Source organism: Triticum urartu, chromosome 4A, assembly GCF_056163025.1.
Source record: "Triticum urartu cultivar PI428250 chromosome 4A, HENAU_Tu73, whole genome shotgun sequence".
Taxonomy (NCBI): Eukaryota; Viridiplantae; Streptophyta; class Magnoliopsida; order Poales; family Poaceae; genus Triticum; species Triticum urartu.
In genome coordinates, this window is record NC_141876.1 from 168,918,520 (window position 1) to 168,990,608 (window position 72,089).

A 72,089-nucleotide genomic window follows, 5' to 3' on the forward strand; every position below is an offset into this window, starting at 1 on the left:
TACCGATGGAGCCCACCTTCTCTACTTTCAAATAGTTGAACTGGGAGTACGCGAGGAGCCCACCTTCTCTCCTCTTGAGTAGTTGAATTGGGAGTACGCGAGGAGCCCACCTTCTCTCCTCTTGAGTAGTTGAATTGGGAGTACGGAGGAGCCCACCTTCCCGGGCGCACAAGACCGAGCAGTTGGCACTCATGGGGAAGCGGTACTTGGCTCGGAGCTCCTAGACCCTGTCCCGGGCGCACAAGGCCGAGACGATGCTCTGGGCATCATCGAGTCTCAAGCCGGTGGCTACAACGTTGGCGCCATTGAGGGGTTCGACGGTGTTAGAGATGCGTTGGTCCGAGTCACTGGAGGTTGAGGTGGAATCCATGGCACGTGAGTCAGCCGTCGATGTGACCGGTGTGCTGTTTGTCCACTGTCTCGCTCCTGCGGTGTTGCGGCGGAGAGATGAATGGCCCTACGTGTACAAGTGCACACTCTCAGGTTGGCTTCTCTTCTCTGGGGAGTTCAAAGAGGCTTCCAAACCCTATTTCATGGACAAAGGACATGTGTTGTTCGCTTAGGCCCTGGGCAAGCGAAGGCACATCAAAAGGAAAGCGGGCAAAAAACCAAAGGTAAAATAGTGAATTATTACACAACACGATGGTACTTTTGGATGGTAATACGCTAGTTTGTTATGATGTAGTACTGATACACTGATTCATGCGACTACTAGTGCTAGACGGATCATTGTACTATTGTGCAACTTCCCCTAGCTTCACATTGCAAGCCAATGGTTCTTGTGCCTGGGATACCCACATAACACAGGTTGTTATTTTTGCTTCCCGCCATTCACCACCTGACTGGAGTTTTGCAACATGCAAATTGCATGTACATCTGTTAGGTCTGCAGCATGCTAATTGTCTGAGCTTGAATACCACAAATATGAAGTTTTGACTTTTCTATTCTAATGGTACGTGTGAAACTAGAAATTGTTTCAAAACCTACCTAAAAGTTTCTTGCTTTGACACGTAGTCTTACTAGATGGTGGGGACTTCAAAGAGGCTTCCCAACCCTAGGCTCGGAGCTCCTAGACCCTGTCCTGGGCGCACAAAGTTCAATCCTGGTACCGTGATGGAGTTCTCGAAAGATGAAAACCTGAAAGGAACCGATCATCTGAGGAATGAAGTGCTTCTGGAAGAAGAGGATAAGGGTGATATGGTTTTGGGGAGCGCTCAAAGCAGGCCGGGTCGATACTGTAAAGTAGTCTGGGTCGACTCACTGTACCAAATCGTGTACAAATTTGATCACAAATTTCTACTGAAAAAATAGAAGGAATGTTTGTTATATTCAAACTTGTTTTTATCAATTATTATATCTGTAATTGCTGATGTCTGCAGTCAGTGCATGCACACGTGTCATCGTGATTATCTTTTCAGTGAAGGCCAAAAATGAAGCGCCACCCGCTGGGCGTGAACTAGCTGCGACACGAGGCCAAAGTGGCCGAGTACCTCGCAGAAGAAGTAGTACAATTCGACTCACTGTACCAAATTCCATACAAATTCGGTCACAAATTTGTAGCTGAAACAAATCCACACCTTACAGCACGAGCCAACGACAGCCATGCATCACATGTGTCTGCGTTCCCAATCATGATGACCCGTTAAAATGATTAATTAGTTGATCAAGTATTACTGGCCAAAAATATTTGTCTACAAATGCTTAACCAATTATGTCGAAAGAAGTCTTGTGACTGCCCATGCTTCATTGAAATTACTGATTGTCACTAAAATTACTGATCAGTTAATTATTTGTTAAAATTAGCGGCTTATTCTGCGTTCTATTTGTTTCAACTACAAATCTCTCCTCATTGAAGTGGTCCTAAAACTTCATCATGGTATCAGTAATGAACAACCCACTTGCCAAATCAACATAGCATTCCTCCACACTTTGGTCGACAAGGCAGTCCGAAAACGACACCTTTGTTGGTCCTGCTAGAAGGCCAACTATCTTTCATATCAAAGGTTTTATGCTCAGAGTGACCGGTCCAATGGTAAGTGTCCCCTGTTTGCAGTCCACCTTGCTGAGAAACTAGGTAACCAAGAGACGTGGCAACCAAACACGGGGGAGTTCCAAGAGGCTTCCAAACCTCATTTCATGGACAAAGGACATGTGTTGTTCGCTTAGGCCCTGGGCAAGCGAATGCACAACAAAAGGAATGCACCTGAAGCCATGTTCAAGCTGAAAGTCACAGAAAGAAGGCTTCTTATATCAATGTTATCAACAAGGTGCAATGAGCATCGCAGAATATTTCTTATGTTCTGTGATAAATGTACCTTTGGTTTCTCTGCTGGGGCTGGATGGAGAACAACCTCCTTGATAGCCCCGGACGTCTCAGGCCTACTCATGATTTCCACTATACGTCGTCGTCTTGGGATTATTTTTCTGGAAGGAGACGACACATTTAAGATCACACAAGAAAAATGAGAAATGAGATATGATAATAATATGGCACATTAGTGTTTCTAATGTTCATCGTGCTCCGCCATGGTATAGGAGAAATGCATGCTTTTATAGAAAGCGGAGTTATTCTCTTGTATACATAGGAATTTAGTGATAAAATTCATTAAAGCCCACATACTACATAGGTAGTTTGACATTTTTACAGAATGGCGGCGGGGGGGGGGGGGGGGGGCATAAGGCCACTGATGGAACATAGTAGAAAAATTACGGAAGTCAGCCATTCCTATGTTCCAGCAAATTTATAGAAGAACATATCAACATGAAAGTTTTGGTGATGATGCACCGCATCTTGCAGCTTGTACATGCTAAAGAGCGCAACATGCTATACGAGTTGAGAAGAACATGCGTAATGGTTGTTCTCCATGTTTGGCTTAATGTACAAACAAGTTACTGCTTCTCTCATGAGTACCAAAACTCTCGAGAGATTGATTGAATATTGTTATCCACCGGCGCAGTCAAAACGATCCAAAAATTGCATAATCTTTTCCGACCAAGACAAGTTCTGTCGGTTGCATATTTGAGTGGTGGTGCGTAAATGCCCTCCTACCAACGCAAACTCTGTGTTGATTGAAATTTTCTGGAGCTTCTAGTGAAGGCACTCATATAAGTCTTAGGAACCTTCTCCCTCCGTCCCATAATGTAAGACGTTTTTTGACACTACACCAGTGTCAAAAAAGTCATATATTATGGGACGAAGGGAGTAATTAGGAACAACAAGTTTTAGAAAATCAATTTTCCGGCACCGGGTCAATAACATGGGGAAGACGAACATCACGCGCGACTCGAACAATGTTGAACATTGTTATTCTACACGGAACATCGTTATTACCCCAACAAGGAAACAATGTTTCACGGAGCGTACTAAGAACCCTAGGATTGCTCCCTCTCACTTGCCCTTGCCAAACCTCAGATCCGGGAAGTATTTCTGAGTGTTCTTCAGAGTTGTTCCAAACTTCCAATCAAATGATATAAACACTCACTCTCGTCCTTGTGACCGGAGCAAACCGTGATTTGAGGGTAGCACGCGCCACAAAACATTGTTAGTACACGCTGCGGAACATTATTTCCTTCACGGGGTCCATAACAATGTTCTGACGAACAACATTGTTACTCGACCCGCGACAGAACAACCGATTTCTACCCCCTGGTCTCCCAAACTAATACACATGTTGACGTTCGGTAGGCTCGCACGTTGCTGTCAAACAAGTGGTGAAACCTGAGACTACCCACAATAGGAGTAACATAGGTAGTAACATCACACATATCTAGATAAAATAGGTGATGTGGCAAGCAATAAATGAAGAAAGAGAGTAAAGTAGTAACATAGCTAGTTACTAGTAGTATGAGTAACATCACACATATCAAGGCAAGATGTGGCTATAGCTTAATAAACGAAGTGTTGCATGTTACCACACATACGTTACTCCCCACTATAGAGGTAGTAACATAGACTAGTAACATGTTTATGTTACTACTCTATGTTATTACTCTCTATGTTACTACTCTATGTTACTACCCATTGTGGCTAGTCTGCGATCAAAAACTTCCCTGGAAATAGGGGCTTGGGTATGTTGTAAATGTTGCACCTTTCATCCCTTCCATCTGACGGTTATGTCCCGATTTGCGTATCCTCATGAGCTGCAATGTCTAGGAGTTGATCAAGTACGAGCATGCTGATTTATTCTTAATGTGTTGATGTATAAAATGTGATGATCAGATGCGACTGTCATGTGGTTGCACTGAATCTATGCTTGTTTCGATACCCTTTTGGGATGTGATGAAACTAGTGGTCTTATTCACCATCAACACTTGATGCTCTTTCTTGATTTCTACCTCTGCGGTTTTAAGCATTGGAAGAGCTCAGGGATTTTTTTCTCCATGCCTTACATATTATAATTCATCACCAAGCCCTTGTAGCTTGGTGGCAGTGATTGGAGAACTCTATCAATTGCTACCTCACCCAGAAGATTAACTCCCAACTGATTCAAGCGGTTGTAGTGCCCAGATATTTTGACTACGTGCTCACTAACGGAGCTATTTGTCCTCCATCTTGTAGCCAAAGAACCTGTCGGAGGTGTCATACCTCTCGACCCGGGCATGAGCTTGAAATAATAATTTCAACTCATCGAACGTTTCATATGCTCTGTGGTGCTCAAAACGTCTTTGGAGCCCCGGTTCTAAGATGTAAAGCATGGCGCACTGAACTATCATGTAGTCACCATTCCGGGTCTGCCACACGTTCATAGCGTCTAGATTTGCGAGAGTGGGTGGCACACCTAGAGGTGCTCTGAGGACATAAGCCTTCTATGTAGCAGCAAGGATAATCCTCAAATTACAGACCCAGTCTGCATATTTGCTTCCATCATCTTTCAACTTTTCTTTTACTAGGAACACATTAAAATTTAGGGGAGATACAGTGCGAGCCAATTATCTACAACATAATTTTGCAAATATATTAAGACTATGTTCATGATAATTGGTTCAATTAATCATATTACTAGCGAACTCTCACTTAAATCAACATCCCTTAAGTTGTCCAAGTGTTACATGATCCAAATCAACCAACCCATGTCGGATCATCACGTGAGATGGGGTGGTCGTCAATCGTGAACATCTCCATGTTGATCATATCTACTATATGGCTCATGTTAGACTTTTCGGTCCTCCGTGTTCCTAGGCCATGTGTGTACATGCTAGGCTCGTCAAGTTTAACTCAAGTATTCTGCATGTGTAAAACTGGCTTACACCCGTTGTGTGCGAACGTAGAGTCTATCACACCCGATCATCACGAGGTGCTTCAAAACGAAGAACTTCCGCAACAGTGCATAATTAGGGAGAACAATTTTATCTTGAAATCACTGAAGGGAACATCCGATAATGTTACCGTCGTCCTAAGCAAAATAAGATGCATAAAAAGATAAACATCACATGCAATCAATATATGTGACATGATATGGCCATTATCATCTCGTGGTTTTGATCTTCATCTCCAAAGCATCGACATGATCTCCATTTTCACAGGCATGACACCATGATCTCCATCATCATGTCATCACGTGGTTGTCTCGCCAACTATTGCTTCTACATTTGTTGCTAACACATACCGATAAAGTAAAGCAATTACATGGCATAATTAGTTGACACGCATGTCATAAAATAAATTAAAGACAACTGCATGGCTCCTGTCGGTTGCCTTATTCATCGACATGCAAGTCATGAACCTACTACAAAACATGATCATCTCATACATCAACATATATCACATCGTTTTGGCCCTACCATATCACAACATGCCCTGCAGAAACAAGTTAGACGTCCTTTACTTTGTTGTTGCAAATTTTGCGTGGCTGCTATGGGCAACTAGCAAGAACCGTTGTTAACTATGCAAAGCCACAACCGTGATAATAAAGTTGCATTTTAACCTTCTACAAGGACCGCCTTGTAAAATCATATTCAACTAAAGTAGGAGTGACAAACACCAACCAGCCACCTTATGCAATACAAGTTGCATGTTAGTCAGTGGAACCGGTCTCATGTGCTAGGACATATAAGGTTGGCACGAGCCGCTTCATCCCACAATACCGCCAAATTCAGATAAGACAATGGAGGTAAGCAATCTGGACATCAACGCCCATAACTTTTGTGTTCTACTTGTGCATATACATCTACGCATAGACCTAACTCTAATACAACTAATGGGGAACGAAGCATGAAAATAAAAAATTCCTACGAACATCCAAGATCTAATCTAGGAGATGCATAGCAATGAGAGAGGAGTGTGTCTACATACTCTTGTAGACCGAAAGTGGAAGCGTATATAACGCGGATGATGTAGTTGTACTCTTCGTTAACCGATCATGATCCAATCCGATATAGCGCCGAATGGACGACACCTCCGCATTTGCGCATACGTGTGGTTCGGTGACATCTCCTCCTTCTAGATCCAACAAGATAGAGAGGAGAAGTAGATGGGATCTCAACCAGCACGACGGCGTGGTGGAAATGGTGGTTGTGTAGTGCCGACAGGGCTTCACCAAACGCTGTCGGAACTAATCCGAGGAGAAAATGGAGTTATGGGAGAGGTAGGGCTGCCGTCAGGGCGTGGGAATTGGAGTGTTCAGCCCCTCCCTCTCCCCCACTATATATAGGAGGCACGGGGGAGGGCTGGGGCGCAACCCTAGCCCCTCCTCCGAGGGGGCGAGGGCCTAGGGAGGTTTCCTACCTCCCCAAGGCACCTAGGGGGTGCCTTCCCCCGTAGGACTCTTCCCTATCTCCATGTTCTAGGCGCATGGGCCTCTTGGGACTGGTGCCCCTGTCCCATGTAGGCTAGGGTGCCCCCTACAGCCCATGTGGGAGATACGTCTCCAACGTATCTACAAGTTTTGATTGTTCCATGCTATTATATTATCAATCTTGGATATCATCTATTATATCAGTAAAATCAGATGATTTATCTGAATATAAAACAATAAAATCACACTAAAAATTCGGCCCCTCCTGCCCTCTTAGCCATGACGGGTGGATCTGATCTGACCTCTTCGTTAAGGTGGTGTATACCTTTGGTTTTTTCACCCTTTGACTGATCCATTTTGAACTTTTTCAAAACTTTATCAAGGTATGTGCTTTACGTTGATCCGTAACATGGTTCTCCAGAAATTGTATATAATTTCTGATCAGGATTGACACAACACCATGGAGAAGATCTTAGGTCCTTTGTCCATGAAATATGGTTTGGAAGCCTCTTGGAACTCCCCCGTGTTTGGTTGCCACATCACCCTTCATTCATCCGATGAAATTGCTCATAAATGCCAAGTTTGTTTCCATACATCAATTTAACTGAAGATTCAAATGGAAAAATGACAGTATAAGAAAGGACCATCTTGTCATGGGGGGGCAAATGATAAAACATGGACTGCAACTTAACCATCTTGTCATGGTGGGTGACGTGGCGACCAAACACGAGGGAGTTCCAAAAGGCTTCCAAACCATATTTCATGGACAAAGGACCTAAGATCTTCTCCATGGCATTTTGTCGATCCTGATCAGAAATTATATACAATTTCTGGAGAGCCATGTTATGGATCAACGTAAAGCACATACCTTGATAAAGTTTTGAAAAAGTTCAAAATGGATCAGTCAAAGGGCGAAAAGCAAAGGTATACACCACCTTAACGAAGAGGTCAGATCAGATCCACCCATCGTGGCGGAGAGGGCAGGAGAGGCCGAATTTTAAGTCTGGTTTTATTGTTTTATATTCAGACAAATCATTCTGATTTTGTTGTTTTATATTTTTGATATATGTGTACCTTGGCTCGTTTAGTCCATCCTCCGCCTCGGTGTGATTTTAAATATATTTAAAAAATAAAGCATGCTATGTCGACACTTCTCACTTCATCGCTTTTTCTATGAGGTGCTCGGGCACTTTGGCCTAGAATTTTATGAGACCATGTTCAACAACACAGGTGATACGACGGAGACGTATCAACATCCCCAAACTTAATTCCTACTTGTCCTCGAGTGGGTAAATGCTAAAAAGAAAATATTTTTTGATGTGGAATGCTACCTAACATAATCTTCATCATATAATCTAATCATGGCATGAATATTAAAATATGGGTGATTCAAAGCAATAGTCTATAATTTGATATAAAGACATCAATACTTAGGCATAACAACAAAAAATCATGCCTTTCAGAATAAAAATGCTAAAGAACGCTATCCCTACAAAATTATATAGTCTTCATATGCTCCATCTTCTTAACACAAAGTATTTTTCATGTACAACCCCGATGACAAGCCGAGAAATGGGTTCATACTTTTTTACATGCTTCAGCCTTTTCAATCCCCACGCAATATATGAGCGTACTCCATGGACATGGCACTATCGGTGGAATAGAATGTAGTGGTAGAGATTAATAAGGAGAAGTCAAAAAGGAAGTCTGACATCGACATGCTAATCAACGGGCTATGGACATACCCATCAATTAATGTCAATGCAAGGAGTATGGATTGCCATGCAACAGGTGCACTAAGAGCTATAAGTGTATGAAAGCTCAACATGAAAACTAAGCGGGTGTGCATCCAACTTGCTTGCTTGCCATGTTGCACAAACTCTTCACTATATATTTGTACAAACAATATTTGTATGCACGCTACAACTTTTCCAAACCACTAATGTTTGTGTGCAATTTTTTCACCATGTCGCACATTAACTAATTTTACCTAATTATACATGCGCGCCACCTCCCGCCGTGGCTTCCTCCTCTCCCACCATGCCCGCCAGCCCCCCTCCCCCTCCTCGATAGCTTCGGCAAGCTCACCAACGGCGGCTGGTTCGTAGACATCGTCCCATTCGACGACCGTGCACGGGTCGCCGCCGACCGGTTCCAGTCCGTGGCGCGACTAGAGGGTTCGTTCATCCGTAATCACTGCTTGGAAATTGAGGCCTCCTACGACGGCCTCCTCCTCTATCACCCCACTCCGAGTCGTTCAACCGCTGCATCTGCAACCTGGCAGTACGCTCCCCTCCACCAGCTCATGGGGGGATTCGTTCCTCTTGGGATGTACCCTCACCCCCCTACTAGCGAGTACCGCCTGTTGCTGTTCCGACGATGGCCTAAAGATTGCGCCTACAAGATGTAGCAAATTTGCTCCTCCTTGTCGGCATCAGTGTTCTTGTGTAGTTTCATATCACACAGTTTGAAAGTTCTACTGGTGGTGGTAAAATTAAGCCCACTGGGTGGACCATGATTGTGCGGGCGGAAGAAGCGGTCCATGGTGTTTGTGGGGTCATTGTGTCTCCATCTCGAAGCTGAAGGAAGCTACCGATTTCAAAGATGGGTGGCTTCCTTCATGGAAGCATGAAGGACTAAACGAGATTTACCGACCAAGGTACACATATATCAAGAAAACCTTGTGGAACTCTAGCTCCCCAAGTGCCATCATGGTCATTTGTAGGCTCGATGTTGTCTATGATGTGCTTGCATTGACAAGAGTGTCTTCTGACACCATGCGCACCGGTGTCGGTGGAGTATCGATTTCAGTCCCTATCCTCGACGTTTCCTCCTGCCTCCACTACGGACCAAATAATCAACTAATCAGTAATTTCAGTGAAGAATGGGCAGTCACAGGACTTCAGTTTCATAAAAGAACAACAAGAGAGGAAGCACGAGGTCAAAACCTTCAGAACAGAGCCTTTCCCAATGGTTAGGTCACTTCAAGCAGACTATCATACTTTTAAGGAGATTGAGGCTTTTTTAGATCAACGGTTATTTTCGGGTTTTCCGCTTTTGAGAATTCCATCATGGTATTAGAATTGAACGACCTGCTCGACCTATAATCATTATGGAACTCCATCACGGTATCAGTAATGAATGATCCACTTGGCTGATCAACATATTATGTCGAAAGAAGTCTTGTGACTGTCATGTTTTTACTGAAATTACCGATTGTCACTGAAATTACTGATCAGTTGACCTCGGACTCATAAATTTCACTATGGGGTCCCAAACGATGAGCGTCATTGGTGGATAGGTCATTTCGCCAAGAAGAACGCGACCTTGACGGCAGTTTCATGGACAAAGGACCCATGTTAGGATGACAAAAATAACACCTTTTTCGGTCAAGCTCAAAGACTAATTATATTTCATATCAAATGTTTTATGCTTAGAGTGACAGATCCAATGGTAAACGTCCTCTCCTTTTATCATCCTAGGAAATCCAGCGGATGATTTTCTTATTGCATTTTATCATATATATATACACACACACATACCAAAAAACAGGAAATGTTAACAAAATAATCAACTGATCAGTAATTTCAGTTAAGAATAGGCAATCACAAAATTTCAGTATCATAAAAGAACAACAAGGGAGGAAGCACGACGCTAAAACCTTCGGAACAGAGTCTTTCGCCAATGGTTAGGTCACTTCAAGCATACTATCATATTTTTGAGAATATTGAGACTTTTTCAGATCAGTAATAAACGATCCACTTGGCTGATCATCATATTATGTCGAAAGAAGTCTTGTGACTGTCATCTTTCATTGAAATTACCGATTGTCACTGAAATTACTGATAATTGACCTGGGACTCATAGATTTCACTATGGGGTCCCAAACGATGAGCGTCATTGGTGGATAGGCCATTTCGCCAAGAAGAACGCGACCATGACAACAGTTGCATGCACAAAGGACATGTGTTGTTTGCTTAGGACCTGGGCTGGGCAATCGAATGTATAGACAAATCAACTGATTTTACTGAAATAATAGATGATGAACATGGTCTCATAAAATCCAGGCCAAAGTGCCCGAGTATCTCACAGAAAAAGCGGTGCAGTGAGAAGTGTCGACATAGAATGCTTTATTTTTTAAATATATTTAAAATCACACCAAGGCGGAGTATGCACTAAATGAGTTAAGGTAGACATATATCAAGGGGCAGTTCCATGGGCTTCCAAACCCTATTTCATGGACAAAAGACGTGTGTTGTCCGCTTAGGCTGAAATATAATTAGTCTTCGAGCAGGACCGCACAAAGTGTCCCCTTGTGGGCTGATCTGTAAGAAATATTGTTACGTTGACCCGCAATTGTTTGCTTAGGCCCTGGGCCGGGCAATCGAATGCACATCAAAAGGAAAGTGGGCGAAAAACCGGAGGTATACACCACCTTAACGAAGAGGTCAGGAAACAAATCCTAACTACGGTGCTTGCAGTTCACCTTGCTCAGCAACTTGGTAACCAAGACCATGTTCATCATTTATTATTTCAGTAAAATCAGCTGATTTGTGTGAATATAAAACAATAAAAGAAAGGCGGGCGAAAAACAAGAGGTGAAGAAATAGTAGCGAGATTGGCCTTTTATATTTGATGGCAGTGTGGAAAGCCGAGCACGGCGAAGGCGGGGGGTGCTATGTAGATGTAGACATCAGAGTCAAGATGAAGAGTAGAGCACGGCTTGCTCCACTTATGAAAAGGAGATCGAAATCCCGGCTTGCTGTGGTCACCCGTCGTCGGCAAAGACACACACGCCCGTGCAAGGGCCTAAGCGAACAACACAGGTCCTTTGTCCATTAAATAGGGGTTTTGGAAGCCTCTTGGAACTCCCCGTGTTTTGTTACCACATCTCTTGGTACCCAGTTGCTGAGAAAGGCGGATTGCAACTTAACGATTTTGTCATGGTGAGTGACGTGACAACCAAACACGGGGGAGTTACAAGAGGCTTCCAGACCATATTTCATGGACAAAAGACTTGTGTTGTTAGCTTAGGCCCTGGGAAGCGAATGCACAGCAAAAGGAAGGCGGGGAAAAACCAAAGGTATACATCACCTTAATAAAGAGGTCAGATCAGATCCACCCGTTGTGGCAGAGAGGGCTGGAGGGGCTTGAATTTTTAGTATGATTTTTTTGTTTTATATTCAGACAAATCAGCTGATTTTACTGATATAATAGATGATGAACATGGTCTTGGTTACCCAGTTTGCTATGCATTCGCTTGCACAGGGTCTAAGCGAACAACACATGTCCTTTGTCCACGAAATATGTATCAAGAAAATCTACGTGCGTATTGTATGATGTGTTGTTTACCTGCTTATGTTGCTAGGAAAGTTTGGTGGAGCACCTGATGAATTTGTCTAGTCATGTGACTGAAGCAATGGAAGCGAGGTTGGTCTTTTATATTTGATGTCAGTGTGGAAAGCCGAGCACGACGAAGGCAGGGGCGCTATGTAGATGTATACACCAGAGTCAAGATGAAGAGCAGAGCACGGCTTGCTCCACTTATGAAAAGCAGATCGAAAGCCTGGCTTGCTGTGCATGGGCGTGTGTGTCCTTGCCGATGACGGGTGACCACAGCAAGCCAGGCTTTCAATCTCCTTTTCATATGTGGAGCAAGCCGTGCTTTGGTCTTCATCTTAACTCCGTTGTATACAGCTACATAGCGCCCTCGGCCTTCGTCGTGCTCGGCTTTCCACACTGCCATCAAATATAAATGGCCATATTTTAATATTCATGCTTTGAATCACCCATATTTTAATATTCATGCCATGATTAGATTATATGATCTAGATTATGTTAGGTGGCATTCCACATCAAAACATATTTTATTTTTATCATTTACCCACTCGAGGACAAGTAGGAATTAAGCTTGGGAATGTTGATACGTCTCCGTCGTATCTATATTTTTTGATTATTTCATGTCAATATTCTACAACTTTCACATACTTTTGGCAACATTTTATATTATTTTTGGGACTAAAATATTGATCTAGTGCCTAGTGAGAGTTCATGTTTGTTGCATGTTTTTTGTTTTGCAAAATATCCATATCAAACAAAGTCCAACGCGATAAAAATTTACGGAGATTTATTTTGGAATATATGTGATTTTTTAGGAAAAAGAATCAACGCGAGATGATGCCCAAGGGATCACAAGCCCAGAGGGTGGGACCACCTACCCTGGACATTCCTGCAGGCTATGGCTCCTCTGTAAGGCGGTTGGTGCCATTCTTTCGTTGCAAAAAAGATAATATCTGGGAGAAAATCCCTTCAAAATTTTAGTCCAATCAGAGTTACGGATCGCCAGGAAGTTAAGAAACGGTGAAGAGCCAGAAAATAGGAATGCGAAACAGATGAGAACACACACACACACAGAGAGAGAGAGAGAGGGAGAGAGAGAAGAGATGGAGAGGGGGCGAGAGAGAGGGAGAGGGAGAGAGAGAAGAGATGGAGAGAGGAGAGAGAGAGATCCAATCCTGGAGGGGCTCCTGCTCTCCGGGAGCCATGGAGACCAAGGAGCAGAGGGGAAACCCTCCTACCATCTAGGGGAGGCCAAGGAAGAAGAACAAGGAGGGGGCTCCCTCCCCCTCTCTCCCGGTGGCCAAAGTGCCTGAGCACCTCAAAGAAAAAGTGGTGCATTGAGAAGTTTCGACATAACATGCTTTATTTTTTAAATATATTTAAAATCACACCGAGGAGGAGGATGGAATTAACGAGCCAGGGTAGACATATATGAAGAATATAAAACAATAAAATCAGACTGATTTGTCTGAATATAAAACAATAAAACAGACTAAAAATTCGGCCCCTCCCGCCCTCTCCGCCACGACGGGTGGATCCGATCTGTCCTCTTCGTTGAGGTGGTGTATACCTATGGTTTCTCGCACTCCTTTATTTTGCTGTTTTATATTCAAACAAATCAGCTGATTTTACTGAAATAATAGATGATGAACATGGTCTTGGTTATCCAGTTGCTGAGCAAGGTGAACTGCAAGCACGGTAGTTAGGATTTGTTTCTTGAACTCTTCGTTAAGGTGGTGTATACCTCTGGTTTCGCCCGCTTTCTTTTGCTGTGCATTCGATTGCCCAGCCCAGGGCCTAAGTAAACAATTGCGGGTCAACGTAACAATGTTCTCACAGATCACCCCACAAGTGGACACCTTGCTTAGTCCTGCTCGGAGACTAATTATATTTCATATCAACGCCCACCAGCCCACCCTCCCCCTCCATGATAACTAGCTAATGTACACACGTTGCACCACTTTTTCTGTGAGGTGCACCAGGCACGTTGGCCTGGAATTTTATGAGACCATGTTCATCATCTATTATTTCAGTAAAATCAGCTGATTTGTCTATGCATTCGATGGCCCAGCCCAGGGCCTAAGCAAAAAACACAGGTCCATTGTCCATAAAACTACCGTCATGGCCACGTTCTCCTTGGCGAAATGGCCTATCCACGAATGACGCTCATCGTTTGGTACCCCATAGTGAAATCTATGAATCCAGGTCAACTGATCAGTAATTTCGACAATCGGTAATTTCAGTGAAAGATGGCAGTCATAAGACTTCTTTCGACATAATATGTGGATCAGCCAAGTGGATCATTCATTAGTGATACCGTGATGGAGTTCCAGAATTATTATGGGACAAGCAGACTAATACCGTGATGGAATTCTCAAAAGCGGAAAAACCCGAGAGTAACCGCTCATGTGAAGAAGCATCATAATATAAGATAATAAAATTAGACTGAAAATGCGGCCCCTCCTGCCCTCTCCGCCACGACAAATGGATCTGATCAGACCTCTTCGTTAAGATGTGATGCAAGCAAATCATAGACAACGGTGAATCAGTTGATTATTGAAGCTAGTTATATGATATTAGATTTGTCAACGGTGGAGGCAGGAGGGAGACGTCGTGGATAGGGGCTGAAATCGATACACCACCAACACCGGTGCGCATGGTTTCAGAAGACGCTCTTGTCAATGCAAGCATATCACAGACAATAGCGAACCTGCAGATGACCATGATGGCGCTTGGGAACTAGAGTTCGACAAGGGTTTCTTGATATATGTGTACCATGGCCAGTAAATCTCGTTTAGTCCTTCTTGTTTCCATGAAGTAAGCCACGAGTCTTCCAAATTGGTGGCTTCCTTCAGCTTGGAGATGGAGACACCAACGACCCAGTATCAGATGTTCAAGAGCTAAAATTGGTATTCAGGCTTATGCCCGTGTTGAGATGGATAAAACCCCCTTCTTGCACTGCTTTCGAAGCAGCTATATACTCTGCTTCACATGGTGAAAATTTGGTGATTCAGTATAATTCAATAGAAAAAGAAAAAGAAATGTCAACTATCAATGATAGTTAATCGGCTGCTCGAATATTAGTAGTAGAAAATAGGACATTAGTCTCGGTTCGTAAGGGACTAAGGTGGTCGATTTTCTAATCTGCAGCACAAACAGACTTTTTTTTTCATCAACCAGAAATAAAGGTTTCTATCGTTGGGGCAATATTTTTAGTTCTGTCGGTGTAAACTTTGAGACCACCTCCGTTTTCTTTCAAGATTCGCCACTGGTCATGAGGGAGTATGCAATAAACATATTTAGAAAATAAAGCAAGGTCGACACTTCTCACTGCATCGCTTTTTTTTGAGGTGCTCGAGCACTTTGGCTTGGAATTTTATGAGACCATGTTCTTCATCTAATACTTCAGTAAAATCAGCTGATCTGTCAGACTATAAAACAATAAAATCAGACTAAAAATTCGGCCCATCCTGCACTCTCCGCCACGACGGGTGGATCTGATTTGACCTCTTCATTAAGCTGGTGTATAGCTCTGGTTTTTTTGCCCGTTTTCCTTGTGAAAAATATCCACTTCAGTAATCGATTGCTCCATCTGTGGCCTTATGTCCTCCCGCCATGCTGTAAAAATGACAAACTACCTAAGTAGTATGTGGGCTTATTGAATTTTATCACTAAATTCCTGTGTGTACGAAAGTAATATAATGACTCTGCTTTATATAAAAGCATGCATTTTCTCCTATACCGTGGCGGAGCATGACGAAGATTAGAAACACTAATGTGCCATTTATTATCATATCTCATTTCTTTTTTGTGTGTGATCTTAAATGTGTGTCATCTCCTTTTAGAAGAATAACCCCAAGACAACGACGTATAGTGGAAATCATGAGTAGGCCTGAGATGTCAGGGGCTATCAAGGAGGTTGTTCTCCAGCCAACACCAGCAGAGAAACCAAAGATACATTTATACAAAACAGAAGAAATATTCGGCAATCCTCATTGCACCTTGTTGATAACACTGATATAAGAAGCCTTCGTTTTGTGACTTTCAGCTTGAACATGGCTTTATGTGCATTCCTTTTGCTAGGCATTCGCTTGCCCAGGGCCTAAGCAAACAACATAGGTCTTTTGTCCATGAAATGGGATTTGGAAGCCTCTTCATACTCTCTCGTGTTTGGTTGCCACGTCTCTTGGTTACCCAGTTGCTGAGCAAGGTGGACTGCCAAATGGGTTGTTTATTACTGATACCATGATGAAGTTTCAGGACCACTTTAATGAGGAGAGATTTGTAGCTGAAACAAATAGAAGGAATGTTTATTATATTCAAACTTGTTTCCGAAAACTGAGCGTATCCCAATAAACAGGTAATTTAAACAAAATAATCAACTGATCAGTAACTTTAGTGACAATCAATAATTTCAATGAAGGATGGCAGTCACAAGATTTCTTTCGACATAATTGGTTAAGCATTTTTAGACAAATATTTTTCGGCCGATAATACTTGATCAACTAATTAATCATTTTATCGTGTCATCATGATTGGGAACACGGACACATGTGAAGCATGGCTGTCGTCAGCTCGTGTTGTAAGGTGTTGGTTTGTTTCAGCTACAAATCTGTGACCGAATTTGAATGGGATTTCGTACAGTGAGTCGAACTGGACTACTTTACATTATCGACCTGGCCTGTTTAGAAGAAGGAGACTTGTACTGCTTCTTCCGCGAGGTACTCAACCACTTTGGCCTCGCGTCATAGCTAGTTCATGCCCAGTGGGTGGCGCTTCATTTTTGGCCTTCACTGAAAAGATAATCACGATGACACATTTACGTGCACTGACTGCAGACATCACCAATTACACATATAATAATCGATAAAAACAAGTTTGAATATAATAAGCATTCCTTATATTTTTTCAGCTAGAACTCTGTGATCGAATTTGTACAGGATTTGGTACAGTGAGCTGACCCGGACTACTTTACAGTATCGACCCGACCTGTTTGAGCGCTCCCCAAAAAACCTTATCACTCTTCTCCTCTTCGTCCAGAATCACTTCATTCTTTCCTTTCGGGTTTTCATCTTTCGAGAACTCCATCACGGTACCAGGATTGAACAACCATCACGGTACAAGATCTGGTACAGTGGGTCGAACTGGACTACTCTAGTGTATTAAGTTCATGGAGAAATGAAGTAATGCAATAAGAACAGTGACATGATGTAGACAAGATCTGCTCATGTAGGAATGGACCCATAAAAGCAACGATGCATGCATGCCTCAGTGCCCCTTCTATCACTGGGAGAGGACACCGCAAGATCAAACCCATCACAAAGCACCTCTTCCCATGGTAAGAAAAATCAATCTAGTTGGCCAAACTAACCAAACATTCGAAGAAGAAAATATGATGCTATAAGTAATCATGCATATATGAGATCAAAGAAAGGGGTGAGAGACGAGTTTTGCTGCGCTGCCCCGGTGTCCGACACGCACGCCACACAGACGACGGCGACACAACTGACTGGAAGGCCAGACAGAACATGAGATCATTGCACACTGCTCGGTTTTTGACAAATTCTGTTTTTAATGCATGGTTTGCTTGTTTTCTAGTTTCTATGACTTATAATGTTCAGTATAAATTGTGAAAATGATAAGGTACAGTAAGAATTATACCCATATGACAGCAAGACCAATCAAATATATGCCGATTAATCAGTTGATTATTGAAACTAATTATAGGATTTTCAAATTGTCAACAGTTGAGGCAGGTGGGAGACGCCGTGGATAAGGCTGAACTCGATACACCACCGACACCGCCGCACATGGTGCCAGAAGACGCTCTTGTCAATGCAAGCACATCACAGAGAAATAGTGAATCAGTTAATTATTGAAGCTAGTTATAGGAAATTCAATTTCTATTTGGACTCTGTTTGATATTCCATTTATGCGAAACTCAAAAACAAGGAAAAAACAAAACTCGCACTTGGCTCTAGGTTAATAGGTTAGTCCCAAAAATCAACATTCGAAGAAGAAATACGATGCTATAAGTAATCATGCATATATGAGATCAAAGAATGGGGTGATAGACGAGTTTGGCTGCGCTGCCCCGGTGTCCGACACGCATGCCACACAGACGACGGTGACACAACTGACTGGAAGGCCAGACGGAAGGTGAGATCAGTGCAGACTGCTTGGTTTTTGATAGATTCTGTTGTCAATGCATGGTTTGCTCAATATAAATTATGGAAACGTTAAGGTACAGTAGGAATTATACCCATCTGACAGCAAGAACAACGAAATATATGTTGATTAATCAGTTGATTATTGAAAATAATTACATGATATTCAATTCGTCAGTGGTTGAGGTAGGTGGGAGACGCCATGGATAGGGGCTGAACTCGATACACCACCAACAGTGGTGCGCATGGTGCCAGAAGACGCTCTTGTCAATGCAAGCACATCATAGACCACAGCGAATCACTTGATTATTGAAGCTAATTATAGGATAATCGATTTGTCAGCATTGGAGGCAAGGGGGGGACGTCATGGATAGGGGCTGAAATCGATAAACCACCAACACCGGTGCGCATGGTGTCAGAAGACGTTCTTGTCAATACAAGCACATCACAGACAATAGCGAACCTGCAGATAACTGTGATGGCACTTGGGGAGCTAGAGTCTGACAAGGTTTTTTCTTGATATATGTGTAACTTGGCCGGTAAATCTCATTTAGTCCTTCCTGCTTCCATGAAAGAAGCCACCAATCTTCCAAATTGCTCGCTTCCTTCAGCTTGGAGATGGAGACACCAACGACCCCACAAACACCATGGACCGCTGCTTTCGCCCGCACAATAGTGGTTCACCCATAGCCCGTTGATTAGCCACGTCGATGTCAGACTTCCTTTTTGACTTCTCCTTATTAATCTCTACCACTGCATTCTATTCCACCAATAGTGCCATGTCCATGGCGTACTCTCATATATTGCGTGAGGATTGAAAAGGCTGAAACGCGTTAAAATGTATGAACCAATTTCTCGGCTTGTCATCGGGGCTGTACATGATAAATACTTTCTTTTAAGAGGATGGAGCATATCAAGACTATACGATTTTGTAGGGATAGCATTCTTTAGCATTTTTATTCTGAAAGGCATGATTGTTTGTTGGTATGCCTAAGTATTGATGTCTTTGTATCAAATTATAGACTATTGCTTTGAATCACCCATATTTTAATATTCATGCCATGATTAGATTATATGATCAAGATTATGTCAGGTAGCATTCCACATCAAAAAGTATTTTCTTTTTGTCATTCACCCACTCGAGGACAAGTAGGAATTAAGCTTGGGGATGTTGATACGTCTATGTCGTATCTATATTTTTTGATTGTTTCATGTCAATATTCTACAACTTTCACATACTTTTGGCAATATTTTATATTATTTTTGGGACTAACATATTGATCTAGTGCCCAGTGACAGTTCCTGTTTGTTGCATGTTTTTTGTTTTAGAAAATACCCATATCAAACGAAGTCCAAACGCGATAAAAATTTACGGAGATTTATTTTAGAATATATGTGATTTTTTGGGAAAAGAATCAACACGAGATGATGCCCAAGGGCCCACAAGCCGAGAGGGTGCGACCACCTACCCTAGACATGCCCACAGGCTATGGCTCCTCTGTAAGGCGGTTGGTGCCATTCTTTCGTTGCAAGAAAGATAATATCTGGAAGAAAATCCCCTCAAAATTTTAGTCCAATCAGAGTTACGGATCACCAGGAAGTTAAAAAACGGTGAAGGGCTAGAAAATAGGAATGCGAAACAGATGAGAACACACACACACACACACACAGAGAGAGAGAGAACCAATCCCGGAGGGGCTCTTGCTCTCCGGGAGCCATGGAGACCAAGGAGCAGACGGGAAACCCTCCTACCCAAGGAAGAAGAACAAGGAGGGGGCTCCCTCCCCCTCTCTCCCGGTGGCGCCGGAACGCCACAGGGGCAATCATTGTGTGACGACGATCTACACCAACAACTCTGTCATCATGGTGGATCTGATCTGACCTCTTCGTTAAGGTGGTGTATAGCTCGGTTTTTTGCCTGCTTTCTTTATGAAAATTCAGCGACGGATCAAACACGTTCGATTTTGATGTACTATAATAGCTCTAGATCCAAATGGGAAGATCCCTTCTTAGCTTTGTATAAGATCAGAATTAGATCCCTGCTAATACACAAACTGAGATCGAATTCCTTTGCTTTAAGGTGGTCGATTGTCTAATCTGCAACACAAAAAGACTTTTTTCATCTATCAGAAATAAATGTTTCTATCATAGAGGCGATATTTTGTTTGTATATTTCGCCGAGAACAATTTGATATTATTATATTATATTTTACTAATCAATTGATTTCATCGGAATTACATATCAGATTAAATATTAACATGAAGTGCCACCAGACTTTCCTTCCAAAAAATGTTTTGTCAAACTCTCTATAAATATTTTCTGGAACCAATATGATGATAAACTGATTAACCAGTTAATCAAGTTTAATATTAAATTGGTGGTGTCGAAGCACGACATGGTTATCACTCCCAGTTAATTAATCATCATACACTCGCTTCACATGTAGATCCCGCTATGAAGCTGTGCTTGGAAGTGCACCAACTGACCGCTCCACCATCTGATATAAATACGTAGCCGGGTTGAGACAACGCGAGGCCAAAGTGACTGAGCACCTCACCGGCAAGGGCGCGGAATCTTCTCCTGGCCATCGTCGATGCTGAATAGATCGACCACTTCATCTAAAAAACCGCTAACAATACAATTAAAATTTATAGGTATCTCTGGAGACGTATCACCTTCCCCCAGGTTGAACTGGACGAACTCATCAGTAGCTAGTGGGTGCACTCTTTCATGGTTTTTTTTGTTTCCTTCCGTGTTTTTTCTTCTTCTTTGACCTCCTTCTACTGCCTAAGCTATTTGAAAATTCTATCTATCTTTGCAAAGTTCTAGTATAAGATGTTCCAAAAGCTGAAATTCGTATTTCAGGCTCATGCCCGTGTTGAGAGGGATGAAACCTCCTTGTGCTGCTTCCGAAGCAGCTATATACTCCGCTTCACATGACGAAAATTTGGCGATTCAGTATAATTCAATAGGAAAAGAAAAATGAATGTTAACTTACTATCAATGATACTTAACAGACTCCTCGAATATCAGTAGTACAAAAACAGGACATTAGTCCTGGTTCGTAAGGGCCTTTAGTCCCAGTTGGGCAAAATACGTTCGTCTTGGTTTCTTGGTCCACTTTGTAATTTGAGTTAAATTTTGACAGCAGGAAGTTGCTTAAGTACAACGTTTTATTTTAACCAAATAATCAGTAATACTAAATTGAGAATCAATCATTTTAGTGAAATTAACTCATCAGTGAAAATATACTAAATAATCACTAATATTAAATTGAAAATCGATTATTTTAGTGAAATTAACTCGTCCGTGAAAATATAAGATTTAAAAATCAGAGTGAAAATCGCAAGGGCCTTTAGTCCCAGTTGGGCAAAATACCTCCGCCTGGTTTATTGGTCCTCTTTGTAATTTGTGGTAAATTTTGACTGCAGGAAGTTGCTTATATACAACTTTTTATTTTAACCAAATAATCAGCAATACTAAATTGAGAATCAATTATTTTAGTGAAATGAACTCATCAGTGAAAATATACCAAATAATCAGTAATATTAAATTGAGAATCAATTATTTTAGTGAAATTAACCGACCAGTGAAAATATAAGATTCAAAAAACCAGACTGAAAATAATAATGAAATTAGCTAACATTTTGAAATTTTTTTGCAAACCGAAAATATTAGATCATAACATTCATTTTAAATGAGTCAATTCGTCTACCTTGAGCAATTACAAATATAAGGATACAATGCCTCAAACAAAAAGGCTTCTTTGTTAAATAAAACAAATAAGATTGTGGGAGGTGTTATACTATCTTTTGATTAATTCCAAAATACAACTTTTTGATGGTTATGTAGAAGCATATGCTTCACATCCACCCACCCACCCAATCAGATCATGGAGTCGAAAAGCTCGACCGGATGATTGTTATTTAGTTCAGTAATCTCGAATGTTGTTTTTCATACGAATAAAGTGCAGATAAATGTCATCAAAAGATAACCAGCAATCGGTCTTACAACTCATCTCCGTTCGAACCACACGCAAATGAATGAGAAATTTCAGCTCAAGGTCAAATGGTGTTGCTAGCGCGTCATCAGCCGGTACACGACCAGAGTGATGGCCATGAACAACAGGACGCCCGCGTGATCCTTCCACCTGCTGCTCACCAATACCTCATGGGACGGGGTCTCGGAGTACCCTAATTCAGTGGCAACATTATCGTCGACATCGTCCTCACAGCCCGAATTCTCCCTTGAGCTGATGCAATTTGTCATCCTTCACTTGTCGGGATCGCCAGCAGAATCTTCGCCCTCGGTTGATCTTACCATCTTGGTGGCGGCATAGCGTGCCAGCGGCGTGGCGGGTCCATGGCGTCATTGACGATGGTGGAGGCCTCAAACGCATCGTGCGGAGCGGTGTGCTCGGAGAGGAAGCTTGGGGCGCCCCTCCACTAGCTAAATGCTCTCGGTTGCGTCGTGGCGATGGCAAGGTGCTCCGGCCTAGGGAATCAAGTCCTTTGGCGAGGCGTAGTGCTTCACGCTTGCCTCAACGCAGAATACGTCCCGCATGAAAGCCACGTTTGCCATCGCCGCCGCGTGAATGATAGCTAATATGGGAGTCATCCAGAACATATGGGGTTCGAAGTTCAGTAGTTCGAAGATTGTCCCACAAAACCCGGCTTATCTCTTTTGTAAGCCAGCTCATCTTTTGTTTTTTGAGCTCGTCTCTTGTGATATTTATTCTTTTGAAATAGTCTTGCGGCTTTTAACTGGAATGCCTCCGGATCGTATAAATAGGATTATGAGAGGTGTTATACAACCTTTTTTTTATTAATTCCAAAACAGGCATAACACTCCTGTCTCAGTCTCAACCTTATATTTCCGATCAGATGATACATAAGGCCCGAAGGCAGGCACACCATCATGACTGAATCACTTATTTATTGGAGTATAAGTAGATAAGTAGATAGATAGATAGAGACATCGAGAACTGTTTTTGCCTAAACAAAAAACAATAACACCCTTACTCATTTATCCCTAAAAAACTGTTTGTAGTCCGATTTTATTATGTTATATTTTGACTCATCAGTCGATTTCACTGAAATAATTGATTATTTATTTAATGATACTGATTATTTGGTGAAATAATCAACTGTACTGAAAATTCCTAACAATATATTAGCCTTCAAGCAGGACAAAAAAGGTGTCATTTTTGTACAATCAGTTATTATTCTCGAGAATTATATAAAAGTTGTCTCATATTTCCTCATGATGATATACAACAACGTAGTCTGGATGGAGAGGACACTTACCATTGGACCTGTCACTCTGAGCACAAAACCTTTGATATGGAATATAATTAGCCCTCGATCAGGACCAAAAAAGGTGTCGTTTTTTGTGCTGGCTAGTTGACGAAAATGTTGAAAATCTGTTGTAAAACTAATATATTAGATTAGATTTTCAAAATGTAGCGATTGCCAGAGTTCTCCAGTCATTTGCATGCTCATCGGTATAGCAGACTATCTGCTGGATTTTCTAAGATGATACAAATCAATGAGTAGAATGAAGTTTTTTTTTTCTAATCCATACCACTTACTAATGTTATCCCAAGAAAATATTATGTAGATCCGTTTGTCCGTCGGTATGTTGCTTGCCCGAGATTCGATCGTCGGTATCTTCATACATAGTTAAATCTAGTTACCGGCAAGTCTCAACTCCTTAGTCACTTTGCATGCAAGCTTCTTGTGATGTTGTATTACCGAGAGGGCTCAGAGATACCTCTCCATCATACGAAGTGACAAATCCCAGTCACGATCCATGCCAGCTCAACAGACACCTTTAGAGATACCTATATTGGGCTGGTCCAAAATAGAAAAAATTCTAGCGACTGTTGCAGTCAACTTCCTTTTCCTTCTACATGTTTCAGCTTCAAATTTGTGACTGAATTTGTTTCAAATTTCCGTCCCGAATTGATTCATTGAAAGTGAATGCAATGAATTACAACGAAGGCTACAAATGTCGTACTTCCATGCAAATATTACTAAAATCAACAAATATTTTCTTATATTAGATCATTACATTCACTTTCAATGAATCAACTGGCACGCGGCCACAAGATGGCTGAGCAACGCTCCATGGCGGAGTAAGTAGTTCTTCTCTTCTTATCCCACTACCGGTGACCTATTGTAGCTTGGAGCATAATCCTTACTTGCCAAATTATGGCAACTTCCGTAGTCAATTATGACCTCGACAGAACGTCCTGTGATCCTCTTCAAAAAGAACATGTTTACGTGTATTGATGTGGAAAATTGCATCATTAATACAGAATATACTTTGATCATTGATTGTTGTATCCTCTTCTTTCTGCCCATCTGACAGTAAAAAGTACCTATGACTGCGTCAATCAAACTGTCATTATTAAGGTGAAGAGTTCAAAGGACAAAATGAAGTCCAACAAACACATAAGAATGTGATTAAAAGCTGTCAGAAAATTATGAAACTCCGGAGTGATAGTGTTGGACTATGTCCAAACGGCTGGCGGCGGGGCCCGTGGCAGGGTAGATCATCGGCCGACGACGTGTTAGGCATCTAGTCGTCGCGGTGGAAAATTGAAGAGGACAGACAAGTGAAAAGCCGTGCGAGTGTGAGGTGTCGATTTGCTTGGGAAAGGAACTGGCCGAGATTAATTAATAGACAAACAGTTCCGTACAAATACTTTGACTCTCCGCACAAATTGACATCCCAGGGACAGGAACTAAACTTGTAGGCATTATACAACTGATATGCTTCCCTTCCTACGGGTGGCGATTGGGGTACCCAGAAACCATATGTGACTTACGACGGGATGAAGACTCGATCAAGTGATATTTTGATCATTTAGCATGTTGTTTATTAAACTTGGTTTGACCTTTAAGGTATTTAAGTGTCTCATGATCGGTATGTATGACGAACTCTTATGGGCGAATATAATGCTCCCAAACATGCAATGACCTAATTGGTTTAACATTTGTAGACAAATATTTATGACAGATAATAGTTGATCAACTAATTAACCATCTTAACGTGTCATCACGATTGGGAACGCGGACATCAAAATAATCGGAATATGATTGCAAGGTAGACATCGAGTGCAAAACGTAAATCCATCGCTTATCTCTTTGATACCCACTAAAGTCACTAAAAAAACTTGGCCCCAAGACAGCAACGGAGGCAGGCGTGCATCATGCTGGTCTCCTCTTGAAATGCAGCTGGTGCCGGAGGCGGTGAGGAGTTGTTGCCTCAAAGGAAGGTGTCAGCCAAGAGCGTGGGGCTAGGATCTGACTAGACTTGGAGGCAACTTGTTTCTGAAAACTGAGCGTATCCCAATAAATAGGTAATTTTAACAAAATAATATACCAATCAGTAATTTTAGTGACCATCGGTAATTTTAGCAAAGGATGGGCGGTTACAAGACTTTTTTCGACATAATTGGTTATGCATTTCTAGACAAATACTTTTGGCCGGTAATATTTGATCAAATAATTAATCATTTTAACGTGTTATCGTGATTGGGTATGCGAACACATGTGGTGCATGACTGTCGTCAGCTCGTGCCGACATGATACCATGTTCATCATCTATTATTTCAATAAAATCAGTTGATCTGTCAGAATATAAAACAATAAAATCAGACTGAAAATTGGGCCCATCCCACCCTCTCCGCCACGACGTGTGGATCTGATCTGACCTTTTTGTTAAGGTGGTGTGCACCTCTGGTTTTTCGCCCGCTTTCCTTGTAAAAAATATTCACTTCGGTAATCGGTTTTTCTATCTGTGGCCTTATGCACCCCTCCCCCGCCCCCGCCCCCTGGGAAAATAGTCCCAGTTGGTATTGCTTTCTATCAATATATCCGGGAAGAAGAGGAAACGATACGAGGCCACCGCAATACACGGGCTTGGCTGCGCCGCTCCGGTGTCCGACACGTGGTCCACATCGGACTTTGACCCACCCCCCTTAGTCACTGCACTCATCCGGGTTTACATGTTCTCTATAGAAATATATGAATATGATTTCTTAAAACTGATATTCAGATTCTTGCTAATACATAGTAATACATCATCTTCTAGAGAAAAGAAGGATCTTCATGCTACAAAAAAGGTTATTGGTCACCCCAAAATAGAGCCACACTTCAGAGCCATGCTCTTGGCTATCAGGTCTGCACAACTGCATGATTTTCTGGTCAGCCATCGTATAGTACACTCCACGAATTCATTGAGATAACAAGAATGAGCTGATGTTAAGAGTATACTTCTCATGCCACTATAGTTCTCCTGAAATCTGATTTTTTTAGTATCGGAGGGTATGAACCAGTGTGATTTATTTTTTTATACTAACAGAGCTTACGAGTTTTCTGTTAAGTTTTGTGTTGTGAAGTTTTCAAGTTTTGGGTAAAGATTCGATGAACTATGGAATAAGGAGTGGCAAGAGCCTAATCTTGGGGATGCCCAAGGCACCCCAAGGTAATATTCAAGGACAAGAAAAAGCCTAAGCTTGGGTATGCCTCGGAAGGCATCCCCTCTTTTGTCTTCGTTCAACGGTAACTTTACTTGGAGCTATATTTTTATTCGCCACATGATATGTGTTTTGCTTGGAGCGTCATTTTATTTTATTTAGTTTTTCTTGCTGTTTGAATAAAATACCAAGATCTGAAATCCTTAAATGTTAGAGAGTCTTCACATAGTTGCATAATTATTAGACTACTCATTGAGCTTCACTTATATCTTTCAGAGTAGTTTGTTGTTGCTCTAGTGCTTCACTTATATCTTTTTAGAGCAAGATGTTGGTTTTATTTTGTAGAAATAGATGAACTCTCATGCTTCACTTATATTATTTTGAGAGTCTTTAGAACAACATGGTAATTTTCTTTGGTTATGAAATTAGTCCTAATATGATGGGCATCCAAGAGGGATATAATAAAAACTTTCATATAAGTGCATTAAATACTAAGAGAAGTTTGATACTTGATGATTGTTTTGAGATATGGAGATAGTGATATCAAAGTTGTGCTAGTTGGGTAGTTGTGAATTTGAGGAATACTTGTGTTGAAGTTTGCAAGTCCCGTAGCATGCACGTATGTTAAACGTTGTGTAACAAATTTGAAACATGAGGTGTTATTTGATTGTCTTCCTTATGAGTGGCGGCCGGGGACACGCGATGGTCTTTTCCTACCAATCTATCCCCCTAGGAGCATGCGCGTAATGCTTGGTTTTTGATGACTTGTAATTTTTGCAATAAGTATGTGAGTTCTTTATGACTAATGTTGAGTCCATGGATTATACGCACTCTTACCCTTCCATCATTGCTAGCCTCTTCGGTACCATGCATTGCTCTTTATCACATTGAGAGTTGGTGCAAACCTCGCCGGTGCATCGAAACCCCGTCCGTGATATGATACGCTCTGTCACACATAAACCTCCTTATATCTTCCTCAAAACAGCCACCATACCTACATATTATGGCATTTCCATAGCCATTCCGAGATATATTGCCATGCATCTTTCCACCGTTCCGTTCATCATGACACACATCATCATTGTCATATTGCCTTGTATGATCATGTAGTTGACATCGTATTTGTGGCAAGGCCACCATGCATAATTTATCATACATGTCACTCTTGATTCATTGCCCATCCCGGTACACCACCGGAGGCATTCATATAGAGTCATACTTTGTTCTAGTATCGAGTTGTAATTCTTGAGTTGTAAATAAATAGAAGTGTGATGATCATCATTAATAGATCATTGTCCCAAAAAAGGGGGGCCAAAAAAAGGAAAGGCCAAATAAAAAAAGAAAAAGAAAGGCCAAATAAAAAAAGAAAGGCCAAATAAAAAAATAAAAATAAAAGGGACAGTGCTACTATCCTTTTTCCACACTTGTGCTTCAAAGTAGTACCATGATCTTCATGATAGAGAGTCTCTTGTTTTGTCACTTTCATATACTAGTGGGAAATTTTCATTATAGAACTTGGCTTGTATATTCCAACAATGGGCCTCCTCAAGTGCCCTAGGTCTTCGTGAGCAAGCAAGTTGGATGCACACCCACTTAGTTTCTTTTTTTGAGCTTTCATGCATTTATAGCTCTAGTGCATCCATTGCAAGGCAATCCCTACTCCTTGCATTGACATCAATTGATGAGCATCTCCCTAGCCCATTGATTAGCCGCGTCGATGTGAGACTTTCTCCTTTTTGTCTTCTCCACACAACCCTCATTATATTCTCTTCCACCCATAGTGCTATATCCATGGCTCACGCTCATGTATTGTGTGAAAGTTGAAAAAAGTTTGAGATTACTAAAGTAGGAAACAATTGCTTGGCTTGTCATCGGGGTTGTGCATGATGAGAGCATTCTTGTATGACGAAAATGGAGCATGGCCAAACTATATGATTTTGTAGGGATGGACCTTCTTTGGCCATGTTATTTTGAGAAGACATGATTGCTTAGTTAGTATGCTTGAAGTATTATTATTTTTATGTCAATATTAAACTTTTGTCTTGAATCTTATGGATCTGAATATTCTTGCTACAATAAAGACAAATACATGATGAATATGTTAGGTAGCATTCCACATCAAAAATTCTGTTTTTATCATTTCCCTACTCGAGGACGAGCATGAATTAAGCTTGGGGATGCTGATACGTCTCCAACGTATCTATAATTTTTGATTGTTCCATGCTATTATATTTTCTGTTTTGGATGTTTATGGACAGCCCGGAGGTCCACCGACGTACTTCTTCCTCCCATATATACCCATATACCCTAAAAACATCGAGGAACACAATAGATCGGGAGTTCCGCCGCCAGAAGCCTCCGTAGCCACCGAAAACCAATCTATACCTGTTCCGGCACCCTGCCGGAGGGGGAATCCCTCTCCGGTGGCCATCTTCATCATCCTGGCGCTCTCCATCATGAGGAGGGAGTAGTTCTCCCTCGGGGCTGAGGGTATGTACTAGTAGCTATGTGTTTGATCTTTCTCTCTCGTGTTCTTTAGGTGATACGATCTCGATGTATCACGAGCTTTGCTATTATTATATTTGGATCCTATGATGTTTCTCCCCCCTCTACTCTCTTGTAATGGATTGAGTTTTCCCTTTGAAGTTATCTTATCGGATTGAGTCTTTAAGGATTTGAGAACACTTGATGTATGTCTTGCATGGGATACCTGTGGTGACAATGGGGTATTCTATTGATCCACTTGATGTATGTTTTGGTGGTCAACTTGCGGGTTCCGCCCATGAACCTATGCATAGGGGTTGGCACACGTTTTCGTCTTGACTCTCCGGTAGAATCTTTGGGGCATTGAAGTTCTTTGTGTTGGTTGAATAGATGAATTTGAGATTGTGTGATGCATATCGTATAATCATATCCACGGATACTTGAGGTGACATTGGAGTATCTAGGTGACATTAGGGTTTTGGTTGATTTGTGTCTTAAGGTGTTATTCTAGTATGAACTCTAGGGCTGTTTGTGACACTTATAGGAATAGCCCAACGGATTGATTGGAAAGAATAACTTTGAGGTGGTTTCGTACCCTACCATAATCTCTCCGTTTGTTCTCCGCTATTAGTGACTTTGGAGTGATTCTTTGTTGCATGTTGAGGGATAGTTATGTGATCCAATTATGTTATTATTGTTGAGAGAACTTGCACTAGTGAAAGTATGAACCCTAGGCCTTGTTTCCTAGCATTGCAATACCGTTTGTGCTCACTTTTATCATTAGTTACCTTGCTGTTTTTATTTTTTCAGATTACAAAAACCTTTATCTACCATCCATATACCACTTGTATCACCATCTCTTCGCTGAACTAGTGCACCTATACAATTTACCATTGTATTGGGTGTGTTGGGGACACAAGAGACTCTTTGTTATTTGGTTGCAAGGTTTCTTGAGAGAGACCATCTTCATCCTACGCCTCCTACGGATTGATAAACCTTAGGTCATCCACTTGAGGGAAATTTGCTACTATCCTACAAACCTCTGCACTTGGAGGCCCAACAACGTCTACAAGAAGAAGGTTGTGTAGTAGACATCAGGAGATAACACAAGATCGAAGCATGTCTTCAAGAACTTGATTAACTCGTTCAACTTGTCCCTGCAACTGAGGGTGAAAAGCAGTGCTAATAGACAGATGAGTTCACATAGCTTCTTGGAAACTTGCCTAGAATCTTGAAGCGAATAAGCTGCCACGGACCGACCTGATAATCAGTGGAATACCGTGAAGTGAAACAATTCTGACATGTAGAGAGTTGCCAACTGACGTGCAGTGATGGTTTCTTTGACAGCCAGAAAATGTGCAACTTTAGAAAGCCGGTCAATGATGACAAGAATAGCATCATTACCTTTCTACGATTTGGTAAATCCAGTGATGAAGTCCATTTCGACATGGTCCCATTTCCATTCAGGTATAGAGATAGGTTGCAGAGCTCCAGCAGGCCTTTGATGTTCTGCTTTGATACGACGGCAAACGTCACACTCAGCAACATAGCGAGCAATGTCTTGCTTCATGTTTGACCACCAGAATCTCTGACAAATGTCTTGGTACATCTTTGTACTACTAGGATGAATAGACAACAAAGTGTCTTGCACTTCTTTCATAACTTCCTGAATCATATCCAGGTTGTCTTTTGAAGGAACCACTAGGCGACCTTTAAAGAACAAGGTGTTATCATCTTCAACAGTGAAGAACGAGGGCCTTCCTTCTATGAGGTAGCGCTTAATCTTATCAACTTGAGATTCATATTTCTGTAGCCTCTCGATGCTCTCCATGAGATCTCGTTCGACAACCAGGGTATTTAGGGAACCCTGGGGAACAACATGGAGGTTGATCTTGCGGAACTCCTTAGGAGGGGGAGCGAGTACACCCAGAGGAACAACATGGAGGTTCAACTTTCTGAATTCTTCAACATGTGAGGGTTGAACTTTGTGAACCTCAAGGTGGTTGCAATATGACTCGCGGCTCAAAGCATCAGCCATTACATTAGCCTTGCCTGGTGTATAGGAAATACCCAAGTCGAAGTCCACTATGGTCTCCATCCATCTCTACTGACTTGATGATGCACAAGTACAGGGGATCAATTGTAGCTCTTTTCGATAAGTAAGAGTGTCGAACCCAATGAGGAGCAGAAGGAAATGACAAGTAGTTTTCAGTAAGGTGATGTCTGCAAGTGCTGAAACTGTAAGTAGCGAGTAGTTTGATAGCAAGATAATTTGTAACAAGCAAGTAACGATAATAGTAACAAGTATGCAGCAAGGTAGCCAAATCCTTTTGAGGCAAAGGACAGGCCAAAACGATCTCTTATAATAAGCAAACCGTTCTTGAGGGTACACGGGAATTTCATCTAGTTACTTTCGGCATGTTGGTTTGATTTGTGTTCACTACTTTGATAATTTGATATGTGGGTGGACCGGTGCTTAGGTGTTATTCTTACTTGAACAAACCTCCTACTTATGATTAACCCCCGCAAGCATCCGCAACTACGAGAAATGTATTAAGAATAAATTCTAACCATAGCATTAAACTCTAGGATCCAATAGGTCCCTCATGGAATAGTGCATAAACTGGGGTTTAAGTTTCTATAGCTCTGGCAACCCACCATCTATTTACTACTCCACAATGCATTCCCTTAGGCCCAAATATGGTGAAGTGTCATGTAGTCAATGTTCACATGACACCACTAAGGGAATCACAACATACATACTATCAAAATATCGAACACATATCAAATTCACATGATTACTTGCAACATGATTTCTCCCGTGACCTCAAGAACAAAAGTAACTACTCACAAATAATAATCATGCTCAAGATCAGAGGGGTATTAAATAGCATATTGGATCTGAACATACGATATTCCACCAAATAAACCATATAGTAATCAACTACAAGATGTAATCAACACTACTAGTCACCACCTAGAAACAATCTATAGTTCCGGTAACAAGATTGCATACAAGAGATGAACTAGGGTTTGAGATGAGATGGTGCTAGTGAAGATGCTGATGGAGATTTCCCTCCCCAAGATGGGAGAGTTGTTGGTGATGATGATAACGATGATTTCCCCCTCCGGGAGGGAAGTTCCCCTGGCAGAATCGCTTTGCCGGAGGGCAAAAGTCCTCCTGCCCAAGTTCCGCCTCGAGGCGGTGGCGCTTTGTCCCGGAAGTCCTCCTCTTATTTTTATAGGTCAAAACCACTTATATACCAGAAGATGGGCACCGGAGGTGGGCCGAGGAGGCCAAAACCCACCAGGGCGCGCCCAGGTGGGTTGTGCCAACCTGGTGGCCACCCTCTGGTGTTTATTGGCTCCAATATTTCTTAAATAATCCATAAAAAATCTCCTAAAGTTTCAACTCATTTGGAGTTGTGCCGAATAGGTGGCCTGACGTAGCTTTTCCAGGTCCAGATTTCCAGCTGTCGGAATTCTCCCTCTTGGTGTGTTCCTTGCAAATTATGAGAGAAAAGGCATTAGAATTACTCCAAAAGCATTATTATGGATAAAAACATTATAAATAACAGTAAGAAAACATGATGCAAAATGGACATATCACTGACGAAGGTTTAGATCTGGCTGAGTAAATAGATACTTCAGACTTTGGTGGTCGGTGAAGATCTCGCTACGATTACCGAGAAGGTAATGTTGCCACTGTTTGAGTGCATATATGACATCAGCAAGCTCGAGGTCATGAACTGGATAGTTCTCTTCGTGAGGGCAAAATTGACGAGAGGCATAAGCAATCACTCTATGCTCTTGCATTAGGACACAGCCTAATCCTTGACGTGAAGCGTAACAGTAAATGACGAAATCCTTCTTAGTACCTGGAGGAGCAAGCACTGGAGCAGAAGTCAGCTTGTCTTTGAGCGCTCGGAAACTTTCCTGATAGTTTTCTGTCAACTCGAACTTGACGCCTTTGTGAAGCAGACCAGTCAGGGGCTTGGTGATCTTGGAGAAGTTCTCAACAAATCAATGGCAATAGCTGGCGAGTTCGAGAAAACTTCTGACTTGTTTGACATTCTTCGGAGGAGTCCAACCGAGAATAGCCTAAACTCGCTCTGGGTTGAAGGCAATACCATCCTTGGAGATGACATGCCCAAGGTAGGTAACTTCGAGAAGCCATAATTCACATTTGGAATATTTAGCATATAGTTGATGCTCTCGAAGTTTTTCCAGAATAAGTCGAAGATGTTCAGCATGTTCTTCTTTATTCTTGGAGTATACAAGGATATCATCTAGATAAACCACGACAAACTTGTCGAGGTATTCCATGAATATATAGTTCATCAGATGAGAGAATGTCGCTGGAGCATTGGTCAAGCCGAAGGACATGACGGTGTACTCGATCGTATGAACCATAGCGAGTAACAAAGGCGGTCTTGGGAATATCCTCTTCACGAACCCAGATCTAGTGGTAACCCAACCTCAAATCAAGCTTAGAGAATACTCAGGAACCAGCAAGTTGATCATACAGATCATTGATTCTTGGAAGCGGATACTTGTTCTGAATTGTTGCCTGGTTGATAGGTTAGTAATCTTGGACCAAACGATTCATACCATCCTTCTTCTTGACAAAGAGAGAAGGTGCTCCCCTCACAGATGAACTAGGACGAACGAAACCCTTGCAAAGAGATTTGTCAATTTCCTCCTTAAGTTCAAGGAGTTCATGCGGCAACATCTTGTATGGCCGCTTGTCTATAGGAGTAGTGCCCGGCTTCAAGTCTATGATGAATTCAACAACTCTAGCAGGGGGTATTCTTGCAAGTTCTTTTGGAAAGACATCTTCAAAATCACGAATGACTGGAATGTTCTCTATTCCCTCAAGAGGTGAAGCATTCAATGCATTCAGAACATTTATCTGATTCTCGGCATCCTGGGCTGCTCGGCTGAGTATTGGACTATCTAGATAGGAGGGTGAGTGAGTTGGACTGTCTTGGTAGCACAGTCAATCAAAGCATTATGGGTGGTCAATCATACCATACCAAGAATGATGTCTATGTTGGAAGGTATGAGTACAAAGAGAGATGCCGGAAAAAGTAGACCTCCAATCTCGATTTGGTTGCGAGGGCATAACATTGTGGTTTGCCACTTGGATCTTAGAGATTGAATCGCTAAAGGAGTGCGAAAATTTTCCATATCTAACCCATGCAGTGGAGCAAATTGTTGGGACACGAAGTGTGTGATGCTCCTGAATCAAAGAGAACATAAGCTGGCACTAAATTAACGCGAAGGGTACCCATAACAATTTTTGGGGACCCACGAGCTTCTTCAATCTTGACATGGGCGACTTGACCACAACTCATTAGAAGCGTCCTGGCACTACCACTTGTGGAATGACAGTTTCGGCTGCCCTTCTTACAACCAACAGGAGGACATGATGCATTCGACGACTGACCCTGGTGAAAATCGACGGTAAGATGTCCTGATTGTCCACAATTGCAGCATAAACCATCATTATGGGGAGCAGCCACACCATTGGACTGTCCACCCTGAATCATTAGCTGTCTCGGCGGCGGAGGCAGACGAGGTGCAACATAAGACGACCTTGGTGTTTGAGCAGGTCTGTGATGAACATTGTGTGGGATCCAGACTTGACATTTCTGAGCAGGCTGACTTGAGGATCGGCCAACATCTTGAGTACGCTTGAGTGACTCCCGGTACTCAGTAAGACCAGTTTCAGTTCGGAAAGCTTGGCTGACAAGCGTCACAAAGTCTGCGCAATCATGAGCAACAAGTTAAAGCTTTATATCGGGACGCAATCCTTCTTAGAGTTTTTCCTGCTTGCGAGTGTCAGTGCAGACGTCATCTGCAGCATAGCGGGACAATTCAAGGAATTTCCTCTGATATTCATCCATAGTCATTGTGCCCTGTGAGAGCTTTTGGAACTCCTTCTTCTGGTCTATCAGACCTTGAGGAATGTGAAGTGCACGGAAGGCTAACTGAAATTCCTGCCAAGTGATTATAGTCTCTACAGGCAGCATATCCCTGTGGCTTTCCCACCATTGAGAAGATGAACCCTTCAAGTGAAATGCCACAAAGGTGACGTAACTGGCAGGGGAAACACTAGCTGACTGCATCTCAAATAGGATGTCACGAAGCCAATCATTAGCATCCATAGGATTGTTGGAGTTGCATAAATGTACGGGTTGAGGCGAACAAATTTTGGTAGTGTTATTGGGGCAGGCTATTGATGAGCATTCTAGTTTAGAAACTAGGCCATTACCCAAGTCACAAACCGACGATTCATCTCAAACTGCTGCATCATTGCGGTAATATAGGGTGGAGGTGGAGGGTCGTCAGCCATCCTACTAAAAACATCAGGGAGCAATTTAACAAGGGGTGGAGCAAGTTTATAGAGTCATTCATGCTGTAACTTGAACAATGAGCAAAGGTGCATTATGTACAAAGCAGTAGTCATTAAAGACATACATCTACATATACAGAGCCAATCACACGTTCTTAGTATGATTTCGGACAAGAGAATCATCCTAGACATACTAGGCAGCAGACATGCTCGCGATGGAGGGATACAACAACGAGACATGGCAAAGGCTACATCAATGTTGGAGAAAACAACTAGAGCAAGGAATCTACAGGGGATGACGCAAGGTGCCATTGATAAAAAGGATCCTGTGGCCCGTGAACACTATGAAGCAGATCCTGGCCCTCAATTTAAGAACGGCGTATTACGAATCTCCAAATGGATGTGACCAGGAGAACCTAGGATAGAGTTCGCAAAATCATTTAACCCGAATAGACAAAGATCAGAGTCCCAGAGTATAGACAAGGAGTAAAAGATCCTAATACTACCCATTGGCGACGTGGGCCCGTAAGCCACACATCCATGTTAGTAAAACCGTTTTTCAAAGACTAGACTCAACTTCGGACAAGGAGTTGGAAAGGGGGTTCCTCCAGGAAATCGACTCTGATACCAACTTGTGACGCCCCCAATTTGACCGTACTGTAATCATATACATAAATGTGTATGATCAAGATCAGATGCTCATGGGAAGACATCACAACACAACTCTAGACACAAATTTAAATAATACAAGCTTCATATTACAAGCTAGGGCCTCGAGGGCTCGAATACAGAAGCTCGAATACACAAGAGTCAACAGAAGCAACAATATCCGAGTACAGACATAAGTTAAACAAGGATGCCTTAAGAAGGCTAGAACAAAAGCAACAATGATTGAAGAGGCAAGGCCTCCTGCCCGGGATCTCCTAACTACTCCTGGTCGTCGGCGGTCTCCACGTAGCAGTAGTTGACGAGGTGGCATCTGGCTCCTGGGATCCACCACCTGATCGTAGCAACCGGGTATAGGGGAAAAGCGTAGCAAATAAACCGTGAGTACTCCTCCAAAGTACTCGGAAGACTTAAATCAGATCTATACTAACTATGCATCAGTATCAAATGGAAGGGTTGTATCTGTGGACTGAACTGCAGAATGCCAAAAGAGAGGGGAAAGCCTAGCCTATCGAAGACTAGCATCTTCAAGCATCTTGCAGCATTCAGAAGAGTACATAATAGCATTTTTATAATTAACAAGCATGTTGTAGTATTAGCGCCCAGAGATCCTTTCTCGACTCCCTGCGAGAAAGCAATCCCAGAGCCAACATAACCATCTCATGTATCATGTATCCATTTCTAGTTGTAATAGATCAGGATACAACTCTGAGGGTCCGTTACCGTCGACACATCTATTCGAATGGATAAACTTCCCTGCAGGGGTGCACAACATTACTGAACACGCTTGATTACTCTTGCCGGACACACTTTACTGGGTCAATGCCCGGCCTCAGAAGATCAACACATCGCAACTCTACCTAGGCTTAGCAGAGAGGTCCCCGCCAGTCTACATCCTAAGCGCTCTGGGGTCTTAGGCCCATCACCCATCGCACTCCGGGTCGTTGCCTGCAGGGTGAATACCAGCGCCACCTCGGATGGTTAACATGACCCAAGCGTGTAGCAATGCTGAACTGGATGTCTGACAAAGCTTTGACTGATACCTTGACGCCGAGTGCCCATAAATGTTCCCGCGTGGTGGTTAGTGCATAAAGGCCAGTGGTCGACTCATATCAAATACCCAAACCCTTAGTGTATTAGGAGCTCGTGGAGATGAGAAGAGGCTCACGATAATGTGATCCCGTCTCCCCATCTCGAAGATATACGACAAGGACCAGGACCAACCCTCTCACTTGGGCGGTCTACCTGCTCGGTCGTGCCTCGTAATTATCTCGCGGGTGCTCTCCGGGCCTACCCAACTTTCACATCAACTCGCAGGTACCCCTCAGGGCTGACCCGACTTCAACAATGGTCTCAAATAAAGTCCAGGTAACCATGTGTCCATAACAGCAAGGGTGAATCCGAGGAATCACTCTCGATGGAATCCACTTGATGTATTGTCAAGGTGAACTTAGGAGGAATCACCCTGGAGCACTACAAGAAATATGTCAACTTATGACCTTCTGTCAGTGACCCTGGAAGAATTGGTCATAAATTTATGACCATTTTAGACCAATTGGTCAAAAGCTGTCTGGGGGGCTCCAAACCCTAAACCATAACGACCATTTTGGTTAGAAAGGTCATAATTTCATTAGAGGAAATGGTCGTAAAGCTAGTAGCACTGTCCACTGCCTCATGCCTAGCTGATAACGATCAACATAAAATGGTCACTACACTTGAGTTTGAATGAATTAGGATGATTAGGCAGCCACCTCAGCAACCTCGCTTATGTGTCACTGTCTAGGTGTCATTTTTGCTTGAGTTTTAATATTCAACAGACAGACAGGGCACACACTGATACACAGGACCCATTTGACAGGTGGGGCCGAGCGCTTCATTCTCCCAAAAAAGATGCACGAGGCGGGACTCGAACCCACGACCTCGCGCTTGGTTTGCTCGCTTGCTACCGCTGGGCTAGAGAGGGACAGTTGCTGACGTTTGGGAGTTTATCTATACATTATATAAAACTATGGCTCTCTCGTATCATTGACAAGTGGGACCTTCTGACCAGGTGGCATCGAACAGAGCAACGATTAGCAACACTCACAGGAGGGACCCATTTGACAGGTGGGTGAGCGAGCGTTTAATTCCCTAAAAAATGTGCGCTAGCGGGGACTCGAACCCACGACCTCGCGCTGGGTTCGCTCGTTCGGTACCGCTGGGCTAGAGAGGGATTGTTGGTAATGTGTGGGTAGTTTTCTATATAGTATATAAAACCACGGCTCTCACTTATCAATGACAAGTGGGACCTTCCGACCAGGTGGCGGCGGGTGGCATTGAACAGAGCAACACTTAGCGTTTTTCTAGGTCTTCCGACCAGGTGGCGGTGGGCGGAGGCGGAAGCAACCAGCAGGGGACGCTCGGATGAGGGCGGGGCCGGTGGGCGGCGGGCGGCAGGCAGCGGACGGGGCCGGCGGCCAAAGCAACCAGCAGGGGCCGCTCGCCTTGCCCACGACCTCGCCGTAGGTGACCTCACCCATGGCCTCATGGCGGAAGCAACCAGCAGGGGGCGGGGCGGAGGCGGGGGCGGGGCCGGCATCGGAGGTAACCAGCAGGGGGTGGGGGTGAGGCAGGGCGTGGAGGCGAAGGGATCAGCAGGGGGCGGGGGCAGGAACGGCGTCCTTGCCCACGCAAGGAGAGGCTCGCCGAGCATGGGGGACTCGCCACCGCCGCAAGCACACCTCCCAGTATGCACCCCTCACCTCTTCCCCCCTCTCCTCTCTCATTATCTGCACCTCATCACCCGAGCATGGATCTCAGTGGGAGATGGATTTCAGTCAGATGTTCTTCAGCATAGATGAATTTTGTTGATGCACTGTTAGGAGTTAGGAGATAGCTTGCTTGTTTGGTAGATATTGCATAAATGAATTTTCTCGATGTACTATTAGGAATTCTTTAGCTTGTTTGTTAAGAATTCTTCAGGCCTTGTTCGGTTAAGATTTGGGGGGAATTTGAGCTAGATGGCCTCAGTTGTTCTTCAGTTGTTTGTCTACAGATTTTTAGGATCATAGTAATTGTAATTGATAGAAACAACATAGTATTTGTTAGGAGCTAGCTAGCTTGGTCTTCCCAGAAACATGATCCTTCTAAATCTTAGTTTGGTTTAATTTGAATTAGCCTTCTCTGCAACATAAATTCATGCCAATTTTAGTGTTGGTTTGATTTATAGTTTGGTTTGTTTCAATGTTCTGGTTAGGCAATTAGCATATAAAATTTTCTGTATTTTTAGCTGCCATTACTTCCATCCATTTTCATTAATTAATGTTGATGCACTTAGATTGATTTGCTAAGTTGCAACAATTTGTTGTCTTTGGCATATGGACAGAAGCTGGATTAGAAAAGGAGTTAGAAATTTTTCGAAAGAACATATGAAAGGAGTTGATGATTTCATCGCATTTGTTCGGGCAAATTTTTCCAACGATGCTCACATTCTTTGCCCATGTTGTGAATGCCTCAACCATCCAATAATGGCTCAAGGAATAGTGGAAGATCATCTCCTTCTTAATGGGATGTCCAGCACATATGATAGATGGATATATCATGGAGAACCTTTTGACGGACAACCTCAACATTTTGAAGCTGATACACATGCCCCTCATATGATGGGTGGTGGTGATGCTGGCATTGATTTCATGGAAAAGGTTTTGCGAGATAATGCTGGTTTGGAGGAAGAGGATGGGCATGAAGATGATAGGATTCCTGACCTATTGAAGGATTTGTACGATGCTGAAGATCGTGCTGATGGACAGAAGTCGTTGTTTGCTGAGGTGTTAGAGGAGGCGAAGCGCGCAGCTCATGAAGGGGGTAAATTTTCTAGATTTACCTTCACCGTGAAGTTACTCCACATCAAGTCTTTCTACCGGATTAGCAATGCTGCATTCAACGCAATACTCCACCTTTTGAGCTTGCAATTCCCTGATAGTTGTGTTCCCAGATCTTATGATGAAGCATTGTGCATAATCCGCAGGCTGGGGTTAGGTTATGTGTCAATACATGTGTGCCCAAATAATTGCGTCTTGTTTCGGAAGGATTTAGCAAAGCATGACAACTGTCCAAAATGCAATGCCTCTAGGTGGAAAGATGCTGATGGGAAGAAGTCAATACCGGAGAAGGTACTGAGGCACTTTCATTGATACCAAGGCTGCAGTGGATGTTCATCTCGAAGAAATCATCGCGTGAGGTACTGTGGCACCAGCTAAAGCGGCAACCTGTGGACAATGAGCTGAGCCATCCAGCGGACAGAGAGGGATGGAAAGAGTTTGACCGTATACATTTAGATTTTGCTGCAGATCCAAGGAACATAAAACTTGGCATTGCCACAGATGGGTTTAATCTGTTTGGGAACATGAGCACGTCTTATAGCATGTGGCCAGTTTTTGTGGTGCCGTACAACCTGCTACCATGGGCATGCATGGATCAGTCCAACTTCATGATGTCATTGCTTATCCCGGGTCCAGAGTCTCCAGGAAAGGATTTTGATGTCTTTATGGAGCCCCTTGTAGAAGAACTGCTCCAGCTCTGGACTGGTGTACCCACATACGATGCCTTGAGTCCGGAAGAAAAGTTCAATCTATGTGCTGCAATCATATGGTCCATCCATGATTTCCCGGCTCTGCACACACTCTGTCTGGGAGGATCACAGCGGGTTATAAGGCCCGTGTCCATTGTGACAAAGACCCTTGCTCAAAGAGAATAAGGAGAAAGATCTGCTATGTTGGGCACCGCCGCTTTCTTCCCCGAAACCATCGCTGGCGAAGAAGCAAAAATTTTAATGGTGAGAATCAAACCCGTGACAAGCCAGCTGAATTCACTAAAGAAGAGCTGGAGCAACAACTTGAAAAGGTGAAAGATGTGAGACCAGGAAAGCTTGCGAAGAAAAGAAAGCGTGAGGAAGGTCAATGTTGGGAGTGGAGGTCTTGTTTGTGGGACCTGCCATACTGGGCTGATCTGAAATTAAGGCATAATCTCGATGTAATGCACATTGAGAAAAACATATGCGAGAATCTACTAGGGACGTTTCTGAACATTGAAGGGAAGACAGAGGACACGGTTAGTTCTAGGCTTGATTTGGAGGACATGTGCATAAGAGAAGATTTGCATCTACAGCACAATGAAGATGAAGATTCATTTGAAATGCCACGAGCATGGAATACAATGAGTAAAGAACAAAAGCTTGCATTCTGTGAATTCCTAAGAGCGGTGAAATTTCCAGATGGTTATGCCGCTAACCTAGCAAAGTGTGTTACTTCTGATGGATTCAAGCTTTCAGTACTGAAAACCCATGATTGTCACATCCTACTCCAAAGGATTTTACCGGCGGGCCTCCGAGGAATCATGGACAAGGATATATATGAAGCGGTTGCTGAGCTGGGAAATTTCTTTAGAGAAATGTGCTGCTAAACACTCAAGTTAATTGTCCTGCAAAGACTTGAAAAATAAATCCCAATTATTCTTTGCAAGCTCGAGAAGATTTTCCCTCCAGCTTTCTTCACCATGATGGTCCATTTGGCGGTGCACTTACCAAAAGAGGCAATTCTTAGAGGCCCTGTGCAATACGGTTGGATGTACCCAATTGAAAGAAGGCTACTTACTTGTAAGCGTTATGTGCGAAACACGGCAAGACCTGAAGGTTCTATTGCTGAAGCATATGTCGTTGACGAGTGCTTGACTTTTTGCTCTCGATACTTTGGCGATGTGGAAACAAGATGGAACCGGCCGGGCAGAAATAGAGAGCGGTCTGATTCGCAAAGTGGTGATGTCTCTGTTTTCAACCATGGTGTGAACTTTCTTGGAGCCTCACAATACTTGGAGGCCGGTGATGAGTATGACAAGATGGTTTGGTATGTGCTCAGCAATTGCGTCGAGGTTCTACCATATATCGAGTACGTTATATCTTGTGCACTCATTATATTTTTTTTGCTTGGGTTGGCACCAGCCTAATGTTTTAATTCACATGTTTTGTTTGCATTGTAGCAAATGCAAGGAAGAGTTAAATCAGGAAGAAAGCAAGATCAATGTTGATAAAAGGGTTGCCAAGGGGTTTGCTAATTGGTTTAAGAATCATGTGAGATCTTTAGCCACATGTTTGATATTTTCTATGTTATTCACCAATTGTTAAATACCATTGTTTGCTAAATGGTTTATTTGTGCAGATTGGAAAGTTGCATGAGGAGAAGAAGGTTAGTGATGATCTATTTGCTTTGGCATGCTTACCGTATAAGCGAGTGAGAGTGTATTCAGCATGCATTGCTGACGGTGTCCGGTACCACACCGTTGACCGCGAGGAAAAAGGAAGACACAGAATAGTGGAATCATCACTGAGGGGTCACATGATCGTGAGATCATTGACTTCTATGGTCAGTTGAGAAGCATCGTAGAGTTGTAGTACAACTCTAGTGGAGGCATCCATCGCTCGGTTGTCTTATTTCACAGTGACTGGTTTGAGCTTGGTAGCAAGAAGAAGAGAGACTCTTTTGCCAAATATGATGGCCACTTCAAAAGCATCAACACTGCAAGGTGCTGGTATAAGAGTGATCCCTTTATTCTAACAACACAACCAACAACGGTGTTTTATATGCCAGACACTCTTTTGTAGGGAAAATGGCGAGTTGTGCAAAACTTTGAGCATAGACACTTGTGGAGTGTGACTCAAACTGAAGTGGAAAAGGGCCCCAGTGATGGTGGACTAACATACCAAGATGATGACTCTACGGAAGTTCCGTTGCAAGCTGATGATGACTCTATGGAAGTTCCGGTGCAAAGCAGAGTGCGAAGGGACCGGGAATGTCTGATCGTTGATGCTGCAACAGTTGAAGGCATCAAGAAAAGAAGAAAGGTGGTAGCGGATGGGCATGAGAGCGAGGATGAGGAAAACAGGACTGATCATACTATACTGCAATATTGTAGTGATGATGAGGAAAACAGGAGTGGGCATAGAGTTTCTTGTTTTCGTATCAGTGACGATGAGTAGCAAAGGAAAATTTTGGTCTCCTTGGTGATCTAATGCTATTTTGTCTCTTTGGTAGTTGTTGTTGATGTGATCCTGATGTAGTTTTTGTACTACAAATCTCTCCAGGTACCAAAATGCATGAGACTGTGTAGTGATGGAGAGGCAGATGATGGTTGAAGATACAATGCAAGATGATGTAGGTTTGATGATCATGAAGTTTTGGTGATGTAAGATACAATGCAAAATGAAGATCTTGTTTTGGTGAAAGGAAGATGCAAAATGCTGTTTTTTTTGTGAACTGAAGATGTTGTTTTTAGTGCTGTTTTTTTTGAACTGAAGATGTTGTGGTGTAAAATGCTGTTTTTTTTTTGAACTGAGTAGTTTTGGTGATCATGTAGTTTTGGTTGTGATGTAAAAGTTTACAAAATGATGTGATCCTTAAGTTATTTTGAACTGAAGATGTTGCTTTGATCACCCAAATTCAGTTTTGGGTTTGATCATGTAGTTTTCAGAGCTGTTTTGGTCAGAACTGAAGATGTTGCTTTAACTGAATTTTGCTTCAACTGAATTTTGCTCCATCAGACAGCTGTGAGCAAAAAAAATTGCGTGAGCGGGGACTCGAACCCACGACCGTGCCCTCATTTCATTGTGTTTCTACCAGTGGGCTAGGAAGAGGCTACTAGTCTTCTCCTCTATGCCACCTCTTTTAAAATCATCAAACTAGTCAAGTATCAAACACACACCTCACTGACAAGTGGGCCACTCGACCCACTCGCTGACAAGTGAGCCATTTTGCTACTCTACCCACTTGACCCTTTTCCCCCTGAGCTACCAAAAAATATTGGGCGAGCGGGGGCTCGAACCCATGACCTGCCGCTTGTTCCACTATTATTCTACCACTGCGCTAGTATGAGGCTGTTGGTTTTGTGCTCTATGCTAACCCTTTTCAATATGTCAAATACAGAACTCGCTGACAAGTGGACCCACTCCTCCTCTCCACTTGACCCACTCCTCCTCCCCATTATCCACTCGACCCACTCCTCCTCTCCGCCGCCAGCATCCCCTTCTCCTCCATCGATGGTGACGACCTCCCTGACGACCCACTCCTCCATCGACGGCGACGACGACGGCCTCCTAAGGTATGAATCCACTGACTCCTTCCTGTTCCTCTTCCTATTGATTAGATTAGGGTTCCGTGGCGCATGCTGATTAGGGTTCCTCTTCCTATTGATCCGCCGAAGTAGATCCACGAGATCAAGAGGAGGCCTGCACCCTCTGCATCCACGACACCCTCTGCAGTCGCCGCCCCCAGGTCCGTTCCGTTCCCCCCTCTACAGATTAGGGTTCTTTGATTTGCTTGGCTATTGGCTTAATTTGCTTTCAGAGATTATAAATCTGTTCAGTTTTAAGCCAATAGCCTTCATGTGGTGTTCTCAATGCATGATTCAGTAACTCAACTGAATCATTCTGTTACTATTTAATTTGCGTTCAAATTTGATACTCCCTCTAATCCATCTTAATTGGCACTGGTTTAGTACAACTTTGTACGAGATGGAGTAGCTAATTGGTGCTTCTGATCTTAATTTTGGGCGCCTAGCTTGGTTTCCATATAGTACTGTATTAGTGGAGTGTAGGTTTGACTTGCCATGAGGAATTTTTGTTATTTTTGGTTGGGGTTAGATGCACTAGGTTGTGTTTAATTAAAGTATCAGGAAAGCTCATTGATAGATTTGATGATGAAATCAAACTTGTTTTCCTCAATGTAGCTTGCAAGGCAATGCCTAATGCTGGCCTTCCTCTTTGGATTGTGACATAAATATACATGTAGTGCTGAAAAGTAGAAATGAGTGTGGTTTTGACTTGCCATGAAGAAATGTTGATATTTATGGTTAGGTTTGATGCAGTAGGTTGTACTCCATCTGTAAAGAAATGTTGATATTTATGGTTAGGTTTAATACCTTTTCTGCCATTTATAGTAGATTTATAGATATGTTCAGATATGGATGGGTTTGGATAGGGATATTTTCTGTCATTTATGCCAATGTTCAGATATGTTCATTTATAGATATGCAACAATGTCCATTTATAGTAGATATGGTTCTAGCTGTGTTCTGGTCCATTTATAGTAGATTTTAGTGCTGTTGCTGTTGGTGGTCACCTGATGATGTTGCTTTTGTTATTTTTGTTGTGGTTACCTGATGGGTGCACATGATGTTGTTATTCTTGTTGCTGATGATGATTGCCCCTTTGCCAAGATATAGTAGGAGCAAATTGAGGCCATTGCCATTTATAGTAGTATTCCAAATTGAGGCCCTGGCAAACACATGTGGTAAATATTCTACTTTTTTGAAGTGCCTGTTTCCTATTTATGTCCAGTCCTATTGCTTAATTTACAATGCTGCTTTTCAGAGAAGTGAGATGGCTGGCTTGGAAGGTTTCGAGTTCTTCGAGATCGTAATTGAGAGATCTTGTAGTAGGCAGGTATATTTATCATCACTCATCTCTTTAATTATCATCACTCTGCTGTCTAGTTCTTGATTGGCACAATTAACCACTTCTTGACCTTCACTGCAGAGGCTGCCTGACAAGTTTGCGAAGATGCTCGCCGGCCGTGAGCCCCACAAAGTGCAGCTGCGGGAGGCCGGCAGCGGACTTCGCAGGCTGTAGGACGTGTTGGTGGTGTTTGATGGCGAAGGCCACATGTATCTAGGGCCCGGCTGGGAGCATTTCGCCCTCTCTCATGAGCTACAACTCGGGTACTTCCTTGTCTTCCGCTACGACGGCGACGCCATGTTCACCGTGAAGATGTTCGACAACACCATGTGCCGCATGTACTACCAGCACGACGACGATGCCAGTAAGCTCTTTGCCTCTCTTCTTCCTATCCTTTTGGCTTCCTCTACCTGCACGACGACAACACCATGTTCACACTTTGTTGCATTTGGCCAGGCAATGGGAGCAGCAACGGGGATGATGAGGAGCAGAGCAGGGATGACAAGGAGCAGAGCGGGGATGACAAGGAGCAGCCTATTCTGGCTGACGACGACCCTGCTATGGTGGTGGCGGATGACGACCTTGCTATGGTGGTGGCTGACGACGACCCTGCTATGTTGGTGGCGGACGTCGACCTTGCTATGGTGGCTGACGACGACCTCGCGATTGTGGTGCCCAATGATGACCTCGCAATGGTGGTGCCTGACAATGACCTCGTGATGGTGGTGGCGCCTGCAATCCCACAGCTTGGCGACATGACCATGCCAATTGTGGTAGAGGAGTATATCCGCATTGGGATTCGCCACTCTGAGCGCATCAGGTTGATGAAGAAGAAGAAGGAGGAGTGAAGATGTTAAGAAATGAAGTGGCAATGTTAAGCATGTTAGGTTTAAGCTTGTTAGTGTAATATGAACATGTCAATGTTAAGTATGCCAGGTTTAATTTTGTGCATGCTCATGGATGCTATATGACAGTGTCATCTAAACATGTCAATTTCTTAATTATGAATATTAAGTTTGGTAATTGATGGGAATTGAAATTTTTTTATGCATGCTCATGGATGAAAGATAAAATTATGGGTTTTTGTGCATGCTCATGTATGAAACAATATAAGTTTCATTTTTTGAATGCTAAAAACACGACTCAAACCCTAGCCACGGACGACCGCCACGACGAAATCAGACGGTTTTTGAAAACACCATAAAAAATTCAAAAACCGTTTTTCATTTTTTGAATGCTAAAGACATGCGTTTTTCGTCAAGCGGCTACAAGGAGGGTCACCCCAAACGGTGCCATTCCATGTCTATCTCAAAGTAGACCCTGTTTCACGGATGGTCGCCAAAAAGCATGCATTTCTGACCCTCGTAGCTACTCCCAGCCATTCAGACCACCTTCGGCCGATTCAGCCGGAACCGGCTGGAATTTGAACTGCGGGTCCTCCATAGCTTGCCCATTATTTTTACCAAAAATCATTTTTAGCTTCACGGGTAGGCATTTCATCAAATATTCGACAAACAGATTGGCACAACTCAAACCCTAGCCACGGACGACCGCCGCAACGAAATCAGACGGTTTTTGAAAACATCGTAAAAAATTCAAAAAAATCAAAAAAAATGGGAGACCTCTACGTCACATCATCAAATGTGGCCTACCAACTAGCAAAAATACTAAACTTGCAATACAGGTGTTTTTTGGAAAAAAGTGTTCTCAAAAACGACCTACCATGAACAAAGATCCATGGCTTTCAAGACAAACTAGCAATGACATGGCCGCATCCGTTTAATAGTTTTTGATAATATGCCCAAATTTGGCGCATGCCTCCGTCTTGTGATGGCAAACAATGTTGCCAAAACGAGGTTCCAACTTGTTTAACAAAAAAACCGTTTTTCATTTTTTGAATGCTAAAGACATGTGTGGACTCGTTGCAAGAAGCCATCTTCCGGTTCTTCCTCACTTCAAGATATACAAAAAAAATCTTGTCTATTGGAGAACTACATTGGGAAAGTTGCTGTAAGCTACTTGTTTCATAGTTAATGTGCTATCTATTTTCTGTTACACCTATGCATGATCACTAATATTGTTCCTACCTTGTTTGCTATCTTGGTAGGAAAATTTTGAGATGAACACGGACTCGGAGACCATCAAGATCGCGTGCAAAGATATTCTGCAGAAACATTCAAAGAACAGACACCATCAGATCAAGAAGAAGTATTTTGACACCATAGCCGCAAACAAAGTCAGCATTAATTATTCGGTGCCAGATCTGACGGATGGTGAATGGCAAGCTCTGGTGGAGATGTGGTCTACCCCAAGACACAAGGTTTGTCTCTGCTTTGTTTGATGCTTTATGTTCTGCACATGATATGCTAGTGCTAGATCATGCTGACAGTATGCTTTTTTGTAGGAAACCTGTGTGTCGAACAAGATGAATCGAGAAAAAGTCATGTACAATCAGAGAACTGGTTCCAGGAACTACACAGGATACATTTTTGCCACTGTGAGAACTTTTCTCTAGAGACCTTACAGTTTGATCCTCGTTGAATAACATTTCTGATTCTTGCTGAATAACATTTTGATTTTTGTTGAAAAACATTTCAGAAAGAAGAGCGTAAGGGTGAGGAGCTGTCTGCGGTTGACTTGTTTAAGGCCACCCACAACAGCAAGAAGCACGGGTTTTCGGAGCCAGTCAAGACTGCTATAGTAAGTCACTCCATGCTTTGTCCATGCCCTGTTTGATTCACAGCCAGCTTTGATGCTGTTTGATGTGATGATTTGATGCTGTTTGATTCGAGGCCAGTCAAGAACACATGCTATGTTCCTTGCTTCGATGCTATTTGATAGTTCAACAAAGATATCAGAACTTGCTGTAGCTATTTGTTGCATTTTTATGATATGATGAAATTTGATCTGAATGCTAGTTTGATGATCGGCTCACTCGGGAAGCCATCTTATATAGAACCACCATTCTAGGCTTAATGAAGCGATCATATTGCTCCCAGTCGCATGTCTCCAGGTCACATAAGTTACTAGTCAAATAATGTTGTCAAGTTACTAGTCATCATCTTCTTCTGTTTGAGTTTGAGTAAAATAATGTATAGATTTTGTGTGCTGGTTTGGTTACTTCAAATAATCCATTTGTGTGCTGGTTTGGTTTCTCTTGCTTGGTTTGGTTTGCAAAATGTGAAATAGATCTCCCACTAATGCCTATCATTTTCCTCCATATGCTAGCTTGAGATGGAAAAAAATGAAGGACGCGTCAGTACCAGAAGGTGAAGAGCCAAAGTCTGCTGTTGAAATTGTCGAAGAAATGCTCAAGAATGAAGTCAAGGAAAGCACATTCCTCCGGAATGTTGGGCTCCAGTCATCTAGGAACAAATCTAGCAAAGCAACTGCTGAAGTGGCTGCTCATGTTTGTGACCTTGAGCAGAAGCTGGAGAGGTCCGAGCTTCAAGCTGAAGTGATGCAAGAAGAATTGGCGGCAATCAAGATGAAGGCGGAAGAAGCTGAAGCTGCACGCGACAAGGAAATTGAGCTGCTGCGCAAGAAGTCTCAAGAGCAGGAAGAGAAGTTATCCCACTTGATGGCTCTCTTTGGAGCTAAGGTAGTTTGAACCTGGGATGAGTAGTTTGAACTTGTGAACCTGGGTTGAGTAGTTTGAACTTGTGAACCTTGTTGCTGTTGCTGTTGCATTTTGCATTTTGAACTTGTGAACCTGGGATCTGTGAAGTTATGTGAACCTGGGAGCTGTTATGTGAACCTGTGTTTTTTTTGTGAAGTTATGTGGATCACTTATGCACCTGGGCCTTGCTGTTTATAGTTATGGAAAATATGAACCTGGGCTCTAAAAAGGCCGAGGCCCAAACAAGAATTTGACTAAAAAGGCTTGGGCCTAAAAAAGAGTTGACCGTAAAAAAAGTTGATAAAAGGCTGCATCCAAGAAAATAAAAAGGCCAAGGCCCATATTCGAACTAGACTAAAAAGCCTGTGGCCCAAAACAATAGTGGACATTAAAAAAATCATCAGACAAAGACTCCATTCCCAGAAAATAAAAGACCAAATTGTTGGGCCAGGCCCATGTAGATGAGCAAAACAAAGAGAAAAAAATTTAAATGGGCTAAATTATTGGGCTTGGCCCATGTAGACGGCTGAAATGGACCGGGCTGATTCTATTTTACGACCTTTTCATTTGGTCGTAATTCTGCCACGTCATCTTGCCACGATGGATCTAACGTGGTGTGGGCGGATTGCTAGTGACCAAAATAATTGGTCGTTAAATTTATGACCTTTTTTTGGTCATAAACATTTACGACCATTCCAGAAGAAAGGTCGTTAATTTTAGTTTACGACGGCCAGCTTTTGACCATCTGTTTTTGGCCAGAAAAAGCTCACAAAAGGAAAACTATGACCATTCAGTGACCAATAGTGGTGGTCATAAGTTGATGCATTTCTTGTAGTGGAGGTTCACACTTGAGTTGTTGCACGACATAGTCGTATCGGGAGTGGTGAAGTAGGAATCACCCTCGATGACCATGAATGAATAGCTTAACTACAGAGTTATCATCAAGAGTGTGTTACGAGGTATCACCCTCGGCACTTGATAGTAGCTTTGCAACGTCGAGCAACAAAGGGGGGTGATGTGATGTGTCGGGATCTGGACGTCGATCACGTTGATCGAGTCATCGGTCATCAAGTCGGGCAACTGGGACAAGGTGAGGGGTCACTAGTGGATTACTATCCAACATATACTAAGCAGTTTAGGATAAGCAGGTAAGGTACAATGTGCAGGTTACAAAAGTAGGCTATGCATCAGATATAGGAGCAAACAATTACAGTAGAAAAATCTAATGCAAGCATGAGAGAGAATGGAACTGGGCGATATCGAAATGATCAAGGGGGGTTTGCTTGCCTGGAAGCTTTGCTGGAATGGAAGAAGTGATGTCGGTGACGTAGTCGATCACAGGGGCATCGGCATCAGTCTTGGGGTCTGCCGGAGAGAAGAGGGGGAAGAAATAGTAAATACAAAGCAAATAGATGCATGACATGCAATACTTAGCGCTAGGGGTGTTCTAACACAGGGCTACACGATACCGACGAAGGGGGAAACATCCTAGAATGTTTCCCCGGTGTTTGGCATTTTCGGACAGGCGAAACAGAGGGAGACGGTTCCACATTCACTATACTAGGAACGTGTGACAGACGAACAAAGGGCATAACCTGATTCGTCTCGTTTTTTGAGCAACTTTCATGTACAAAGTATTTTCATCCGAGTTACGGTTTATTTTATATTATTTTTCGAAGTTTTAAACAATATTCTGAAATTATTATTAATTCTAAAATGGGGTTATTGCATCACCATGACGTCAGCAGTCAACAGGGCATTGACTGGGTCAAACTAACGTGTGGGGTCATTCTGTCATTGACCTAACTAAACTAACAGTTTTAATTAACTAAATTAGGTAATTAGGCTAAGTAAGTTAAATTAATTAAGCTAATCAACTACATTACGAATTAATTAATTATTTTTAAATCCATTTCACAGGGGGCGGGGGCCCACACGTCGGTGGCCCGGGGCCATTCACACTGGGGGTTAATGGGTGCGGGCGTCAGCCCGACGCACACGCAGTCGGCGGAGCCGGGCACCGGACCTAGCCGGTGACCATCCAGGGCCGCAGCCACAGGCGACGGCGAAGAAGCGCGGTGGGGCAGGGGCAGGCGCACGGCCGGCTGGACGGGGCGGCGTGGCATGGCGGTGGCGGAGGTAGCGGCGCGGGGCACGCGGGCTAGAGGCAGGGTGGGAGGCGAGAGGGGGCAGGGGGCAGCGCGGGGCAGGGTGGCCGACGAGCTGCTACGGTGGCGAGGCAGTGCAACATAGGCAAAGGGATGCCGGGGTGAGCGGGGCCTACGATGTTGGGCAGCAGCGGAGGCCACTACAGGTGCGTGCGAGGTAGCAGTCGATTGGCTGGGGCGATGCCACTGCGCGGGCAGGTGCGCGTGCGCGGTGAGGGGAGCAGGGGCCGGGTGCGGCGGACGGCGCGGGGTGCGCCCCGCGCGGCGACCGCGGGGCGCGAGCGCGGTGAGCGGAGGGCTGCGAGGGGCGTGGGTGCATGTAGAGAGGGGATCAGGGGGAGGATGGGGTTCTCACCCACGCTGCTGGTGTTCGCCGGCGAGGCTCGATAGAGTCGGCGTGGGGGAGGGGGAGACGAGGACGGGGCGGTCCATCGACAGGCGGCGGGGTAACAGTGCAGCGTCGTGCAGCGGCACCCAGGGGAAGAGGGAGAGGTGAAGGGAGTGGGGGAAGTGGGGGGATCAGTTGGTTATGGTTCGGGGTGTGTGGCCTGATAGGCCAGGGGCAGCGGGGTTGGGCCAGGTGGGCCACGTGGGTGGCGAGCTGGGCCTGTTGGCCCAGTTGTCTAGGGGGTCTTCTTTTCTTTTTTTCTCTTCTCTTTTTCTTTTATTTACTTTTGTCTTTTGTTTAATTTCCTTTTACTATTTTTAATTTTATTTTGTGCATTTAAACCTTTATAAAAAGATGATTTCTCCACCAATATTACTTATGATTTATTTGCCACATCTAGAACATCTTAGTTTTAATGTTTGAAAACTTTTGTCATTTGACTTAATTTTGAATTTTGAATTGGAACGTGATTGAATCCAATGTTGAGGATATCGCTTATCGTTATCGTCTCGGTCAGCCAGGAATTAGAGATTAATCGGAAATTGGCCGATTAATCGATTTATCGGTCGACTATTAATCTATTTTTTTGCAAATCCCAGGTTCCCAACACTAAAATACGCGATATTGAACACCAAAACAATATTGGACAGATGTGTTACCTTGTATAATGACAAACAAAATAGGACAACAATACAAATTGCGTAAAAAGATCCACATAACACAAATAAACATAGTTTTCGCAAACATAGTGCTATGAATAGGTCCGATCTATCGATATATTTCTGATAAATCACTTGTTAGAGTGATAAATCAGCCCAAAAGATAAACTGTGAAGATAAGGCATAATTTTATCGGTCACCCCCCGAGTAGCGATAAATCGGAAGATTAATCGTTGAATTAGAGGATTTCTTAAACAGTGATTGAATCAACATGAGGTTAATAACAACAAACGCGGTGACGTGGCATCATTAGCATGGTATTACTGTAGCATAATTATCCAGGTGTTACACTTCAATGGAAATTGGAACCTTATATTTCCTTCTTTCATATCAATAATAACACCTATTGTGACGCCTCGAGACCGTTGCGCCAGATGTCTTCCAGTTATTCGCTGTCTTTGCCATGTCTTTTGCTTGCGTGTTGCTTTTCATCATGTCATCATGTGCATTGCATCATCATGTTTTTTGAAAATTGCATTCGCACGGGTCTCCTAGTTCCTTCCGTTGTCTGTTCTGAGCCCAGACACACTTGCACGCGCCCGCGACACCTCCGAAATAGTATTTTATAAGTGGGCGGGAAATTTTCTCGGAATGGGTTGAAAGTTGGCATGCGGTGTTGCTATAGTGTAGATAGGACGCCTGCCAAGTTTCATCGCGTTGGAGCCCGTTTGATGCCCCGACGGATATTTATAGCAACATTATAGTCGGTCAGACGCCGGACGTTTTCGGTCTCCGAGAACTGTCGCCGGGCTTTCCCTCTCTTTTCTCCCTAAAACCGTCTACACAGTCCACTACCTACCACCAGGCCCATCCTAACCTCTCTTGTCAGCCCGAGGCCCTCCTTGCGCGCGCGTCCGAAAAGCTGTCCCGGACCCGACCCGGACGGTCATCACCGTTGGGTCTGGATCATCCCCAAACGTCTAGAAAATATCTCTGTTTTGTTTATTGGGATCCCTAGCCTATTTTTTCCTGACCATCTGATTTTGATCGGAGGGACTAGATCTCCCCTAATCTAACCCTTATGCTATGTATATATATATGTCCAAAACCTAGTCTAGGCAGTCCCATCCATCCAATCCCTCACCCTCCACCACCATCCTCGGATCCAGCACCGAACCAGCCTGCCTACCTTGTTTTCCAGATCCACCCAACCACATCCATCCATTCCACCGTCGCTCTCGACCATCAGATCTGGATCGAATAGTCTGTAGCCTCCTAGTTCATCCTCCCACCTACCGCATCAACAGAGAGCCGCACGTTCCAACGCTTGTTCTCCTCCAGCGAGTTCCTGCCTCGTTCCCCTCCGTCCTCGCCCATCCTTCGCGCGCGGCAAGCCGTAGAACCACCGGAGCTCCCTCCGCCGACGAGCACCACCAGCAGACGAGCCCTCGCCGCCTGGTTCTGTCTCTCCCTGCGTCCTTTTTGTTTTCCCTCTCTGGTTCTCCCCTCACCTCGACTCTCTCTTTGCTCTCTTCACAGGAGCACACTGGCACCATGGAAGCCACCTCCGGCCTCCGCGTCGAGCTCCGCCACCGGAGATCCCCGTCGCTGCCTCCATTCCCCCTGTCTGCGCCCGTCCAAGTCCGCCTTTGCTTGCCTCTCGGCGCCAAGTCCCTGTCGCCACCCCTGTTTTTCCCCTGCTTCGAGCAGGACGGGACGATGCGCCCCTGCTCCTCGTGTGGTCCGCTCCAGCGACCGCGCCCGTGGACTCCGCCGTTCCCAAGGCCCTGCATCCTCTGCCCGTGAACACCATTGCTGCAGCCTCCTCGACCCGGATGCACGCTGTCGCCTTCCTCCGCCCTCACCATCGTCCCACCGGTGGGCAGCACAAGCAGCGCCCGCATCCTGCCAGTACCGTCGCCCCAGGTGGATCCACTTCTCCTCCTTGTCCTCCATCTCCTAGAGCCGCCGGAATCGTGTCAAGTCCACCGCCCACGACCCCTTGCCTCGACCTCCTCCTGTTCGTATGGAGATGACGAGCGCTCGTTGACCGCGCCCCCGCTACACGCTAGGACACGCAACGAACACGGCCCAAGCAGCTCCCCCTCCCGGCCAACCGGGCTTCCTCTCCACCGCCTTGGGCCAAAGCCCATGGTGAGGCCCCAATGGCCCCTTTTTTTGTTGGCCCAACCTGCTCCAGTTTCAGCCCGTGTAGTGTTTTTTTTCTATGGACGAATTTTCCTATTTAACCACAGAACACAGTTTTGCAGAAAACTCCCGAAGTTTCATGCATTTAATAACTCACAACCGGTGCATCATATGAAAACAAACCTTATATGAAAAATGCATAGAATCTTGTCTAGTTTACTAATATCCAACTTTCAATCATGTTTGACATGTTTAAAATGATGTTTGCTTATATTTTGCCTATTGCCATGCTAAAATGTTTTAATTCATAACTATTTAACTGTAGCTCCAAATTTAATAATCTTTATATGTAAATGGGGTAGAAAAATGCATAGATTATCATGGTGGCTTTACTTTGCATGTTCAACAACTATAAGATATGGTTTAGGGCAGAACAGTACCAAATCTAAAATATGCACATGGGGATTTTTTCGAACTTGTTGTTTGTTGTTCCTGCCTCATTTAAACTTGCCAAGATAGGTAGTTTTACTTTGCTTGACCCCTTGCCATGCTAAAAAAACATTTAATATTGTTGAGTACATAAACGAGATCGAACTAAATAACTTGTTGTGGTGTTTCGTCAATATGCAACTCGTTGCATATTGAGATCCACTTAATTTGTAGAATTGCTTGTGCACTTTGCCATGCCATGCCCTCTTTAAACCGGACATGCATCATACTTGGTTGTGCATCATGCCATGGTTATGTGGTGGTTCTTTACCATGTTGTTTGCTTCTTTCCGGTGTGCTTCTTCGGGTTGGTTCCGTTAACGTCGCGTTTGTGAGGATCCGTTCGACTACGACTGTTTGTCTTCTTCATGGACTCGTTCTTCTTCCTTGAGGGATCTCAGGCAAGATGACCATACCCTCGAAATCACTTCTATCTTTGCTTGCTAGTTGCTCGCTCTTTTTGCTATGCCGCGATACCTACCACTTGCTATATCATGCCTCCCATATTGCCATGTCAAGCCTCTAACCCACATTTCCTAGCAAAGCGTTGTTTGGCTATGTTACCGCTTTGCTCAGCCCCTCTTATAGCGTTACTAGTTGCAGGTGAAGATGGAGTTTGTTCCATGTTGGAACATGGATATGTTGGGATATCACAATATCTCTTATTTTAATTAATGCATCTATACTTGGTAAAGGGTGGCAGTCTCGGCCTTATGCCTGGTGTTTTGTTCCACTCTTGCCGCCCTAGTTTCCGTCATACCGGTGTTATGTTCCTTGATTTTGCGTTCCTTACATGGTTGGGTGTTATGGGGACCCCTTGATAGTTCGCTTTGAATAAAACTCTTCCAGCAAGGCCCAACCTTGGTTTTACCATTTGCCTCACCGCCACCTACTTTTCCCTTGGGAGTCGCGCTCTCGAGGGTCATCTTTATTTTAACCCCCCGGGCCAGTGCTTCTCTAAGTGTTGGTCCAAACTAGGCGATGTACGGCGCCCCCTGGGAAACCAGGGTCTATGCCAACCCGACGTCCTGCCCATCCGGTGTGCCCTAAGAATGAGATATGTGCAGCTCCTATCGGGATTTGTCGGCACATTCGGGCAGCTTTCCTGGTCTTGTTTTACCATTGACGAAATGTCTTATGACCAGGATTTCGAGCCTGACCGGGTCTTCCTGGGAGAAGGAATATCCTTCGTTGATCGTGAGAGCTTGTGATGGGCTAAGTTGGGACACCCCTGCAGGGTTTTGAACTTTCGAAAGCCGTGCCCGCGGTTATGGGCAGATGGGAATTTGTTAATATCTGGTTGTAGAGAATTTGACACTTAACTTAATTAAAATGCATCAACCGCGTGTGTAGCCGTGATGGTCTCTTCTCGGCGGAGTTCGGGAAGTGAACACGGTTCTTGTGTTATGCTTGAGCGTAAGTAGTTTCAGGACCACTTCTTGATCATTTCTAGTTCACTACCGTTGCGTTGCTTCTCTTCTCGCTCTTGTTTGCGTAAGTTAGCCACCATATATGCTAGTGCTTGCTGCAGCTCCACCTCACTACCCTTTCCTACCCATAAGCTTAAATAGTCTTGATCTCGCGGGTGTGAGATTGCTGAGTCCTCGTGGCTCACAGATACTTCCAAACAGTTGCAGGTGCCGATGATACCAATGCAGGTGACGCAACTGAGCTCAACAGGGAGCTAGATGAAGATCGTGTTCGTTATGTTGTTTCATTTCCAATTGATCACTAGTGGAGCCCACTTCGGACGATCGGGGATCTAGCATTTGGGGTTGACTTCTTTTATTTTGGTTCCGTAGTCGGACCTTGTTTTGTATTCTGGATGATGTATGTTTAACTTGTATTTGTGTTAAGTGGCGATTGTAAGCCAACGCTTTATCCGTTTCTATTCAGTACATGGGATTGTGTGAAGATTACCCCTCTTGCGACAAACCTACCATGCGCTATGCCTCTAAGTCGTGCCCTGACACGTGTGAGATATAGCCGCATTGTGGGTGTTACAAGTTGGTAATCAGAGCCATCCCCGACTTAGGAGCCCCCTGCTTGATCGAATCGCTGTCGTTGTTGAGTCTAGAACAAATGTTTTGAGTCTTATAGGATTATATATATATATATATATATATATCAGAGAGTAGGGTTCTTTTTACTCCTCAGTCCCTTCGTCGCTCTGGTGAGGCCTCCTAACGTAGAGTTTTGACTCTTCTCTCCTCAAATTTCACAATTTTTTTAGGATCACGCGGGTATCTTGGAATCATACCGATGGTTTTGTGATGAGAACATTGTTCTTGGTGCCTCCTAACATTTAGGGGTTGTGGTAGTGTCCCGGGGAGTTGAGCTCCGAGGTGTTGTCGTCACGATTTTATCGTTGCAGCTCTGGAATACCTGAGTTCGCCGACATCGAAAATCTCTTTTATGCAGTTGTTGTTGAGATAACCTCGACGCCACCCAGTACTAGGGCGGGAGTTCGGGAGTATTGCCATAACTCGCATAACGGATGATTTTCGAAGGTTGAGGTAAACGATTTCCGAAGTTTTCTTGGTTATGTGTTGAAGGATGGATACAGCTGGATGTAGGATTTGCTAGTTTTGGGTGAGATATTATGCTTCCACTGTATCCCCAACACCTGATTGCATAACCAGAAAGTTTCGGGAGTTTATAAGTGGGAATTCAAGTAGCTCCTAGGATATCTTTCTGACAGATGCATGATATGAGATTGGGGTTCGACGTCTAGTGGTCCGCCTATCCACAGTTGGTTTTACAGTGGTCTCGTTGTGTCTTAAAGAGTCCTTGGCTATGTTGACTCGGGGACGCTTCGTATGTCATGTGCACTGCCTTGTACATGATGGTGCTGTACGATCGATCCCGTGTGGGCCCCACCATGAAAACTTCGGATGAAATCTCTATCATATGTTTGTTCCGGCTTATTTTGCAAGCCAATCCTTTGTTTTTGTTTTCAGTTGTGGTATTCAAGTTGCTCCGAAGTCAAATGTTGATTCCATACCTTGCCTAAGCGGTGTTCTCATATTTCTATGTGAATACTAGTCCTTCATGATAATCAAGATTGTCATGTCAATCCTTTTCAACCGGCATGTTTCTCTTCAAGTGGATCCGATCATTTTCAACATCCGCAAGATCAACTCAAAGTCTACTCAACGTTGTTTGTTTCATCCGTCCCAAGTTGCCTTTGTTTTCCCACCCTCCCAACCCTTTTCCTTCAAGGACTCAGACTTCTTAATCAAGTATCCATTTTATTCATGTGAAGTCTCTTCATTCTTTTCAATCAATGTTCTTATTAGGTGATTCTCATGAAGATGATAAAGGAAGCTTCAAGTTTATCATTCTTTGTTCTTTTATCTTCCCCGGTGTTTTCAATGCAATCTTTCAATGGTGATCACATCCTTTTCCTCGTTTCAAATGTTTTCTCATGCCGGTGCACCTCTCAATCTTTCACCTCTCGCTATTCATTGTTCGTGAGTGCTGAAGATATCTCAGAAGGCTCGTCCTTTCATTCAAAATCTGTTCAACCTATTTCGAGGTTGTTATCTCATTCAAGCCATTTAATTCAACCAGTGCAATATCTTTCAAGTAATCGTTCAACGGTGTTTTCTTTGAGTGGGCCCAAACCCACAGGTCTTTTCCCAGGATGTTACCTGACTCTTCTAATTTTACCGGAGTTATTCTCAAATCTTTCAAAGTTTGACGTAAGAATGAATTTGCATCAGTCAATTGCCTTCTCCAATATCACTTCCAAATTCTTTTCATCTTTGGCTCAACCTTTCCTCTTTTAATCATTCCGGAGTGTCTCAACAAATCTTGACGATGTTTCTTGTCATCTTTCTCAACATTTGAAGACCGAAGAAGAGCTTCTCTGCAATCATATATGTTCTCTTGAAGATTCAGGTGCTAGCCTTATGCCATCCTCTCATAATTGTTTTCGTTTGTGAGAATTCTTTTCTCCCATCCGGAGCAATTCAGTTGTCTTTTCAGTTTGATCTCCGAAGCCCAACCATCTAGTTTTCCATTCATTTGTTCTGGAGGCATGGTGACGTTGCTCTCTTCATCCCATCATCTCGATTTGCCAAGATCATGCTCTTTCCTTTGCCTATCCATTTAACCGGAGTGTCATGTTCTCCATTCAAGTTCTCTAATCTTATCAAGTTTTGCCTCCCTTCTCAACCGGAGTGATGTCTGAAATCTTTCTTACCCATTGTGCCATTCTTACAATAGTTCCAGAGGCAGTGTGTTGTTGATTTCATCAAGTATCCTCTCATCTTGTCAAATTCATGTTCATTTCCTTCCATTTACAGTCAGAGTGTTGCCCAAATTATACCATTCTTTTCCCTTCTCTATCTTGTTTTAACTGGAGTGGTATGCCTATCATTCCTCTTCTAACTGAAGTCTCATCCAAGTACTTTCATTTTGCCTAGCTCATATTATTTTCCTTCCATTTCTTACCGGAGTGTTGTCGTAATTGACATTTATCGTTTCTTGTACTTCTCGTTTCGACCGGAGTGCTTGCATGTACTTCTTGCCCATTGCACCCCTTTTCCTTATGTCTTTCAACCTACAAGGTTCTAGTAATGTTCCTTGTTCCTCTTTCTAACGGAGTGTTTTCAACTTTGTTCATATTCATTGTATACTTTATTTCAATTTGTTCAACCTCGCAAGGTTCTTTGGTTTCACTCGTTTTTCAAAGAAGCAACTTAGCTTTACCTTTTCTCTTCCTCTTCCGTTTTTCTCCGGTGCCATCCTAGATCTCGGGACAAGATCCTCTCGTAGTGGTGGAGTGTTATGACGCCCCGAGACCGTTGCGCCAGATGTCTTCCAGTTATTCGTTGTCTTTGCCATGTCTTTTGCTTGTGTGTTGCTTTTCATCATGTCATCATGTGCATTGCATCATCATGTTTTTTGAAACTTGTATTCGTCCGGGTCTCCTAGTTCCTTCCGTTGTCCGTTCTGAGCCCAGACACACTTGCACGCGCCCACGACACCTCCGAAATAGTATTTTATAAGTGGCGGGGAAATGTTCTCGGAATGGGTTGGAAGTTGGCATGCGGTGTTGTTATAGTGTAGATAGGACGCCTGCCAAGTTTCATCGCATTCGGAGCCCGTTTGATGCCACCGGAGATCCCCGTCCCTGCCTCCATTCCCCGGGTCTGCTCCCGTCCCAGTCCGCCTTCGCTTGCCTCTCCGGCGCCAAGTCCCTATCGCCGCCCCTGTTTTTCCCCTCCTTCGAGTGGGACGGGACGATGCGCCCCTGCTCCTCGTGTGGACCGCTCCAGCGACCGCGCCCGTGGACTCCGCCGTTCCCAAGGCCCTGCATCCTCTGCCCGCGAGCACCATTGCTGCAGCCTCCTCGACCCAGATGCACGCCGTCGCCTTCCTCCGCCCTCACCATCGTCCCGCCGGTGGGCAGCACAAGCAGCGCCCGCATCCTGCCAGTACCGTCGCCCCAGGTGGATCCACTCCTCCTTGTCGTCCTCCATTTCCTGGCGCCGCCGGAATCGCGTCAAGTCTGCCGCCGGTGACCCCTTGCCTCGACCTCCTCCTGTTCGTATGCATACGACGAGCGCCCGTTGACCGCGCCCCCACTACTCGCCAGGACACGCAGCGAACACGGCCCAAGCAGCTCCCCCCTCCCGGCCAACCGGGCTTCCTCTCCACCGCCTTGGGCCAAAGCCCATGGTGAGTCCCTAGTGCCCCTTTGTTTTTTTTCTGTTGGCCCATCCTGCTCCAGTTTCAGCCCGTGTAGTGCTATTTTCTCTGGACGAATTTGCCTATTTAACCAGAGAATGCAGTTTTGCAGAAAACCCCCTAAGTTTCATGCATTTAATAACTCACAAACGGTGCATCATATGAAAACAAACGTTATATGAAAAATGCTTAGAATCTTGTCTAGTTTAATAATATCCAACTTTAAATCATGTTTGACATGTTTAAAATGATGTTTGCTTATATTTTGCCTATTGCCATGCTAAAATGTTTTAATTCATAATTATTTAACTGTACCTCCAAATTTAATAATCTTTATATGTAAATGGGGTAGAAAAATGCATAGATTATCATGGTGGCTTTACTTTGCATGTTCAACAACTATAAGATATGGTTTAGGGAAGAACAGTACAAATCTAAAATATGCACATGGGGAATTTTCCGGACTTTTTGTTTGTTGTTTCGGCCTCATTTAAACTTGCCTAGATAGGTAGTTTTACTTTGCTTGACCCCTTGCCATGCTAAAAAACATTTAATATTGTTGAGTACATAAACGAGATCGAACTAAATAACTTGTTGTGGTGTTTCGTCAATATGCAACTCGTTGCATATTGAGCTCCACTTAATTTGTAGAATTGTTTGTGCACTTTGCCATGCCAGGCCCTCTTTAAACCGGACATGCATCATACTTAGTTGTGCATCATGCCATGGTTATGTGGTGGTTCTTTACCATGTTGTTTGCTTCTTTCCGGTGTGCTTCTTCGGATTGGTTCCGTTAACATCGCGTTTGTGAGGATCCGTTCGACTACGACCGTTTGTCTTCTTCATGGACTCGTTCTTCTTCCTTGCGGGATCACAGGCAAGATTACCATACCCTCGAAATCACTTCTATCTTTGCTTGCTAGTTGATCGCTCTTTTTGCTATGCCGCGATACCTACCACTTGCTATATCATGCCTCCCATATGGCCATGTCAAGCCTCTAACCCACCTTTCCTAGCAAACTGTTGTTTGGCTATGTAACCGCTTTGCTCAGCCCCTCTTATAGCGTTACTAGTTGCAGGTGAAGATGGAGTTTGTTCCATGTTGGAACATGGATATGTTGGGATATCACAATATCTCTTATTTTAATTAATGCATCTATATACTTCGTAAAGGGTGGAAGGCTCGGCCTTATGCCTGGTGTTTTGTTCCACTATTGCCGCCGTAGTTTCTGTCATACCGGTGTTATGTTCCTTGATTTTGCGTTCCTTACACGGTTGGGTGTTATGGGGACCCCTTGATAGTTCGATTTGAATAAAACTCTTCCAGCAAGGCCCAACCTTGGTTTTACCATTTGCCTCACCACCACCTACTTTTCCCTTGGGAGTCGCGCTCTCGAGGGTCATCTTTATTTTAACCTCCTCGGGCTAGTGCGTCTCTAAGTGTTGGTCCAAACTAGGCGATGTCCGGCGCCCCCTGGGTAACCAGGGTCTATGCCAACCCGACGTCATGCCCATCCGGTGTGCCCTGAGAACGAGATATGCGCAGCTCCTATCGGGATTTGTTGGCACATTCGGACGGCTTTGCTGGTCTTGTTTTACCATTGACGAAATGTCCTGTAACCGGGATTCTGAGCCTAATCGGGTCTTCCTGGGAGAAGGAATATCCTTTGTTGACCGTGAGAGCTTGTTATGGGCTAAGCTGGGACACCCTTGCAGGGTTTTGAACTTTCAAAAGCCGTGCCCGCGGTTATGGGCAGATGGGAATTTGTTAATATCCGATTGTAGAGAACTTGACACTTAACTTAATTAAAATGCATCAACCGCGTGTGTAGCCGTGATGGTCTCTTCTCGGCGGAGTCCAGGAAGTGAACATAGTTCTTATGTTATGCTTGAGCGTAAGTAGTTTCAGGATCACTTCTTGATCATTTCTAGTTCACGATCGTTGTGTTGCTTCTCTTCTCGCTCTTATTTGCGTAAGTTAGCCACCATATATGCTAGTGCTTGCTGCAGCTCCACCTCACTACCCTTTCCTACCCATAAGCTTAAATAGTCTTGATCTCGCGGGTGTGAGATTGCTGAGTCCTCGTGGCTCACAGATACTTCCAAACAGTTGCAGGTGCCGATGATACCAGTGCAGGTGACACAACTGAGCTCAAGAGGAAGCTAGATGAAGATCGTGTTTGTTATGTTGTTTCGTTTCCAGTTGATCAGTAGTGGAGCCCAGTTGGGACGATCAGGGATCTAGCATTTGGGGTTGTCTTCTTTTATTTTGGTTCCGTAGTCGGACCTTGTTTGTATTCTGGATGATGTATGTTTAACTTGTATTTGTGTGAAGTGGCGATTGTAAGCCAACTCTTTATCCGTTTCTATTCAGTACATGGGATTGTGTGAAGATTACCCCTCTTGCGACAAACCTACCATGCGGCTATGCCTCTAAGTCGTGCCCCGACACGTGGGAGACATAGCCGCATTGTGGGTGTTACACCTATGGTTCGTAGGAAAGGCCTACTAAGTATTATAGGACAAGACATATTGCATTCAATATCATGCACAATGAAATCCACGGGCACACAATTTCTATCAACAAGTATGAGAGCATTATCTATTCTACCCAATGGTTTATTAATAGTTGAATCCGCTAAATGCAAGTTATGGGAACATTCATTCATATCGCTGAGACCTAGCACGTCCCATAAAAATTTTGGTATAGTAGAGACGCTAGCTCCTAGATCACACAAATCATTACATTCATAATATTTAATCTTAACTTCGATAGTAGGTTCCCATTCATCATGTAATTTCTAGGTATAGAAACTTCCATTTGTAGCCTTTCTTCATGAGCTTTTATCATAGCTTCTATAATATGTTTAGTAAAAGCTTTATTTTGTGTGTAAGCATTAGGTGAATTTATCATGGATTGCAACAAGGAAATACATTCAATCGAATAACAATTATCATAATCAAAGTCCTTGTAATCCAAAGTAGTGGCCACATCACTATTTAAATTCTTGACCTCTCGAAACCCACTTTTGTCATTTTAATCATTAACATCATCACCCTCCAAACAACTGGGGCGCCTTTTAGCTAAAGTGACTCATCTCTAGTCCCTTTTTCATCAAGTTTTATGTAGTAAACAAAGTTTCAATGGGTGTCACACCAATCATTTTAATATCTCCATCATGAATAAGATAAAAACCGTGTGGAATAGCCTTTTCTAGAAATTCCCGCTTAGCTCTCAACCTAGCGGTTCTATCTTTACTTTCATTAATGGAGACTTGGATAGATTTTATTGACTCATTAATATCATGCTTAGCTGGCAAAATTTTCATTTTAAGAGTTTCCACATCATGAGCAACTCTATCCATATTTCTAGCCATATCATCAACTTTATGTAGTTTTTCTTCTACCATCGCATTGAAGCTATTTTGAGAAGTAATAAATTCTTTAATGTTTTTATCAAGTTCAGTAGGCATCCTATTATTATTATATGAATTACCATAGGAATTAGAGGGATTTCCGGGATACGATCTAGGATTGAAATTACCCCTATAAGCATTGTTGTTGAAATTATTCCTGGCGAAAAAATTCAAATAAATAGCACCATTATTTTGATCAATCAAAGGAGATAGTGGAACATCACTAGGATCAACATGAGAATTTTTACTAGTAAGCATATTCATAAGAGCTCCCATTTTATCACTCAAAGTAGTAATTTCTTCGATAGAGTTTACCTTCTTACCAGTTGGAGCTCGTTCGGTGTGCCATTGAGAATAATTTGTCATCATATTATGAAGAAGCTTTGTAGCCTCTCCCAATATAATTCCCATAAAAGTGCCACCTGCAGCATAGTCTAGAATATTTCTAGAAACAAAGTTTAGTCCCCATTGGTACAATGCCGTCCTAAACAAACGGTTTAAAACCCCTTTCCGCGACGACATTTGGAACCGTCACCATGTGAGTGTGGCCGATAGGGGGGTCCTTCCCACATGACCTAGAAATCGTCGGGGATGGGCCCTCCTGGGACCCATGCTGGGGCCGTGTGCGATCGGGCGAGGCATGGAAACCCAATCATTTCCGTAGGTATGTACATCCCACACAGTGAATCCCAGAAATCATATCCGTAGGTATGTACATCCCACACGGTGAATCCCAGAAATCATTTCCATAGGTATGTAAATCCCACACGGTGAATCCCAGAAATCATTTCCGTAGGTATGTACATCCCACATGGTGAATCCCAGAAAATCATTTCTGTAGGTATGTATGTCCCACACAGTTCTTTGTGTGGAAACGTTTGTTCAAGGTGGCCTAACGCAAATAGTTCGCTGCTGGAAGCCATGTGTGATTGTTAGTTGATCGAACACACCTACATTCTAGAAACCGTGCAGGTTGTTTGAGTTCATCGCCCACGGTGCCGTCTGAGTAACCGTTTGCAATAGAAAACCCCAATAAGAATGGTAATTAGCCTATTATTGATAATCCATGTACTAATCAAATTTATATTTGTTGTAAAACACGCCAGATATTTCATATCCGTATAAAAGCAACCAGGATTTCATAATCGAATTACATCAGATAGCTGCGGCACTTAGTTATGCCATTACACAACAGCACCAAGTTTCAGATGCAGCATCAAAAACCTTTGGAAAGTAGCATCATACATGGTAAATAGACAGATGAATCTCATCTGGGAAACTGCAGAAGCGGAAGGAAAATATTGAGCCTTCAGTGATGTTGAATGTCCTTGCAACTTTAGGCCAGTGGCTATGGATAATTGCCTGCCCAACCTTCATCCTCTTCAGCAAGACTTCAATATTGTACCGTGGGTGTTGAATGAATACCTTCCTCGCCTCTTGACCATGCAGGTGGTTTGAGAGGTAATCATCGGTGAACTGCTTTGAAAAGTACTGAAAACAAAGCTATGAATAAATCGCTGTTGTAAATTTTGAAATGGCGCAAGGGGTAAAAACAAGGTAAAAGAGTTGGTACCATACTATAGTTGACTGATGTCTTCTTCATTGTGCAAACAAAGATCTTGCTGTTATTCGTCGCAAGTTTCTTCATCCTCACAATCTTTCTGAGTTTCTTGACTTGACTGATATTCATGGACATCTCATTTCCCCATATGCAAAATGGGTCGAATAGTGGGTCTAAGCCTCTGACAGCAGGACCTACATGTTCAAGACCAAATTGTAAGAAACCTAAATATTAGAATGATTCCTGCAACTACACAATAATGTGCTATTAGCCAAAGGACCCTGCTTGAACAAACCTCGATGGTAAACCGCAGTGTCTCCCATTGTTTCCCTGCAACACACATAAGGAAGATCTTGATCAGGTTAACTAAGAGTTGCCATACTATCAGTAGAATATGTATTGAGTACAGCCAAATTTGATTGGTGTCACATGCATAACAATACAAAATTGTACCCATAGCAAATGAAAATCAAATTGCAGAACTGAACAAACAGTTAAATGGACAACCGACCAAATGAACCAAAATTGTTAACTGATCACGACTGTGCAGAATAGAAACATGTACTAGAAGATAAGACAGTTAACAAAACAAAGAATGCTTGAGAATAGTACTATGAAATATAGCAATTGTTGGACCTAAGTGTTAACTGAACATTACATTTCAGAGGACCAAACTGTTAACTGAACATCAGATTGCATATTAACATTACAGAGGACAAATCACTAGAAGGCACTGGTGGTGGCCTCGAGAAAACATCACGAACTGTATTTTAAAGTAGACAACCGCGCAGCGGTGTTGACGGTAGCCTCGAAGACGAGGTGCTCCTCCAAGATCTGGTGGTCGACACACATGTCAGCCATAGCGACCTCGTTCGCGCGTGCAGCCACATGCTACTCAGCTCCATGTTATACTGCATGTAAAATGGCTGTGGGCGGCACTTAATTGGAGGAGGGGGGCAGTGATTTCGGTGGAAGGTGTTGCTCCATCAGTTGGGGCATGTGGGACGGGAAAGGAGGAGGATGGTGTGGGTGGGGTGTGGATTGCCTGACCATATCGACGAGGCCGCACAGCAAGAAGAAGGGTCAGCAGCGAGGAGGCGGCACAGCAAGAAGAAGGTTCGCCGGCGAGGAGGCGGCGCTGCAAGAAGAAGGGTCGCCGGCGTGGAGGTGGCGCTGCAAGAAGGGGAGCTGACGAGGAGGTGGCGCTGCAAGAAGAAGGGTCGCCGGCGAAGAGGCTGAGCTGCCAGTAAGCAGCAGTGAAGGTTTGAACTTGGAAAACAAGGAGGAACAGTGGAAATGTGGCTTTTGGTAGATGGGAGGGGGCGGGGAGATAGATATTTACGCGGTGGAAAAACATTTTTGCTCGGTGCCGCGAGAAACTGGTGTGCAAGTGTGGTTCAAGCGGGGCGGTGGACTATAGACGACGAAGCTTCCTGCATAAGCCAGACAAGATGGTGCGCCAAGATATTTTATATCGCATCCCACACGATTTTTTCTAGTAAACTGTTTGTGGTATACCTGATTTTTTCATTATGTTTGGAAAGGCAAAATGGTGTTACGGAGGGAAAGGATGGTGTTTGAATTGCTAGAACATTTACGTACAATGAACATGCAACTAGTGTGCGAAACTTGCTTTTTTAATTCCTGTAATTCCAAAACACGCCTGAAAATCATGAAACTTGGCATGGTTTCATGACATGGCACCAACATGCTGCAGTAATTTCTTTTGGCCGAATTGGGACAAGCTTTGGTGTAAGCTTCTTGCAAACCGGAGCTTCCCTCAAGAAGGCTCGTGGTTCCGAGAGGGAACGTGTCACCTCCGTGTGCGAAACGATGTACGTACACTGCCTTCTCCCACATTAATTTTTTTACACAGCCATATTAGACTAAATAGAAGTACCGTGCTAAATTTTGGAATTATTCCGGGTTCGTTTCGCCTTTTTATACATTAATTGAGTTTCTGGGCATTTAACGTGCATAATTCAAATTGAACTACAAGCACATGCTCAAGTACACCAAAGTTGTTTGAAAAATCACATGTGTGTCCTTGGGTGAATTTCTAGGTACCATGCAGGGGATGGGAGTGAAATTCAAACATCTTGGCGTCGTGGCTCGACCGGAAATATTGAGAAACTTGGTTTTTTAATTCTTGTAATTCCAAAACATGCCTGAAAATCATGAAACTTGTCATGGTCTCATGACATGGCACCAACATGTTGTGGTAATTTTTCTGTCTGATTTGCGAAGGCGCACACATTAGCAATCAACAAAGTCATTTTGGAACAAGTGCTGTCACGTTACAAATTGGAAACACAAGTATTATTGAAACCGTGGGCATTCGACTTACCAATTACGTGCGGCCACGCGTCCCCTTTTTTATTGTCTAGGAGGTGTCGTGTGGGGTAGCTATTTGAGTACGGGAGGCGTGTGATCAGACCCCTGCGCGTGCTCATCGGGAGGAGAGCCCTTTGACCGCTACCCGCCATGCACCTCCCTCCCAACGTCTCCATTAATGGCGCTCGAGCACCTGCTCTACGGCATGGCTATATGTCTCACATGACTGAGATTTAAGAGAGAAAAATGAAAATCTGAAAAGAAAGTTTTGCACAGATCTTGATGTAAGATCCGACGGACCTATATAGCATCGACTGCGACTTATAGCAAGCATGATGAATATAAGGATGATGACAATGGATAATAATTGTCTTACATATTTAGAATCACAATTAAAAAAGCCACATGCAGGAACACCCGAAATACACAAGGGCAATAGAAGAAGGAAGACAATGATCTGGCTCGCTGATCTCTACTTTATTGATGTGTTGCTGCAGGCCACGGGAACTAGTCTCCGTGGCGAGCGGCGACGAGCTCTTTCTTTTCCTCAAGATGCTGGTTGAGAGCTACCGGGGACGGCAAGGAAGCTCGTCCCAGCTGTCGCCTCCTCGCCTGGCTTCGACACGCATCCGAACTGACGAGGCGTGTAGTGCCACGCTGGCGGGCTGGCTGCTGAGTTTGTGCAGTGGCAGAGTCTTCACGAAGATCTGCATGCCAACACGCAGGTGCTTGCTGAGTTGGCCTAGAGGCCGCACGTCGCTAGACAGGTGCTCGCCAAGTTGGTGGGCTAGTAGCTGTGTGGGAATGGCGATGGAGTCTTGGCAGGTGTGGGCCTGGCTGTGGCCCCACGGATGTCTTTGATAACCCACAAGTATAGGGGATCACAATAGTTTTCGAGGGTAGAGTATTCAACCCAAATTTATTGATTCGACACAAGGGGAGCCAAAGAATATTCTCAAGTATTAGCAGCTGAGTTGTCAATTCAACCACACCTGGATAACTTAATATCTGCAGCAAGGTATTTATTAGCAAAGTAATATGATAGTAGAGGTAACGGTGGCAAAAGTAACGGTAGCAGAAGTAATATTTTTGGTTTTATAGTGATTGTAACAGTAGCAACGGAAAAGTAAATAAGCGAAGAACAATATATGAAAAGCTCGCAGGCATTGGATCGGTGATGGAGAATTATGTCGAATGCGATCGATCATGTAACAGTTATAACATAGGGTAATGTAGGCATGTATTCCGAATATAGTCATACGTGCTTATGGAAAAGAACTTGCACGGCATCTTTTGTCCTACCCTCCCGTGGCAGTGGGGTCCTATTGGAAACTAAGGGATATTAAGGCCTCCTTTTAATAGAGTACCGGACCAAAGCATTAACACATAGTGAATACATGAACTCCTCAAACTACGGTCATCACCGGTAATGGTCCCGATTATTGTCACTTCGGGGTTAACGGATCATAACACATAATAGGTGATTATAGACTTGCAAGATAGGATCAAGAACTCACATATATTCATGAAAACATAATAGGTTCAGATATGAAATCATGGCACTCGGGCCCTAGTGACAAGCATTAAGCATATCAAAGTCATAGCAATATCAATCTCAGAACATAGTGGATACTAGCGATCAAACCCTAACAAAACTAACTCGATTACATGATAAATCTCATCCAACCCATCACCGTCCAGCAAGCCTATGATGGAATTACTCACGCATGGCGGTGAGCATGATGAAATTGGTGATGGAGGAAGGTTGATGATGACGATGGCGACGGATTCGCCTCTCCGGAGCCCCGAACGGACTCCATATCAGCCCTCCCGAGAGAGTTTAGGGCTTGGCGGCGACTCCGTATCGTAAAACACGATGAATCCTTCTCCCTGATTTTTTTGTCCCCGATTACGAATATATGGAGTTGGAGTTGAGGTCGGTGGAGCGTCAGGGGGCCCACGAGGCAGGGGGGCGCGCTCAGGGGGTTAGACGCGCCCCACCCTCGTGGACAGGGTGTGGGCCACCTGACGTGGATTCTTCTTCCGGTATTTTTTATATATTCCAAAAATAATCTCTGTTGATTTTTAGGTCATTCCGAGAACCTTTATTTCTGCACAAAAATAACACCATGGCAATTATGCTGAAAACAACGTCAGTCCAGGTTAGTTCCATTCAAATCATGCAAGTTAGAGTCCAAAATAAGGGCAAAAGTGTTTGGAAAAGTAGATACGACGGAGACGTATCAACTCCCCCAAGCTTAAACCTTTGCTTGTCCTCAAGAAATTCAGTTGATAAACTGAAAGTGATAAAGAAAAACTTTTACAAACTTTGTTTGCTCTTGTTGTTGTAAATATGTAAAGCCAGCATTCAGGTTTTCAGCAAAGATTATGAACTAACCATATTCACAGTAACATTTAGGTCTCATTTTACTCATATCAATGGTATAATCAACTAGCGAGCAATAATAACAAATCTCAGGTGAAAACACTTTCTCAAAACAATCATGATATGATATAACAAGATGGTATCTCGCTAGCCCTTTCTGAGATTGCAAAACATAAATGCAGAGCACCTTTAAAGATCAAGGGATGACTAGACATTGTAATTCATGGTAAAAGAGACCCAGTCGAGTTATACTCAATGTAAACTAACAGTAATGGGTGCAAATGATAGCGGTGCTCTCCAACTAGTGCTTTTTAATAAGAGGATGATGACTCAACATAAAAGTAAATGGTAAGCGCTTCACAGAGGGAAGCAGGGATTTGTAGAGGTGCCAGAGCTCGATTTTGATATAGAGATGAATAATATTTTGAGCGGTATACTTTCATTGTCAACATAACAACCAAGAGATCTCGATATCTTCCATGCTACACACATTATAGGCGGTTCCCAAGCAGAATGGTAAGGTTTATACTCCCCCACCACCAACAAGCATCAATCCATGGCTTGCCCGAAACAACGGGTGCCTCCAACTAACAACAATCCTGGGGGAGTTTTGTTTGCAATTATTTTGATTTGATTTGAGCATGGGACTGGGCATCCCGGTGACCAGCCATTTTCTCGTGAATGAGGAGCTGAGTCCACTCCTCTTGAGAATAACCCGCCTAGCATGGAGGATACAGACATGCCTAGTTGATACATGAGCTATTCGAGCATACAAAACATAATGTTTATTTGAAGGTTTAGAGTTTGGCACATACAAATTTACTTGGAACGGCAGTATTATATAGGAAGGTATGGTGGACTCATATGGAATAACTTTGGGGTTTATGGAATTGGATGCACAAGCAGTATTCCCGCTTAGTACAAGTGAAGGCTAGAAAAAGACTGGGAAGCGACCATCTAGAGAGCGACAACAGTCATGAACATGCATTACAATTAATCAACACCGAATGCAAGCATGTGTAGGATATAATGCACCATGAACATAAATATCATAGAGGCTATGTTGATTTTAGTTCAACTACATGCATGAACATGTGCCAAGTCAAGCCACTCGAATCTTTCAAAGGAGGATACCACCCTATCATACCACATCACAACCATTTTAATAGCATGTTGGGCACGCAAGGTAAACCATTATAAACTCCTAGCTAATTAAGCATGGCATAAGCAACTACAATCTCTAATTTTCATTGCAAACATGTTTCTTTCATAATAGGCTGAATCAGGAACGATGAACTAATCATATTTACAAAAACAAGAGAGGTCGAGTTCATACTAGCTTTTCTCATCTCACTCAGTTCATCCTATATCGTCATTATTGTTGGGGAATGTAGTAATTTCAAAAAAATCCTACGCACACGCAAGATCATGGTGATGCATAGCAACGAGAGGGAAGAGTATCATCCACGTACCCTCATAGACCGTAAGCGGAAGCATTATGAGAACGCG

The 72,089-nt window shown here is 43.5% G+C and overlaps 2 protein-coding genes across 6 annotated transcripts; both read left to right on the top strand.

Moving 5' to 3' along the window:
* Positions 1–39,741: 39,741 nt before the first annotated feature.
* Positions 39,742–41,674, top strand: LOC147975270 (uncharacterized). The gene is made up of 3 exons (XM_087520339.1): positions 39,742–40,386; positions 40,470–40,802; positions 41,072–41,674. Exons 1-3 carry the CDS (start codon positions 39,742–39,744, stop codon positions 41,672–41,674), a joined length of 1,581 nt encoding a protein of 526 aa, XP_087376465.1.
* Positions 41,675–44,257: 2,583 nt separating this feature from the next.
* On the top strand, positions 44,258–46,747 carry LOC147975271 (uncharacterized). Of its 5 annotated transcripts, none has more exons than XM_087519632.1 (6): positions 44,258–44,362; positions 44,465–44,535; positions 45,485–45,552; positions 45,633–45,704; positions 45,798–46,080; positions 46,173–46,747. In XM_087519632.1, the coding sequence occupies exons 5-6, from the start codon at positions 45,924–45,926 to the stop codon at positions 46,562–46,564; spliced, it is 549 nt and encodes a 182-aa protein (XP_087375758.1). In that variant the 5' UTR covers positions 44,258–44,362; positions 44,465–44,535; positions 45,485–45,552; positions 45,633–45,704; positions 45,798–45,923; the 3' UTR covers positions 46,565–46,747. The 5 variants fall into 5 exon arrangements, with proteins under 5 accessions (XP_087375758.1, XP_087375754.1, XP_087375759.1 ...); XM_087519628.1 differs by having other exon boundaries at positions 44,468–44,535; XM_087519633.1 differs by lacking the exon at positions 45,485–45,552.
* The last annotated feature ends 25,342 nt before the right edge of the window (positions 46,748–72,089 follow it).

Coding starts and splice junctions, on each gene's coding strand:
- LOC147975270 (XM_087520339.1), top strand. CDS start 39,742: ATGGCTCAAGGAATAGTGGAAGATCATCTCCTTCTTAATGGGATGTCC. Junction 40,387..40,469: donor AGAAGTCAATACCGGAGAAG/GTACTGAGGCAC, acceptor CTGTGGCACCAG/CTAAAGCGGCAACCTGTGGA. Junction 40,803..41,071: donor TGCTCCAGCTCTGGACTGGT/GTACCCACATAC, acceptor ACCCGTGACAAG/CCAGCTGAATTCACTAAAGA.
- LOC147975271 (XM_087519632.1), top strand. CDS start 45,924: ATGTATCTAGGGCCCGGCTGGGAGCATTTCGCCCTCTCTCATGAGCTA. Junction 46,081..46,172: donor CCAGCACGACGACGATGCCA/GTAAGCTCTTTG, acceptor GCATTTGGCCAG/GCAATGGGAGCAGCAACGGG.